Genomic DNA, 63,783 nt, shown 5'->3' with positions numbered 1-63,783 from the left:
GTGGCTTTTGGGTATGAAAGATGAGAACAAATTCACACATCAGCAGTAACTTAATTCTTAACATTGTTATATGAAATATGAACACTCACTAAATGCTGTTGAGTCATTTGGTTTCCATTACACATAGTCTGAGTTATGCTGAGAGATTCATTCTCGGACTCTGAGCATGACTGTTACAGCATGTTATTTGGGAAAAGAGGCCAAAGGAGGAACTAACTCTGACCTCATGTAGTCAGACAGACTTCGTCATGATCATGATCCTTTTTTTTGTAACTCAGATGATTTCACTAATAGAGCTGAGCTATTTTTAGATGAAAAAGAATGTAGAAATCCACCACAGTGGTCTGGGAAATCTTGCAACAAATATTACAAGAGTGTTTTCATTATAAATGAACATTAAAGCTGTAATCTAAATGAGATGTGGGTGACAAAGCTTAGTGAAATGTATACTACTGTTCAAAGATGTTTTTTAAAAAAGTATTTTGCTCACCATGGCTGCATTTACTGGATCAAAAATACAGTAAAAAATATAGGCTAATATTGTAAAATATCAAAATTACAATATAAAAAAAAACGTTCTACTGTAATATATTTTCAGATGCAATTTATACCTGTGGTGGCAAAGCTGAACTTTATTTTAAACTTTCTGCATGACAGTATTAATTTGCTATTTAAAAAATAAATGAATCTTACTGACCCCAAATTTTTATGTAACTAGTGTATCATTGGTCTAAGATTCATGCAATTTTCAGTTACACTTTTGACCACTAGATGGACATGCTCACTTAGGTCTCAGGCCTGGCTGTCATCAATTCCTTTGAGACCAGCACTTTCTCCAATGTATATCAGTGTTGTGCTGTTGCTGTTTTTCTTGAGTTTAGCACCCCTCTATTTTGTTTCTGAATGTTTGCACGGAGTTATGGGAGTCTCTCAGGACGCTGCCGTTGCCTGTCATGATTTGCTCAACAGGAGTGACATTGATGCACTATGTCCAAAATACCCTGGGGCTAGTATTTGTTTGAATGTGTTACCAGACAAAAAAAAGTCATATTTTATTTATCACCAAGGGGAAAAGCAGGAGCAAAGCAGCTCCTGTTTGTGCAGATTTGATTGATTTGCTGTGGGTGACACAAGCTCTTGAATGTTTTTTTTTTTTTTTTTTTTTTTTATCAGTGAAGTTGTAAAAGTTGTTTCCTCAGTCTAAAATGTAGACATTAAATTGATTTAATTTAAATGAATACAGCAGTATAACAATTCTTCACATTGCTAAATGAAATATGGACACTGACTAAATGCTGTTGAGTCATTTGTTTTCCATTACTCATATTCTGAGTTGTGCTGAGAGATTCATTCTCGTAATCCAAGGCCAAGGAGGAACTGGAACTACTACTAATTCTGACTTCGTGTAAAGTCAGACTGACAATGCTGGGTGTAAATATGACAGTTCATCGTGATCATGATCCTTTTTTTTTTTTTTTTTTTGAGAGTAACTCTAACTTTTGAGAGTATTCACCAAGCTGAACTATTTTTAGATGAGATAGAAAGAAGAAATCCACCACAGAAGTCTGGGAAGTTTTGCAACAAAAATATCACACGAGTTTTTGTATGTTTAATATTACACATTAAACAAACACTAACGCTGTAATCTAAATGAGTTATGTGACTGTAAGCTTAGTAAAAAAATTTTTTTTATGCTTAAAAGATGAAGTTAAAGAAAAACAAAAGAAGATAAAGACGTTTGTTTCAACAAACAGAAGAGGATAAAAAAAGCCTAAAAATGTGGAAGCCCTAAGATGTGTGTGTGTGTGTGTGTGTGTGTGTGTGTGTGTGTGTGTGAGAGAGAGAGAGAGAGAGAGAGAAAATTAAGATCAAACAAGCTTTGATTGAAAAGATCTTGAATATCGTATGTCCAATTTTGTTTCATGTTTAGATTAAAAGGAAATGGCAAACTATTTTCCCAACAGCAATTTGTGATGATGGAAAAACAAACTAGATGATCCAAATCAGAACCAGTGCAGCACTCAATGAATTTGAATTTAAGATGGAGCATCATCTGAGTTTTGTCATTTTGTTGTGAGTTTTGAGACATTATAACTTGTTTTCAGAGACTATATCTTTAATTTATTTCGTTTATTTTTCTTACCCTGTTAGTGAAATGTTTAAGTTAGTACTTTTAATCAGCAAGGATGTATTAAATTAATCAAAATGGTCATTTATAATGTCATAAAAGATGCTGTTCTTTTGTACTTTTTTATTCATCTAAGAATCTTTTTCTTTTATCAAGGTTTCAAATCAACATATTAGAATGATTTCTGAAAGATCATGTGACACTGAAGACTTGAGTAATTATGCTGAAAATTCAGCTTTGTCATAAATAAAAACAAAAATAATTTAAAATAGAAAATAGTTATTTTAAACTAATAATGTTTCACAATTTTAATCAAATAAGTGCAGCCTTGGTGAACATAAAAGACTTCTTTCAAAAACATTAAAAGTCAAACTTTAACACACGCACACACCCACACCCACACACACACACACACACACACACACACACACACACACACACACACACACAGTTTTATGGATGTTTACATATTTTTTACTGGAACAAGAGGTGAACACACTGATTAGGATAATTATTTTGTTCATTTCTGTGGACTTCCATGATAATAATGAACATCCGTTCATGACTTTGTTTGTGTTGATAGATGTAGGCCTATTATGGAAATGCATGCATGCATAATATTTAAAACAGCAGGGTCACCGTGCTCTGATAGTAATAATCAAGCATTTAAATTACTGTAGGCCCGAAATAGCAATATTAACCCAAGATTTGTGGTTCTTTTTCAAAATAGTTTAGAATTACACTGAGCTCAGTCAAGCTGATCTGAGCACAAAAAGTGCAGTTAAGAGAGACAGTGAACAGAGGACAGTCTTGTGAAGTGATAAAAGGCCATCTGACCCATGCATGGGGTCATTTACTGTTCCACAGCCCATCTCTTTTCCACAGCGGTGGCGTTTTGTGTGGACAGGAAAAGGTGATTTTGGTTTGAGATGAGCATTTGGCCTCTTGGCCCTCTGGTTTGATGGAAAACCACAGCTAAGGGGAAGCATGATGACTGGAGTCTGTGGGGAAATAAACATGACGTGTGATCTGAGGATGGAACCACAGAAATGTAGAGAGAATGGAAAAGAAGATGCGACTAATGAGTTGGCGGGTATGGGGTTGGGCGAGAGAAATGAGGGCAGTGGGTTGGTAAACAAGTGTTTTTAAAAAGGCAGATGGGGAAGGGAACGAAAATGGGTGGAGATCTCAAGAGAGGGGGGGACGGATGAGTATGTTTGGTGTCCTTATTCTCAACCTGGACCTCAGCATGAACTGACAGTTAAAGTCAGAGGGGTTATTGTTCTCTAACACAGACATCTCTGTGACCTTACAACTCCTCAACACTCTCTGCATCTGCAAATGTTCTTTCACATATTCCCCAAATAAGGACATTTCATGCTTATCAGAAAATGCTGTGGGGGTCTGTCATTAAAGATGGGATGCATCCTGGAATAGATGGTTGAAAAAAATGTGAGACTATAAATTCAAAACATTAACAGCGACAATTAGCTGTGTTAAAGATTATGGATGGTTTTAGATTGCACTCTAACTAAAAAACACAAAAAATGAGATGTTTACCATGATTTCTGATTTTTCCTCTGCAGGCTAAGAAAACTAAACATTTACACAAATTACAATGCAGTTATTGGAAGAATTAGTAAAAAATATATTATAATAAATAAAATATTAAACAATATTAAAATAATCAAATATAACAAATTATACATACTCTTAAGACAAGTGGTTAATCTATCTTAAATTTACATACATTTCTATTTATACTTAGTCAATGTTCAGCCCAGTTATGTTGAGTAGATTCCAATATATTCACGTCTGTGTTTTGAATAAATTTTAATATAAATTTTAAGACTTTCTGCAGCTATACAGCACAAATAGGAGGTACGTATCACTGGATTGACATTATCTCAACTATTGTTCATTTAATAAAGCAACATTATAGCCTTAAAGGGATAGTTCACCCTAAAGTCATATTTTTCTCACCCCCGTGTTGTTCTAATGCTGTTTGGCCCTTCTTTCATTTTTGGACCACAACAGCAAGGTGAGTAAATGATGACTTCATTTTCATTTTAGAGTATTAGGCCTGGCGTTGGATGCCTCCGCCGTGTCTGACCGAAGGATGCTCGGAGAAAACTCAATCCAGGGTTTGTGAAGTGGGGAACTCCTCTGAAGAGCAAAGAAGGTGCTCGTATCCCCCCTTAGAGGGTAATGAAGCTGCAAGCGAGACACAGAGCCAGCCTTCCCGCACATTACATGTTTGTACCCAACCCACAGGAATGAACCAGCTCCACCCGGAGATTGTAGAATCTCGCGAAGGTATTAGGTTTTGCCCAGTCTGTAGCTCTGCAGATGTCTGCTAAAGAGGCGCCGCACGCCAACATCCAGGGGCAACACTCTGAGTGGAAAGACCTCTCACTTCAAGGGGGACTGGCACACCTTGGGACTGGTACGCCAAGGCGATGGCATCCACTATCCAGTGGGCCAACCTCAGATTGAAGACAACGTTGTCTTTTCATGACCACCAAAGCAGACAAAGAGCTGCACAGACCTTCTGAAGCTCTGCGTGTGGTCCACGTAAAAACGCAGGGTATGAACGGGCTACAGCAATGCAAGGGCTGGATCTGCCTCCTATAGGGGCAGCACTTGCCAGGTCACCTCCTGGTCCCGAAAAGGAGTGGTTGGAACTTTAAGCACGTATCCGGGCCAGGGTCTCAGGATCACGTGAGAAGAGGCGAGGAGCATTGGGTCCAAACCTGGGAAGCATAGTGTCCCGAATTACAGGCAGTGAATGTGGTTGGACTCTTACCTGGCTCCATGGTTCCCGTGAGGGACTGGCTAGGAAGGCGTGAGGAAGTAGCACGTCCTCAACATGCAAACTACCAGCCTGTGGCAAAAGAAGGGGGTGGGCTAGGAGTTAGGAAGCAGAGCGTTGCTCTCTGGCAAACCGAATGGCCCAGAGACTGAGGAAACTGCTCTTTTATTGAAAAAAGGGGGAACAGAAATAAACTCTTTTAAATGAAATTAAAGATTCTCCATCCGGCCCTCCTCCGGGGGAAGGAGTGGTGTGAACACCACCTCCTGGTTCAGAGAAGCTCCCTCCATCTCTGGGCAGCCCGTATCAGGGCCGCTTATATGGCCGCTTAGAGGGTTTAGCAGCAGCCTGAGGGACTAGTTGCGTCACCTTCCTGCTGGGGCTCGACGGGGCGGTCGGGTTGGTGTCTCCCGTCACACCGGACCAGGTGTAGAAGTCGCAGGGGGGCGCCCTCGGTGGAGAGCAGACTGGAGAGCAGACTGGGGACCAGCCTGCGGCGGCCTTGTGGTGATGGTATCAGGATGTGCTCAACAGTGTGCTGAACGGTCTGCAGTCTGCTTTTGGACTGTCAAGAACTGCTGGGCAAAGTCCCCAACAGTGTCACAGAAGAAGCAACCTTGCGAGAAAGGAGACTTTGTCGGCATCCTGCATCTCTGCAGTGTTTAGCCAGAGTTGACGTTCCTAGACCAGCCAAGTGTACATTGTCTGCGCCGTGACTTTCGTTGCCTGGAGGGCAAGGTCAGTCACCATATGAATTGTACCCGCACACGTGCACTGCAAATGTACGCTCCACCTGGGGAATCTCAGCGCTACCTTTGGCGGCCCTACCATTGAGGGAAGAGAGAGTGGAGGAGGCTGTGAAGCAGCTTCAGACAGTAAAAGGTGCCTTCCACATCTTCTGTACCTCCTCATGCACTTCTGGGAAGAAAGGCACTGGGGAACCGCATGCCGCACCAAGGAACCAATCATCCAACCACAAGTGCTCAGGACAAGGTGTAGGGTTCCACTCGAGCCCAATGAGGGTTTCACTCGGGTCAGATTTGTGGCTCGGTCTAGAGCAGAGGCAGTAGGCTGGGTAACAGGAGAGAGGACTCGTGCCTTCACGATAAAGAGTCACGACCGCAATGCCGATATGGTCATGCTCGGCATTGCTCCACATGGTCATGCTCGTGAGAGGCCCAGACATGTGAGACAATGATTGTGGCCATCAGTTGAGGACAGAAAACAACCGTATCCAGAAACACATGGACAGAAAGACATCTTTAAAATATGGCCCGAGCTTGCTCTTTTAGGGATATCAGCTCTTTTGCACCAAAGAGCCCAGGGGGAAAAAATGTCCTGTTATAAAAAAAAAAAGGCAAAAAAAAAAAGCAATGGCTTAATATATGGCAGATTAAACATATTGCCAATCTAGACAATTACACTAATGTAAGGTTCGTCTATATTCTGAATTAATGTTAATGAATATGACAATATATTAAATGTTTTTTTAATCACCCCCCCCCCACCCCACCCCACCCCACCCCACCCCTGACACTTTATTTATTCTACTTCAAATACTGGTTGAGGTATGTTTTGGATTTTTGTCTTGTTATGTCTTGCTTCTTATCAGTAATTCATAAATATGTTGAGGGAGAATCCACTCATTCCTTCCTCCCGCACCACATATCTTCTGCTACAGGCTACCATGCAACTGCCAAGCATAACAAACCTTCCCCCATTCCTAATAACTGGCATTTGGTTTTCTCCATGCCTTTCCTTTTTGTAAACCCCTACATCTTCCTGCATGTCCTTTTAATTGATGTGGAGATTATTTAGTACTGTTCTTGATGAGCGTACAAGAAGAAATCTGAAAATCTGATTTTGAATGGACTTAAACAATTCCCTTTTAAAGTCGCTGTATATAATTACATTACAAGCCATGAAAACTGCAAGCAGGAAGCATATAGATGGGCTTCCTCTGCTCTGTATGAGTCTGTTTTTCTCATCCTCTGCCAGCCCCTTAGAGGAGCCCTCGGTTGTTGAGCGTTTCCACAACATCCTGAGGGACTCAGACTAACCGTGTTCATTAAGCTCTGGAATTGTCATCACCTGACTTAGATTAAGACCTACCAAGTCAATTAATTCTGAGACCTTACAAAAAAGGCTCAAGTGGATCAAGAATAGCCAACTTTTTCCCACAAGAGTTCATATTTTTATAATAATATAAAATGTATAAAGTTTGAATTTCAAGTTTTTCATTTGCAGAGGTTAACTGTTTTACTTAAAACCATGAACATAAAATATTTAAAAAAGTGATATAAAAAAAATGCATGCAGTTTTTTTACTCTGGCATGAATAAAATACTAAGTTCTGACATGAAACTCTAGATGGCACAGACTGATAGTTCTTTAACTCAATCACATTATTTTCTTTAGGGCACAGCTGATTGGTTCCTGCTGTATCAGCAGCCAATGAGCTCGCTGCTCAACCTTCAAATACGAATACGTGGTCAGCATTTGCACGCCATTTGTAGCAGTTTGCAGAGCAATTTCAGAAACCCTCCACCTTCCCCAGCTCCACATATATAGATCTGCTACAAGTAATTCATGTACGCTATATTGTACAGCAGCAGCATGTCTTACTTGCTCACAGAAGCGTGTTGTGTTTGTATTGGCAGTAGCAAGTCCCGTACTTGCTCTGCAGCGACAGCAATAACAGCAGCAACAACAGCAGTGTAGCAGATCTATTCCAATACCAAAAATATCAACATTAAAATGTCCATTACCATGCACTTTTGATTATTGATAATTTATTTACCTTTAAAATAAAACTTTATTGATCTCAGAAGCGCGTAATTCATTGATTTTAGTCAAATAACTAACCATCCTTTTGACAAAGTACAATATGACTGTCAAGTATTCTTGCTTTACATAGGCTCATATAATGTGTGTGCATCAGTGTATTAGTCTTTGAAACATTTATTACCCATACCTTGTCTTTACTCTCTCATAGTGACAGCACACTGGAACATTTTATGGAATACGACTGAACTATTCCATCCCAGCTGTACATTTATTCTCAGCTCTAGCACACTCCACCATGGCTCTATGAAGAGAGGATGGCACAAGGTTACCTTTATGACCACATTTTTTCATTTTCTTTGGTGTTTGTCTCTCATCTGTCAAAATATATATTTTTCAAAAGGACAGCCTTAAAAATAAAGAATAATTACTACTCAATATTCAGTCATTTCATTACACAGCTCTCTGAAATATTTGACTCCGATTGGTCGATCGTGGAATTTAGCGGTCGGATGTTTTCTAATCTTGACTGTTGTCCAAAGCAAAGTAACTGAACCCGGCACTATTTTTGATTTCTTTTCGCGGACTCGATCTCCCTTATTTCATTCAAATGCAAATGCAGCATTAAAGATAAAGGTTCAACAGCGATGCCATAGAAGAACTATTTTGGGTTCCCCAAAGAACCTTTCAATGAACAATTGCTAAAATTAGGAAAAAAAAAATTCCATTATAAAAAATCTTTTGTACATGGTTCTTCATGGAAACATAGATCCCATTAAAGAACCATTATTTTTAAGAATGCGGTGCCATCTTGCATCTCAAGTCGCATCTTGATTGTAGTAAAAATAACCTCAGTATTATTTTTATTATTGGTGTGTTCATCTATAGGTCTATTTTTTACACGTTGTCATGGATTTCTTTCTTAGTGAAAGTTCTATGATAATACAGGTTAAAATATAGGTAACACTTTATTAACAGTCCCTTTTGAACATTCTGTTGACTATAAGTAATGTTGCACCTATATGTCAACTAACTCTCATTAGAGTATTAGTAAACCATCTACTTAGTTTCTTCTAACGCTTTTTTGTGATTATCCTCCAACAGACATTCTACTGACTATAAGTAACTTTGCAACTAGATGTAAACTTATTCTAACCCTAACCCTACCAGTCTACTAATACTCGACATGTAGGTGCAACGTTACTTATAGTCAACAGAATGTGTTAAAGGGATCATCAAAATAAAGTGAAACCAAAATATATAATCAATATTTTATGTCTACATATTTATGATTTATTTGGTTTTATTTTGTCTGTTTTGCTACAACTGCAATTTTTCAGACATCAGAAGAAGGATGGCTGAGGTTAGAGGTCAGGTATATTTAAAGTAAGATGTCTACTTTGCATTGATATCTTTTGCCAAATGTAACATGCTGTAGTTTTGAAAACAAAGCAAATTTAGCGTGGATTCAAGCCCAAAGACAAATAAATCCCAGCTGAGATCTGTAACAGTTTAACATAAAAAGAGACTTATTAGGAACAGCGGATGAAGGATAAATGAAACGCTCACATCACAAAAACATCTTCAAAAACTAAAGGGGAACATTGATACTACTTACATCTATATCTAAGGAAATAGTACTGTATGGTCAACCTACCTGAATTCAGATGTTGCAGGCTTTAAATGATGACTATATGAACTATAATGACTATATGTGACTATATGAACATTTGCAGGAGCAAAAATATAGGTTGGTTTGATGAGATTTATTCAGTCGTCTCTATGGTGTTCTGTTTTGACATTTCATCAAGCACCCAGGTAACATTTGCAATGAGTGGGCTGCATGCCTGCCTGATGACAAATTAGAGGTATGACCTGAATAAAATATCAAAAAGTAATTTGATATTCCTCATCGACTAAATTAACATCATCAGCTTCATCAAGACATAAAGGATTTCTCAGAGTAGTGTGGTGAGTTGATCAGCATTCAGATGAGTTGTTTATAAACACAACTCACCCATCCATGTCTCTGTCATGAATATGGATGAAGAGCAATTGGCTTATTCAAAAAGAGCATTTTCAATCAAAAAAGGAAAAAAAAATTCCAGAAAAGATTGCTTTCTTTATAGATTTGTTGTGTTGCACTCCCAATGTCTCCCCCAGGATTTCAAACATTTAAACTGAATGAGGAAAGAATTTTATAGATAACAAGCCTTGGACAACAGCCCTCGTTTATCTTATCACACAATTACCAAGAGGAACATTTAAAAGGATTAAAATAAAAACACTTTTATTTAATCTTTATCGTCATTTTGTTTACATTCCCCTGTTGACTCACCAACTATGTCAAGCTGACAAAATAGTCCATCTGGGTTTGGATGATTACACATATTTTAGGATATTATTTACCATTTGAGGATACTTGAATATAATATTTTGTTCTCTGCTGACTGAAACCTTGCAGTTTGCAGTGTGTTGTGGAAATTCTTTTCTCAACTTTTATCAATAATTGTAAGACAGTAGGATATCTCAAAGGTTAACAAAGATCAGCTTTATTTCTTGCAAGAAATTGGCTGTTCACATACAGAGCGCATCTGATATGAGAAGGGCCCCGACTTCTCCTTTTTGCCCAGCTTATATACTCTTAACACATCCTGGTCTGTCTCAAAAGATCGCTTTAGTTACCTTAAAAGGCAACACGTCTTTGTTCAACATAACATAAATTCTATCTAGACAGAACAGTATCACGTCTGCAAAAGTTTCGTGTTGTTTAGCTGCTTCATTTTCACACATTTTGCCTATCTTTAATTTGATCAAAGCTGCGCACATACTTTTCACACTTGAAGTACACAATAGGTCACTTGAAGTACGCATAGTCTCTTTGTTACTTAGTCTTCTAACCCAGAACATTTTGTCCTTGCAAGCTTATCTTAACTTATACATTTCTAAAACTTGGTTACATATCTTTAATAATGTACTTTAGCTTATATGATTATATTTCTTTAAATGCTTATGAGTAAAAATAAATGTTCAACATTAACACAAGTTGCACACATCTGAAAGTACATCTAAATGTAAAATTTCCATTACAAGTGTTCGCGGTAAAGCATTACAAGTAACTTGAGTTATGTAATCAGATTACTTTTTTAAAGTAATGAGTAAAGTAACATTACTTTTAAATTTACAGCAAAATATCTGAGTTAATTTGTTTTCCCATTTATTGACCTCCATTTCCTTCAGCCTAATGCTTATTCATTTCACTCTCGGTGTAAAAGGGGCCTTTATATTTAGTCAAAAATATAACTTTTTTTGTTATTAAAATCTATCAATCTATCTTTCATTACCCTGTTTTAGTTTTGTGTTTATGGACACTTGTTTTGAAGTGTCTTCTGTTCCCATTGTTTCTTGTTTTGACGTGTGTTCTGTTCCCATTGATTCTGTGTTTACTTCCTTGTTCAGTGCCCTATGCCACCTTGTTTGTCGCCATAGTTACCCTCATTTGTTTGTCATAGTGATTCATTAGCTCCACCCTTTCCTTGTTAGTCTTACCTTGTGTATTTAAACCTGTGTTTCTCGTTCACTGTCAGTCGATGTTTTTCTGTAGATGCTCTTTTTTGTTGTTGTTGTTGCTTCCCTGGTGTGCTCCAGCTCTGTATTTCCTAGTTTACCCGTGTTTGATTTACATAATTTTGTTAATAGATCTGAATATGGCAAGGCTCATGTAGGAATATATAATCAAAATAAAAGAAAATTATTGTGGAATGGTGAAGTGCTTGTGAACTGGGTAGTGAGAGTGCTTGTGAACTGGGGAGCTGACATTTTATTTTGTGGGTAATTTAAGAAATTAAAGATTTTTATTAAGGACCAGGGCCCATATTCATAAAGAATCTTAATGCAAAGAGTAGCTCCTAGTGACAAAATTCTAAGAAAATTCTTAGAAATGTGGGCGTTTACTCTTAAATTTAAAGAAAAAACCTAGTAAAGAAAAAAGTAATTCAGAAAGCATCTTAACCCTTAAAAGAGGTCTTAAGGTCAAAATTGTTAGGAGCACGGACCAGGACTTTTAAGAGGCTTAAGAGTTTCTTTAGCAGAGGAGAAAATGGCAGAAAGACGAAGAAGGAGAAGAAATGTGTTGCAGACAATGGATGACAGTGAGTTAATAAGACGCTTTAAATTAGATCATGCAGGGATCATGTTTGTGACAGATCTTTTTAGAGACACGCTAATATCTCCAACACAGCGCAGAAATGCCATAGCGCCCGAAATGAAAGTAATCACTACATTACGATATTTGGCAACTGGGAAAATTCCATGTTTGATACATTAAAACCAACATTCAAACCACCATTTATTAGACATGCCAACAATCAGTGTAATTAGAAAGAGTGGAACAATTTTTATCATTCTAAGCCAAGCAAATACCTTATAGGAAATCAACAGCATGGTTAATAAAATAAGGATTTATATATATAATGTGTGTGTGTGAGAACGGTCAAATAGGAAAAATTACGCATATAACTTCAAAGTGAAGGCTTAGAATAATAGACCCTATACTTAAAATCACTTTTTTCCCCTTCTTGGACAACCAACCAATCACAGTCTTCAAAAGATTGTGTCATACATAGCAACGGGGTCAACCCCGCCTTCTTACTAAGATAAAAGTTTTTGTCTTTTCCTTACTCAGAGTTGCTCTCAGATCAGTCCCGAATTGCTCTTAAAGGGATAGTTCACTATTTTAGACATGAATCTCTATAGCTTCCCCATAAGCAGTGTGGTGCATTGACCATGACTTACCCCCGTCAGCGTCCTGTGAGCCGAGCTCCGGTCCAGTTTTGGTCAAGATGAAATTAGTCCGGCAAGATTGCTGGGGTCACGGCAATAAAGCTTTTTTCTTCTCAAATCAATATGTGTTCAAAAGAGTGATATATTTGCGTCACTAAAACGTTGTCTATGGAGAGGTCAGACCTCGTAATGGCTTGGCACTATTTTCTCCCCTGTCATATCATTGCGCGCTGCCGCTACCTACAGCCAGCGAGCTGCGCAGGCGCACACCACTTTTTCAGTTGTTCGGCAGTGTTTACAGCAGGCGCGCAGATGGCACTGGGGACGGGGGGGACATGACCCCCCCAGATTCATAGTGACCCGATCCGTCCCCCGCCCTCACTATCCCAAACGCGACAAAAATCGGTAAAACAGGGGATTAATCAGTGTTTTCGCTATACATTATGTGTAGGCTATACACTATACATAAACGTGTTTTTGCAAAACAAATTTAAATCCGATCTTCAATTCCCGCGCTTGGCACGCTATAGGCCTATACATATTTAATGGAGTGCGCGTCACCGAAAGTAACCAATATGAGCTGCATTTTATTGATCATCAGCTAAAAATTCTAAATTATAGACCGCAATAAGAGAGAGCAGTAACAGCCCTGGTAAGATCATTTCATTTCTTTACTTATAATGATGATGATTGTGTGTTAAGCGTCTGTGACTTACTTTCACTTTGATTTGTGATAGTTTGCACGTTTGAGTTCAGCCTCTCGTCTGCGGCGATGCTGTTCCAGTAGCATCGCCATATCTGGCTATAACATTACATATAGCCTATAACACGCTCTCACACGTTTATTTTTTATCATTTTTGGGAGGAGTAAAATTTACATATACGGTTTCAACAACCAGATGCATTTACACTTGTCCAGTTTCGTCTGGGATGCGGACCAGACCTCCTCCTGAAGTGGTTTGAGCGCTCGGATTCAAATCTGTCTCGAATGCGTTTCGGAGGGCATTTACACCTGGTCTTTTCACGATCGGATAGCTACCGATCACAGAAAACGCATGAAGTGGCCAGGTGTAAACAGCCCCTATTTCTAAACTGAGCCGGTGATTTTCTGAACTGAAAAAAAATGACTGTATAAATGTCATATAAAGGCGATGAAGAGACACAAAAAAATCACCTCGTTTTTTCAAAAACCAAACAATTAGTATTATTATTATTTGCACATAGGTTCTTTGCTTTTTTTGTTCATAATGATAGACTTTGTATGCTGAGATAAGCAAATGTTTAAAAAAAACATACTTTGCTGAAGACATGAAGTTTTTGGTGGGTGATTGGCATACTAGTCAAATAACAGTCTGATCATGCATTGCTAGTGGTGATCAGGTAGGCTTTTGTTTACCTTTGGTCATTGTTGTTTATCCATGATTTTAAATAACAATCCCCCAATGGCTTTTTAATGCAAATCATTAGCCCAGATTATGCAAAGTTACAACTTGAGCACTAGTTAAAGCCCATATTACGCAAATAACGAATTGAGTTTAAATCATTTGCTGACAGCTTGGTCCCCCCCAGTTAAAAAATTCTATCTGCGCCCCTGGTTTACAGCAGTGTTTACGTGCTCAGAACAGCTACACGAACGAGCTAACATAGCTACTCACCAAGAGCGATCAGTTTGTACAAGCTTTGTAGAAAATGGTGCGGACTTGTGACTATCCGGACTGTACAAACAAAGATGTGGCGCTTTCTCCTCACACATTTCAAAGATTTCCTGTGGCAGATGTTGCTCTGAGGCGACTATCGTTCTCTTTACGAGCTGTAAACAAAGTGACACGTGCGCGGCTCCCAGCTGGCTGTAGGTAGCGGCAGCGCGTAGTGATATGACGGGGAAGAAAATAGTGCCAAGCCATTACGAGGTCTGACCGTCTGACCTCTCCATAGACAGCGGTTTTGTGACGCAAATATATCACTCTTTTGAACACGTATTGATTTGAGAAGAAAAAAGCTTTATTGCCGTGACCCCAGCAAACTTGCCGGACTAATTTCATCTTGACCAAAACTGGACCGGAGCTCGGCTCACAGGACGCTGTCGGGGGTAAGTCATGGTCAATGCACCACACTGCTTATGGGGAAGCTATAGAGATTCATGTCTAAAATCCTGAACTTTCCTTTTAAGCTAAGACTCCTACGTAAAAGTTTTTAAGCTAAATTAAGAGTTTTCTGAGAGGATTCTTAGAATCTTTATGAATACGGGCCCTGGACTTGTTCAACAGTGTGAGGGCTAAGTCTATTTTTTTTTTTTATTTCTACTACCGAAGGGCATGACAGTCGAAACCTGCTCAAGGGGTTTGCGCTATTTTTGAATCTGAATACGAAGCAGTCACATGACTTTGTGTAGAAACGAAGCTTCCGACGTCACAGATCACGTGGTTATGGCAAAATGAATCAAGCTCCAATACACTGCTTCAATGTATGAGATGTTTCGTTTTTTTTGGGATACAAGCTTCGAAGCTTCGAAGCCTCTGTGCCGAATGTCACATCACTAGTTTTTTGGACAAGTACTTTTAATCTACTCACACAAATTTTTTTTTTGGGATGGTAATGGTACTTCTACTTGAGTATATTTTTACAGTCCTATTTCCCTAGCCCTTGGACCCCTAGCCACAATCAATATCATCAGTTTCTACTTTGAGGCAAGACCCAGTTGTTCAATCTCTGATTCTGAGTTGAGAACAGACCATTGAACAAACATGAGGATGTGACAGTGTTAGTCAAATCCCATTCGTTACGGCGAATTAAATTTTGATTTCCCAGAGGGCAGTTCTCTTTGAAGAGGTGGGCTGCTAGTACTGATGGCGACATGGAGAGATAGACAGAGAGCGAGAGAGAGAGAGAGTGATTAGCTCTGAGACATGGGATCGGAATCATGCTGCTGTAACAAACACACCAAATGACTGAAATATGAGAAAGCAAGCTAAGCCTATACAGAGTAGCTTTCCAACAAATATACAAATTAACATTCCATATTTATACAACTGATGTTTACAAAAAGCAGAACTTTTACAAAAATTATAGATAGTTGCATCACAAGAATGATGCTCTGCCTTAGTTTGAACTCCGACTCATTTTCCAGTCTTTGTCACAATCGTCTGAATCACTGTGCTATTGCTACACATTCACTCTATTGCAAAATATCAGTCAGGGGACTGACAAAGACAGAATTCTGTCAGTGTGTACAGTTTATCCATTTGAAAATGATTGCTTCATACAAAATGTATCATGCTATAAAAGTTCCTGAATAAAAAGTAAAACAAGCAAGTAGTTGATGAGCCAATTCTGGATAAAATTTACTTCATTTCTGACACATTTATGGCATTATGGGAATTTTACCAAATGTGCATATTCCCGCATGGCATAGTGCCTTTCCAGTGAAATAAGCAATGCTGGGAAGTGAGAACGGATATGTGCTGCTGAATCATGAATCATAACAGAGTTCTGCAGAAAGCTATGTATGTGTGGTGGTGTTGGGGGAAGACATAATAGAGCGTGTTTTAAATTGAGCAAACTACTTGTCATGTGTCAGTGCTTTGGACTTTCAGTTTGTGTTTTGATTTGTTTCGGTCCCCCCACTCCTTTGTTTCTATGATTACTGTTATCAGTTCAGTTATGTCACCTGTTTAGTCATCATCATCATCTGTATCACCTGTGTTCTGTTAATCAGTGTCATCTGTGTTTCAGTCTGTTCAGTCAGTCTTCGTCCGATCTCCTTTATATTAATGTGTGTTGCTACCTGTTCCCTTTGTTTTTGTAAATATTCTCGTCTCCGTCTGCCTTCCTGCAACCAACTGTGACACTACTGTGAATTTTTAGTTTACGTGTAACACATTTCTCCAAAATAAATGTACTCTATAAATAAAAATCTTCATTTTTTTTGTGTACTACGGTATGGACTTTTCAGTATTTTCTTTTTACCTAAAAAGCTCAGTGTGACACAAGAGCATTCAGCTAGACAAAACTGTTGCTTTCTGAACTAGAAACTGAATTACGCTTTCAGGTAGCCTATTACTGTAATTGGATTAAAATGGTAAAACGCATGTAGGCCTACATTTAATTAACTACCAACACATGGCAGTGTGTACTTAACCAGATACTGACTGCTACTTTTGATTTGGACCCCTGTCCCCTTTGTTCAGGGACTCATTATTCCATTTCTGTTCATCAAACTGTAGAATCTTTTTATGTTCATACAAATCTTTACACATGTTAAGACATTTGTTGGAAATAAAAGAAGTTGAAAGTGAGAGGACATTTATTTTTTTGTTAAGTATGGTATTGTCACCCCCCTTATTCAGTTTAATAAATGAAAAGTCTCTTCTCAAAAACTTCTGGACTTGATGAATACTCAGTACAGCTAATTGCAGCTATATTTTGTAGAGACTTCTTGGTTATTGTCTTATATTTTTGGTCTGACAAATTGCCATGACTGCAGTCTGAGTGCTAGAAAACAGAACAATCAATTTTGAACCAATCAATAACAATTATGCAATGACTTCTGTTCAAACTGCTCATGCTTCTTTTTACCACTGATTTATTTTGGCATCTCTACTGCAGTGAATTTATCTTGTGTGATCATTTTTTCCTCCCATTGGAAAAAGTATCTGTGGCCTGCCAAAGGTTTTGAGTTTTTGGTTTTATCATGTGCACGACCATCACACCATCAATTTTAAAGCTCAACCATGGACTTTTGTGAATCCATCAAAGTGAAGAGGATTAAGGCGATGTTTATTTTATTTGAATGCTATACGAGTTTGTAGAAGTATAAAAATAGTGGAGTGCAAAGCTGTTCCCTTGGCAAAAAACCATTGCATCCTTTTCTGAATGAACATAGGCTTCGGGATATCACCAGTTTCAAGAAATTCAACTTTGGAAATTTGCAAATACTTCTGTCACACTTTATATGAGGCATCTTTAAAGTCACCATGAATAGGCCTATTGTAATTTACTAAATGATTTATCTGTGCACATCATTATGCTTTTAAAATTCATGTGCCCTAATAACTCTCTTGCAGTGACATCTCTTCTCTGATGACGTGTTTACTGGCGTGAGGGTGGGAAAACCTCTCACACATGAGATCAAAGCTAAAGCAAACCGATAATCCAACAATCCAATCAATTCCCCATGCACAAAATCAAATCCAGCCCACTATTTTTCTACTCCGAGAAGCCATTTCACTTTGGATATACGCAAAGACTATGGAAAGACAGTTCCCTGCTATTAGGCTACTTATGAATTGGAGAAACTGCAATGTGCAATATGGCGGAATACGTCCCGCCTTCTAAATAAAAGAGCAAATTGCAAAAACGCATACTGTCTCAGTATGTAGGCTACGATGTAGAATGTAATCCGGACATAGGCCTACTACATCCTCCATGTTGTCATCATGTGACCTAAAAGCATCAGTTGTGTGCTTCACCTCCATTCATAAATCCCCTCCCGTGGCCTCATGGGATAGTAAAATGTCCATTGAATGCGCATTTCAGAATCTCATTTATAGACAAATAATACTTGGCTAATAATATTAGGCGTTGCAAATAAGGCCACCAAATGAACAGACTTTCCTTGAAAGGGACTTTGATATGTCACAATAGTGAAGAAAAGACTTTTGCACTTTCTGTTTCATGCAGTTTTTATTTTTAATCAAAATAACTTCTTTGAAGACGTTTACTGTCACAAGGGCGGGATCAACTTGTCTTTTGCAAACAACGAACAATTAACGTTACAACGAACAACGTTAATTTCATACAGAGTAGCCTAGGCTACAGGTTGTTTTGCGAAACTGTCACGAAATTCACATTTACGTACTGTAGGCTATTCAACTCACTCATTGTTATAAAAGTTATGAATGTCATATTTTCACAGAATAAAAAAGGTTACTATCCCTCCATATTTTAATGTTTTAGTCCATTAAATATTTTGCTCTTCTGTTCAGTTTTATAATTAATCTCAAGTAGATTGATTTCATAAATAGTTGATTGGTCGGACCACAGCAGCACATCAGTAAGCAGCATGCAACGTATCTCTACTGACTGAAGCCTTGATGAGAGAGAGAGAGAGAGAGAGAGAGAGAGAGAGAGAGAGAGAGAGAGAGAGAGAGAGAGAGAGAGAGAGAGAGCATTATGCTTGAACAGAGACAGAAAGGCTTTCATCAACTCAGTCGCTCCGAAAGTTCTCTATATCGCGGGCTCAAATGCAATCACAAGCGTTCAATGGAATATTAAAGCTGGACAAGTTGTCAAGGTAAGTTTTCTACGCGAATAATATGAAGGTATTTTTGACAAGATTGTTGAAGGGTTTACGTGTTACACGTTTGAATCTGGCTAATAGATTACCCAAACATTAGAACGTGAGCGAGGCGCTTTATAGCGATGCTCCCTCTGACACTGACTGAATGTTAACGTCAAAAAGATGATTTCTAAAACAAGTCCATTGAGAAACGCTTCGTAAATAGCGACTGTCATCAGGATTTTCACACGCACAATGTTTCATTGAGATCGGATGGGATGCTGCTGTGACTGAAGATTCGCTGTGTACGACCTCAGGCAAGTTCAACGGCATTATTATCCTTACAAACATTTACCATGGTAACCACAGTTTACGCTAAAATACCATAGTTATTGTTAGGCTACTCTAAAACCGTAAATGCAGGGGTCCGTTGGTAGGCTGCGATTTTCACTCTTTGTTGAATAGCATCAGACAATTTTAATTACACCAAATATTTAGCTATTAACTTTTGTTAATAACTAAAGTTTGGTTGTGCATTCAAGTTGAGAGGTTGGATAGACAGGCACACAGAAATAAGGGAGACAAACCAGAATGAGGACAATATATATTTAAAAAAAATCAAATATCACTCAACAACACAATTTTCACAGAATTTTAAAATTGACCAAATGTATATTGCCAGACGTCATAATTTATCACAGGCTTCTAAATCTTATATCAAAATGTAACTGGTTCCCATAACCAACATTCATTTTAAACATATTTCTCCAGATCATTTTTTATTCACATTTTTAGCTAAAGGGATTCATTTTTGTAAAAAAAAAAAAAAAAGAAAAAAAAAAGTTGTCCTCGCCTCCACAGATTTTAATCTTTGATCTTAATTTTAATAAAATCTTAACAAAATCAATGAATGTGAAATATTCTCTGCAAACATTTTGTGACATCAAATGGAACAGCAATTAACCCTATAATTTAACTTTTTTCTTTTTGGTGATGGTGGCTAATACTAAGTTAGCAAGTGTTTTTGTGAATGCTAGGGGCCTGCTACCATGGTAAATTTTTGGAAGGGTATTGCACTTGAGCTATTTCTAGGTACCTACAGCACAATAAACACTTCCATAATTAATCACACAGCATTTAATGTGATTAATTCATGTACATGTACAAGCAGACAACATATGTATGGAATATATAGGCCTATGTGATTTTATTTTAATAAATAAGTCAGTCATGAACAATTTCAGGCCATTTTCCAATTGATATAGGCTTTATCCAGTTCTAGAACTCCAGCGATCCCACTTGCCACCATCCAACAAGCTCCACCCCTGACTGTGATTTTAGGAACAGGGTTTAGAATGAGGGAAAGAGACTATAGGAATGTTGTCCTAGGAACAGCAGTGGTGATTGAGAGAAGAACACGTTTCACTTGGGTATCATGTTGTTGGTATTTCCCGCATTAAACAGATAAGAAAGAAAAACGAACAGATGGATCTATAGTCATTATTCAACGACAACAGGTTACATCTACAATGTTGAAACCTGTTCAAATCCATGATGTACCGTAAAGCACCTGTTAATCAGGCTGTAGTTGGACAATAAATTCAGAGCAATTTAAAGTGAAGGTATATATATATATATATTTAATGTTGTAAGAATTTAAAGCGTTGCTCTATCACCTCAGGAAATTGCCATGGAGAGCTTTCATGTTTGTCATGGCTACTGCACTCTGGAGTGTCTAAGCCTGTGATGTATTAGTAATTGTTGGCAAAAGGAGTGTGTATTGAATGGCTGGAGAGTCTCTTCCTTAGAAAGACATTCACCAGATCATAACAGCTGCAGAATATATAACTCAGTGCTGAGTCAACATGCTATCCATACCAACAACCAAACCCTTCATCGCTCTGACCTACACACACACACACACACACACACACACACACACACACACACACACACACACACACACACACACACACAGTCTGACCTTATGCCTGCAAGAGCACACATACACACATAGTCTAAATGTCTAACAAACATGCATGAACATGCACTCAGACAGACACACACACACACACACATTTCAGCTTCACATGCCAAAATAATAATAATAATTATAGTATGAAAGGTTTGGTTTGTGAAATCAATCATATTTTACCTCATAATACTTTTCTTTTTCTTACTCTTACAATAAAATTTTGCTACTTTGTTTTTTTCCTTTTTAAACAGGAACAATTCTGTTTAAATAAGTGAATAGTGTTTCTAAAATGACTCATTGGACAAACTCAATTTAATTGATGGCAGGATGTGTAGCCCCAACTTATAAAAAACTAATTCATGCAATGAAATGTAATTAAGTTGGTCCAACTCAATTTTGACTAACTTAAATGAGTTGGTCCAACTCAATTATGAGCAACTTAAATGAGTTGGTCCAACTCAATTTTGACCAACTTAAATGAGTTAGTCCAACTCAATTTTGACCAACTTAAATGAGTTGGTCCAACTCAATTTTGATCAAATAATTTAAATGAAATGGATACATTTAAAAATAAGTTTTATGCTTCTTAAACTTAAATTAGAACATTTAATAAAAAAAAAAACAATTAGGAAATCCTTATTTTGTACCCCATAGAGACAAGAGACAAATCTTGATCGAGATGTTTTTATTTAAAACTCAATAGTGCAATAGTTATTTAATGTGAAAAGTACTTAGAAAAATGCAAGTACACATTTTAAAGCCTTTTTCCAAACATGTACAAATGGCTTTGTTCTTACTGAACACAAAGGAATATATGTTAAAGAATATGGGAAACTGAACAGTTCTGGGCCACCATTGACTTCCATAGTAGGAAGAAAAAATAACAACTATGAAAGTCAATGGTGGCCCAGAACTGTTAAGTTTCCCATATTCTTTAACAAATCTTCCTTTGTGTTCAACAGAACAAATACATTTATACAGGTTTGGAACAACCCCGGGATCAGTAAATGATGACAGAATTTTCATTTTTGGGTGAACTATCCCTAAAGACAAGAACGACAGAAATACACACAAAAAGTGTGTAAGAAAAAGCATGTAAGAGTGTTAAAAAATAAAATAATAATGTGTGGTGTGTGTGCGTGCATAAGAATGTTAATGACTCAATATACAACAATGTATTCTCAAATAATTCTCATTGTGTTCTCAAAAAAAGTGCACATCTCATGCAAACAGCTTGATTTTAAGTTGCTGGATTTTTGCATTCAGCCTATGTCCATCCAAGTTCATTAGGATTTTCTGGATAAACTTGAAGGTGTACTTGAGGTTGTCAGGAAAATTAAGATCAAGAGCATAAATGAGACCGAACAGCATGATGAATGCCAGGATCACGCAGTCTAGGTCCCTCAAAACCTTAATGCCCTCGATCACAACTCCTATGTCTGCTGTACAATCTCCTCTTTGGATTTTGTAAATCCCCATTTTCTGCATCCTCAGTGGCCTGGACAAAACACAAAACACTTTGGTTAAGCCCAGGTGAATTTGACCCTTTATATTTTAAAAGTAATCAGCAAATTGCATTGCTACTTTTCACTTTTACTATTACATTGTTGGCTGCCATTTATTTCCATTCTATGGACATAGACATACACATCTGAAAACTTCTACAAATTCTATTGTGTTCAGATGAACAATGAAAGGCATACACAAAGTTATTACCCCTGCAAAATTATTACTATTAAAAATATTATTTTATTAAAATGAATAAAACAAAATATGATTATTCCACTAATACATATTTTATTGTGAAATTAAAATGAAAATTGAGCATTTAATAATAATCAATCATATATTCTTTTAAAACATAAAAGTACTAACAGAATTGTTGTTATATTCATAATAATCACTTACCACATACTCCTTGAAGAAAGAGTCTGGATCTTCAGTCAGGTAGATCATCAGGCCTTTCAGGGTGCACTCTCTCCTGATGTTTATGTTGTCAGGGGGAAAATCAAGACTGAAATTAGCCAAATGCAGAAAGCTGTACAATAACTAGACAAAACAGAAGACATTGCATGCATTTATACTAACAGAGTCTCTGATCGCCAGGGCGTTTTTGATCTTTCGCCCCTTTACTCCTCCTTTGCTCTTGAAGATCTGCATCAGTTTATCTGAAAAGTGGTTCAGCTGTAGGAACATTGATTGCAGTGGCTTCGTAGTGATCTGCATGAACTCTGCGTTCACCTTCAAAATGAAAAAAAAACAAAAACAACAAAAAACAATTTCTTACTACATAACATGTTTACTTACTTCACTCTGCTGAAAGAGAGCTGGCCATTGATTCTTGAACACCTCTATCATGGGCATTGGCTGACGACAATGGGTTTGAAGTCTATTAATGAATGTGGATTGTGTTTCCGGTATCTGTAGGTGTTAAATGTACTGTAAATATTACTTTCAAATGCACATCCTACAAACATACACTGAACTGTTTCATTATGCCTGAGATGTCCATTTATGTGTTGAAAATAATCTTTCTGTTGCTAGCTCCTTGCATGAACACACATGATACTGGAATGTTGTTAATTCTTCTGGCTTTGGAGTTTCCTGTTTAGCATGTATTTTGTATGTGTGATTAAGAAGCTTACTCCATGTACTAAACGTGCATGGGCAATCTGTGTATGGACATGGATAGCGAAAACTGCCCCTAAAGCACACATGAGTCTGCCTAAAATGCTGCAGAAACAAATACCTGCTAGCTAGTTTCGATGGACACATTCTTTGTACTAAAAAAGAAACAATCCTAAAAAGAAGAATAAAAAAGTATTATAAGATACCATATTTAACAAATGACACAAGCAGCCTAAATCAGAATATTTGAATATGACTTACTATAAATAGGAGGTTGCTGTTCACCTGGTCATGTTCATAAAACTGTGAAAGAGAAGATGTTGATTAGGAGTGGGAACCAGTACTCACATGAAAATATGCTTTTTGTTTACATGGTTCTGTTTTACCCAACTCGTTCACTTAAAGGATTAGTTCACCTCAAAATTAAAATTTCCTGATAATTTACTCATCCCAATGCCATCCAAGATGTTCATGTCTTTCTTTCTTCAGTGGAAAAGAAATTAAGTTTTTTGAGGAAAACATTTCAGGATTTTTCTCCACACAATGGACTTCAACGGTAACCAAATAGTTGAAGTCCAAATCAATGCAATTTCTAAGGGCTCTGAAGTGCTTCAAAGGGCTCTGCATGATCCCAGCTGAGGAATAGGGTCTTATCTAGCGAAACAATCAGTCGTTCGTTTTCTAAAAAAAAAGTCCTGAAATGTTTTCCACAAAAAACTTAATTTCTTTTCCACTGAAAAAAGAAAGACATGAACATCTTGGATGACATTAGGGTGAGTAAATTATCAGGAAATTTTCATTTTGAGGTGAACTAATCCCTTAATATTACAATTCTCTCAAGTAATTAAATTGATTTTAAAATAATTTTAAATGTTTACTTGGTACAATTGTCTATATCGTCTACAATTGTCAAAAACAGACGACTGTCGTCCATTCTGTCACATTTTTCAGGTGTTCTGATGTAACTTAGGCTAACCCGTCTGTCACTTGCTCTGATTTACCTTGGGCAGCTCAGCTACGATGTTGTAAATAGGTAGTTTACATGATCAAAGTAATCTTAATATTGAGATATAAGTTCTACCTTATGTACGTTACCTCTAGTTTTAATTATTTAAACAGGTCTTTGAACAAAAAAGGCCTGTCGTGTATTTTTCCCCCCACAGCGCTTAATGTCATATGGTGATTGTGAAACACGGAACACCTCACTTCATGATTTTATGGTGAAATGTCTTATTTTTCATGTTAGGCAGGTCAAATTTGATCAAGAAAAACGCAATGTGGCCAATTCAGCGTGAATGAGTGACGCAGCTAAAAATAGACTCGACGCCGAAACAATCGCGGCGATCGCAAGCCTCCAGTTCATTTTATGACGGATATATCAATCCAACTAGCAAGCCAATAAGTTAAGAACCAATTTTGCACTGTTACAGTCAAATTCGGGATCGTTAGACTGGTCTAACACAGAATTTGCACGTTGCGTGAGTAAGTTAAGCTATCGAAGGGACACTTAAAACAATTCACCTTGCATAACTTTCACTGCTGTTGCATATTTCACTCAAAATCATGATATAAGTTACACATCCTCTTACAGTGAGGTAAATTCTTTATTACAAATACTCAAACAAGATAATACTTACCAATAACGAATACGACGTTGCAGTCCTTGCAGCGGCAGACGATAAAATGGCGGCCACACCCTCTGAGCATGTTCTTCTCTGAGCTTGTCTTGCACATGCGCAAATGACGCTCTCCGAAGCCAAATTAATTTGAGTTAACCAAATTAAATGAAATCTCATAGATGACACTATTTATACATTTTACGTTAGACTTATTAAATATATATACGTATTATTCCTAATCAGATATATTTAAATAAAGTGAACACAATTTAAATGTGTCATACCTAAGAAGGCCTTGAATCATTTTTTGAGTGTATGTACCATATGTGCACTTTGCATTATTTTCTAACTGTCATATCGAAAGACTCCCAATGTAATTTTCTTATTACATGTCAACTTTTACGTGTCATGGTCATTGGCCAAATATTTTTTTTGTTACACTTGTTCTGTGATTAGACAAAAATGGATAACTTGACTTTTTACAATCATTTTTATCATCATAACATTACATAAAACTATGCAATTTCTCCAGGAATCCCATAATAGCACATTTTTGTATAAAAGGTGCTTTTCATATACTGTTTCTATTGCTTTCAGCAATGAGATGAAACTCAGAAGTGGTCTCAGGGTCTCTCAGACCTCACAGCTCACACTATAGGGCTCAAGGCCTTTATTAACATTTCTCTTCCTTTTTCTTCTGAGAGCCACAAAACTTGGCCAGACAGGCAGACAGATGCCCTTTGGCTTCTGACATGGAGCTGTGTTTGTGTGTGTGTGTGTGTGTGTGTGTATTTCTGTGAATACCTCCTTCCTCCTACCTATGTGTGTGCGTGGATTGTTTGTGCCCAGCCCCTGGCAAACCCCTTTTTAATTTTTTAAAAAAAAATGAAAGCTGTCCCCAGTAACCTTTGGGGGAAAATAAAAGGGGATGAAAGTTGGAAAAAAAAGCCAATGAGAAACAATTCAGTTATTTATGGCTCATGTCATCTGTTCACTGGCACGATTTATGCTCTATAAAGGCTCTCCATTCTCTCTTTTTGCAATTTCATACCCCAGCAAATCAAATATTACACATCTTTGAATTTTTATTTATGTGAGGCCTACACGAGAAAGAATGATCTTTTAAAAACTTTGAAAGTAGATTAAATCCAGTACTGTGAGAAGAACTCGTAGTCACAAGTGCTGGATATCTCATGAGTCAAAAGTCCAAATGGTTGATTCCAATCAGTTCAAACACTTTATCAATTAGAATACATACATATGTAACACTTTAGTTTAGGGTCCAATTCTCACCATTAAGTACTTAATTATTAGTATGCATATTACTAGAATATTGACTGTTTATTAGTGCTTAAAAATATACTATAAAGCACATATTAATGCACATTATAAACACATATTAATGACTTATTCTGCATGACCATATTCTTTATCCCTTAATCCTACCTAATACATACACTAAACAACTACTTTACTAACTATTAATAAGCAATATTTAGGAGTTTTTTGAGGCACAAGTTGTAGTTAAAAGTGTGAATTGGACCCCGAACTAAAGTGTGACCATATGAGGTAAATTAATACTCTTATTCAGCAATGACACATTAAATTGATCAAAAGTGACAGTAAATACATTTATAATGTTACAAATAAATCCTGTTCTTTTAAACTTTCTATTCATCAAAGAATTCTGAAAAAAAAATTAGCATGGTTTTTACAAAAATATTAAGAAGAACTGTTTACAACAATAACAAATGTTTCATGATCACTAAATCAGCATATTAGAATTATATATTAGAACATCTTATTAGAACATATATGATTTCTGAAAGGTCATGTGACACTGAAGACTGGAGTAATAGCTGCTGAAAATTCAGCTCTGCCATCACAGGAATTAATTTCATTTTAAAATATAAAAAACAGAAAACAGTTATTTTAAATTGTAATAATATTTCACAATATTACTTTGTTTCATGTTCATTTTCTTTATGGACATTTTCATTTGCTTGTCTTTGTTCCTATGTTCCTGCCATCATTAGCTGTCCAAAATTGCCCCCTATACCCTTAAATATGGCACTATTTGAGGGGACAGCCATTTGAAGCGGTGTCCGAAACCACAGTGGACGTTATCGAGTGCATCACAACTATGAGTGTACAACAGATGAATGCCCAATGGCTAGAGAATACCTATAATGCACTATGAGAGTCACGCGCCGAACAAAGTCCTATACGTTTGACCAGAAGATGGCGTCCGCAGCTAAATCATCCATCCATCCATTTTCCAAACTGCGCTGGTCCAATGTTGCTACAGTATAACAGCATACAGGTATAAATTCCGTTTTAGGTGATTATTCAATTTTATACATATATAAGTTTATACATAGTTTCCTACTACTGGAACTTGCCAGTTTGCTAAGTTCCAAATTATTTTAAACAGCAAGCACAAACTATGCAAAAGCGGCAGCCAAAATCGGTGTCCGAATCTGCTCACTAGTTTTCATTCACTCCCTCGAGTGAACATTATTGGTGGAGTAATGTAGGGAATAGTGAATGAGGGTATAGGGGGCGATTTCGAACACAGCCATGGTTACTAAGTATGTTACTAATTAGAGCACACCTGTTTTGTATCTGGTTCATTTGCCTGTGTATTTAAGCCCTTCAGTTATTTCTGTTCATTGTCTGGTGTCGTTTATGTTGAGTCACATATTGTTACATAGATTTTTCAGTTATTTTATTAAAGTTGCTTGACTATTTAAAGTACGACTACTCTCTATTTGAAGTACGACTACTCTCATCTTCATCTTTGTGAACTAACTCGTGACAGAACACCAGACTAGGAAAGGATTTATAATGGATCATGCAGTCAAGTTTATTGTCCTTGCCCATGATGGGCTTCCGATAGACTCTTCTGCCAGCTCTCCCAGCGCTCTCACTTTGATGACGAGAAGCTGAAATCACTCTACTGGATTGGAGCGAACTATTACAGCCAACTCAACTTACCTGATTTAGGGAAGAGGAACGTGGACAGAAGCCATCCTCAGATGTCTACAGTGCGTCTACCCCCAGTTAATGACATCTCTTATGGCCACTGCAGACACACAGCCCACCCTCACCGCGGTGACAGAACCTGAGCCCACCACAGACCCGACGCCGGAGCTGATACCCACCACAGACCAAGAGCCAGTGTCGATGCCCGCTACGGAGCCAGAGCCTGTGGGGATTTTAGTGGAGTTAGAAGAGGATGATCTCCCACCTCTAATCCCAGGCAGTCCCAAATCTGTTTCACCCCAATCTTCATATCTTCATTGCTGCTGGTTCTGATCATCACTAAGCATGTGGCATTACTCAGCACCAGGACTGTTTCGTTGCCCAGTGCAAAGACTATGCCACTGATGAAACTCCTGCCATGCCTCCCAATCCCGCCTCCTCTGCCCAAGCCAGTCAGTCCTTCTACCCAAATTTGCTGGCCCTCTCCAGTCCCTCGTCTCCTCCTCTATTGGTTCCACCCTTCAAGTTGGATTCGTCGCGGATCTTTTGGCCGCCAGCTCTGCCTTTGAAAGTGGATCCCCTGGCTTCATCTCAAGCTTTTGTTCCTGTTACTCCACCTTGGCCTTTAACCAGTTGGCTCCACCTTGGCTCCTTGCCCCCTTGGCTCCACCTGGAACTGTTGTCCTCACATCTCCACCGGGCTCCCTCGTCCCCCCGGCTGCAACTTGGTCAGACGTTGCTCTGCCTGCGCCATGGACTTTCGGGCCTTTCGCTGCACTTCGTCTCTCCTTCCCTAAGGATCCGCCAGGCTCCGCCTTCCCTCCGGCTCTGCCCTGGTCCTCGGTCGCACATGAGTCGCCCCAGTACTCTGGTACCCTGGTTCCACCTCAGGTCGCTGTGGCTCTGCCTAGGCCTCCAGATCCTGCGGTCTCGTCCAGTCCTGACATCGCCTCAGCTTCGCCCGAGTATCCAGATATCTTGGCTCAATCGCTGGCGGTCTGGCCCTGGCTCCTCCCACCATCTGATCCGCCTTGGTACACTCTCCTGCCACCTACACTTCCTTTGTGAAGACCTCTACCTCCTTCTACCTCTGCATATACTGGACTTGTTTCGGCATCAGGAGCTGCCTTCTGGAGGAGGGGAGTGCTGTCAAGTTTTAGCCTTTTTTCACTTTTTCTTTATGGATGTTTAGTTTGCTTGTTTTTGTTCCTATGTTCCTGCCACCATTAGTTGTCATGGTTACTATGCAAATATGCTAAATTCAGCATTCGTGAGCATAATGTCTTTCAAAAACATTATATACCATTACCAACCCCACATTTTTCAGTATATATATATAGCATATATATATATATATATATATATATATATATATCAAATGTACATTTATAAATAAAAATAAGTAAATATATTAAGATAAAATAATACAATCCCATAAATTGAATAAAAATGACAGCATTAATGTCAAAGTTAATTTATGTCATTTGAGATGCACTTCATCCATATGACAAATTGTGAACTTGATTTCTTAAACTGGAATCATTCTTTGTTGTGCTGGCCCTCTTTGCAGGACTCACAGCCACTGCAGTTGAAGTGAACCTCACGACAACAAGATGTTTGACTAAAATATTTAACTCCACACTTCACCAATTGTTAATTGATAACCTACTGTAGTCAGCGAAATATTTGGCCATCCATGGTAATATAAACTGATGTCGCCTCAAGCCTTGTAGTGTATTTTCAGACATGCTAACATTCCTACAAGTACAGAGGACCGTTAGTGCCATTGTGGAGTCATTTATATGCAGCATTAACTTGCATGAGTGCTTTTGCTAGTCTTAATGGTGTCGGCCTGAGTCGTATTAATTTCTTGAGTTGTGTTAGCCAGTCATAATGGTCAAAAAGCCTGTCTGAAACTGCCAAATAGGGAGATGTGTCTGCCTGCTTCAGTGAGCTATAGTGAGCTTGTGTTAATGGTCTGCTGAGTTCAGTCATAAAATATTTCTGGTAACTCTTAAGTGACCTTGTGACATTTACTGTAATGGACGTGCTACTCAACCCATGCAATACTTGTTTCCTGTTTATTGCCTAATTGCTTAATTTGGGGCTTAAACTAATTAAATCAAAGACAGTGCTTTGCAAGGACTGCTTCAAGACTTTGATAGTATGGATTATCACCAGAGAGATGAAAAGAAGCATGAGGGAAAGTAATTTTCAGGATGATGGCCCATTCCACCAGAATGATTCATCATGCAGGGCGCCTCGAGGGTTACGTTGCTTTACTTTTTGAAAATATGAATACATACATTAATTCTTACGCACTATCTATTCCTATTTTTTTTTTCATATTATAAGCTTACATAAGTGCATAAATGTAAAAAAAAAAAAAAAACTTTAGTGAGTTATGATGTTATGTAGGCTACAGTCCTGGCTGCATTACTTCTGTATAAGAGTAAATCTGAGGAAAGTATTTTATTTATGCATATCCCTACCCAGTATTTGGCTCAGTGGCTTAAATGCTCATCCTTCCATTCAAAAATTAAATAAAATAAAATAAAAAATAGATCTCGTTTTGCAGTTTTTCTGTGCATTTCTATGCTCTTGTCATCCCTAACATAGTCTCAGCCACAGACGGCACACCCACGGACCACCCACAGTCCACTCACTGACCGTCTGATGCATATTGGACACAAACCTGGAAAGTACTTTCACAATCTGGCAAGCTATTATCTGATTGGCTGGCCTTGTGCAGTTCAGGGCACGCATTTTTTTTTTTTTTTTTTTTTTTACTCAGTCCGTCTGCAAACAGTCATGTTTACAAGTTACCAGATTCATAAAGTGCTTTTTAAGGATTTACCAAAGTTTATCAGGTTATCAAATCTTAAAAATGAATCTTAATATTCCATTTTGTTAAAAAACAAAACAAATAAAAACAAAAATGAAACTTTTTAAATGCTACAAGTTTAGGCATGTAAATTTAAATGTATCAGAACATTGTAACATAAGGTTACAGTTTATTTTAAAGTGTCCTTGTGTAATTGTACATTAAGTACCGAGTAATATTAGTTAAGTAGATGTACTTAGTATAGGGTTAGGATTAGGGTTTGGGGTTAGTTGCATGTAATTATGCTTAATTTGCTGTTATTACTATAGTATTTATATATATATTCCCTCTTTTTTTGTTATAGTAAAGCAAGCAAAGTCGGTCAGACATTCTCAGACTGTTCTTCACTATAATAAGCTGTAATAAGGACCAGAACTCTTTTTAATCAGAGATCTGGCTACACAAAACTATGCAAACCACAAACAGCGAGACATTGGCCTTCCCAGTGCCCCCTTCCCCCAATAGTGTGTATTTATAGCACCTGCACTAGTGAATCGGTATTATCAACAGGCACAGAATTAGATCAGATTAAGTCCTAATATGATTTTACTTGAGGCGTCAGGCCCCCTGAGGCTCAGTCCTCAGTTCTGCTTTCATGTCTATTTGGAGCAGAAACATAAATATTGTGCACCAGTATCAATGGAATGGAGGGAGGACGGCCTCTGAATGCTGGGCTGAATGAGTTCACATCTCCCCCTCTCTCTTCTGGTCATCTGTGCCAGGAGCACTGGTCTGCTGCCCTCTTTAATGATGCATGGAACATTAGCCAGCCACTATCCAAAGATAGGACGAGGCCGATGGCATTCTCTGGTCAAAAGAGGCTGCATTGTTTGGGTTCAGAATAGCATGGTCTACTGAGAAAGGGGAGAACAAAGTGTGCTGTCTGTCGAGTTTGTTTTCTAAAATTGTTGCCACAATCGTAATTTGTGATTGCCAAAAATTACATTTTTAGGTCTTTTATATTCAAGCACAATTCTGCCATGCATGCATGGAGTGATGGGAAAGCAGATGGCATTAGAAGTAATATATACAGTACATACAGGTTTATGTGACTTAGTTTGACATTTTAAATCATACACTTTATTTACAGTATTATGTTCATTTAAAGATGGGGTTTTCAAATTGGGGTCAGGAGAGCACAGGTGGCTGCTGAAAAACTCTTTTTCATTAAAAATTTCAGTGAAGATACATCCGATAGATAGATAGATATAGAAAAAAGTTTGAAAAAGTAAAAAAGAAATTTATAAATGAGAAATCATGATTAAATTGCAAATAGTTTGTGAAAAAATGATTATACAGCATTACTCAGTAGGTACAAATATAACTATTTAAAAAAATAAATTTAGGATTTTATAAGATATGTTATATTTAAATAACAACATGTTGTCTTTATAATATTAATGGGCCTTTATACTGCACATGAAAATACTTTATACTGCCTTTATATTTTAGCAAAGAACAAGGCTTTTACTGTACTTTTACTAAACTATAAAAACACAAAAAGATCAATGGAAACACATAAAGGAAGGAAGAAAACAAGAATATATTGTGATAGGGAAAACCTTGAATGAAAATGAAAGCTGCCTTCCATAACCTGCATTCGGGGGTGGAGAAACATAAAAGAATAGGATGAGAGAGAGAGAGAGAGAGAGAGAGAGAGAGAGAGAGAGAGAGAGAGAGAGAGAGAGAGAGAGAGAGAGAGAGAGAGAGAGAGAGAGAGAGAGAGAGAGAGAGAGAGAGAGAGAGAGAGAGAGAGAGAGAGAGAGAGAGAGAGAGAGAGAGAGAGAGAGAGAGAGAGAGAGAGAGAGAGAGAGAGAGAGAGAAGCAAATGAAAAAAGGATTCTTGAAGTTATTTGTAGCTCATGTCTGTTCATTCGTACAACGGATGCTCTATACTGCATCTCCCATCCTTTTTTATTCAATTTGTATTTCAACTCTTTATATCGCAAGTCCCAGCCAGCAGATCTAATTAAAAATCCAGTCTAATACATCATTTATTTATGAGATAAATTCAAGTGGCTGTTATCTGACAGAATATGCGTGACTTCGCATTTTTATGCACAACTGCACTGCTGACATTTGCTACATATTATCCTTGTGAATTTTCCTTGTGGATGGTAACAAAGAACAGGCTATTGATTAAATGGCAAGAGGAACTTGGATCTATTGTTGTACTGTCTGGGTATCTGGGACATAAAAGGTCTGGAAAGAGCTGTCCTGAGTTGCCCGTCAAGCACACAATAGCATTGTCAGAAAACACGTAGCAGTTGAACAGATGACCATGGAAGTAGTAGATGTTAAATAAATGTCCATTCTATTAGTAAAGTAAGTAAATTAGTAACACCACAAGTATCTGCATATTAATTATATTAATTGTATATTAATTGATTCTGATAATTCTGAAGTTTTCTTTTGTCTTTTTACTAAAACATTAGTTATTTAATTCATATAAATATATATATATATTTTTCATTAAATATATATTTTTAAATTATTATATTTGTATGGAAGCTTGTTTCTGCCACTGAATAAAAAATAAAAAGGGTAATTGTGACTTTTTATCTAACAATGCAGATTTTTTTGCGCCATCTCTAACTTTTTCCCAGAATTGTGGTTATAAACTCACAACTGTCACAACTGTGAGTTATAAAGTCTGAATTTTGAGATATAAACTTGCAATTCTGAAAAATAAAATCTTAATTTAATTAATTCTAAAATCTGTGAAAGATACAGATGTATAAGGGTGCAATCATCTTGATAAAGATGGTTCAATCCTTTTCTTTCTTTCTTTCTTTCTTTCTTTCTGGTTTCTGTTTTTCATAATCTAAGAAGTGTGTATTCACATAGGCTGCAGAGTGAAGCACCTGAGGGAACTTCTCTTTCTCTCATCTCTGTTGTTTAATTACACTTCTTTTCTTCTGCGCTACTGCTCTTTTCAGCGTGGATTACATAAACAGTTCTCCCCAGCTTCCTTGCTTTGGTGCTACACACGCTGCACCGAGTAAGACATTAAAGCCTTCCATCAATGCAATGACAGACTGAAATCAACAGCAAACCACATGCCCCATGTTTCAAGCACTGAGAAGCAAACATCTTCTTCAAACCGCAGAACAAATCTGCTCAACTGAACATGAGCCTGTCATCACATATACGCATGTATCACAGAGGGAATAAAGGGGCACTGAGAAAGGCACTGAGTTCATATAACATCACCCATAAGCACATCTGTCTGCCAGATGGGTCCCGATTTATACAAGATGTTGCTAATAATAACTTGTGTATTATTTATGCCCTTGAATTTATCAGTTTAGGAAAAGACAAGTAGCATTTTAATGAAAAATGTTCAGGCTTTACTGACCTACTGCAATGATAAATACCAAGTGCACAGTGCTATAATTTAGTGTTACATGTTTTATAGTGACACAAATAATAATTTAGGCCCTGATTTAGTAAAGGTTTGCTTAAATAAAAAAACATGCAAACTTAACAGCACACAAAAATCATTGATACAAAATAGAATGTCTTGTCAGTTAGTGTAGATTTTCCTTGATTCAATATGCAATTTGCGTGTCTCTATAAAAGTGCACAATCAAGGGCAGAGTCAATGCAAACAATTACATTGCACCTGCAAAGTAATTTGTGAAGTCTGAAATTAATTATGGAAGCTGTGTCTGCAAATTAACATGACTGAATGACAAGTATTAATCTGATTCAGGTTATGCACCACCAGCTGCCGTCACTATGATAAAACGGAGACATTGAGAACAGAAAACACATAGATGTACCCAGTGCTGCTCGAATGGATTAATGTGATATAAATGTTTTTCTATGCAATTGTTTTATTCAAAATTACATTTAGCACACAAAATCATCACTGAATGTAATGCATTAGCCTATATACAGCACACTTTATCAAATGCAGTAAAAGATGGCACGCTGCGCACAGAACCATTTTGACATTTTTGAAAATAATTTATTTTCTTTCTTTTTTTTGTTTAGTAAATTAGCAAGTCATACTGGTTTGGAACAACATCATTTTGGGTGAACTGTCCCTTTACGGCAAGACACACCAGGCAAAAACATTCAGTCGCACAAATGTCGCACAGACATTACTAAGTTGTCAGGCATGCGCTGAGAATCGATTGAGAATTGATGTCACGGGCCAAATTTAAACATAAACTAAAATATATATAAAAAAGGTTATGTAAAAAGGGCACTTATCAAGTCAGGGGCCAAAGGGGCATGCGCTTGAGCACCACTTGGGGTCTGAAAACATTGTTTTTTCATGCAGTGGTCAATTTTGAGATTTTTGGCTATTTTGCTTCCATAACATGTATTCTTTCAGACCAAAATATACATTTAACCCTCTGAGCCTCATCATTTTTGGGTCATACTTGGAATCTTAACAGCCTTGAAATGAAACTTTTTTAAGGAAAATCAGTGTATTATATTTTCAGTAATATTTTTTGATTATTATTTAGTGAGGGGATTGTATGATACTATGCAATATTTAGAACATTTTTATGAAAATTTTTGTTCTCCATTTATTTTTTTTGGTTTTTAAAAAATAGGTTTCAATAAATGCAATCTTTCAGATTAAAACAGTGAAGGCCTTTAAAATCTATTTATTTTAAGTGCCATATGGAGGTGTTAAAAAATTAAAACTTGTGTAATGTCATGGTGTAACCAACTGTATATCCCTATATAAATATATAGAAAGGCTTTTGGATTCCCTATAGTTGTTTTTTTAGACAATTTATTTTATTAGGTTTTGCATTTAGCTATATATTGAAACATTCTAAAAGGCTACGTTTTGTCTAGGTTTGGATTTTTTTTTAGATAAGTATCAGGTTTTGCATTATGAGTACTTACAATCAAACATTAACATTTTGTTATAGGGAAAACACATGGAAAGCATTTTTGTTATGTTGTAATATGAGTTCATTATATTAACCTATTTTTAACCTATTTACACATATCCTACTTTTTTATCACCATAACAAACCGCCTGCATTCACATTTAGAATTAATATATATATTTATTTTATATATCTTCAAATAGAGACATTTTCAAATGCTGCCTAGTGTTGACAAGGGAACTAGAACATCTGAGGTTTTTCCACAGTGTGACTATTAATTGAACTGTCACTCTCTTAGCTTTTTCTGGGCTGTGTTTGTCAGATGTCACATCCTTGTACCCAAAGCCTTCATTTATAATGTCTTGTGTCTTTCTTTTCAATTTCATTTGCAGACCATTTAATCAACGCTGTCATTGTCAGTTGGGAAACAAATTTCATGCATGAGACCACATTGAAAAGCTTGGATTTTTTTTTTTTTTTTTTTTTTTTACTTTAACCCAGGGTTTCTCAAACTCGGTCCTGGAAATCCACTGTCCTGCACAGTTTAGCTCCAACCCTGATCAAACACACCTGAGCAAGCTAATCAATGTCTTCAGGATCACGTGTGTTTGATCAGGGTTGGAGCTAAACTGTGCAGGACAGTTGCCTGCAAGGCAAAAAAGGCATAAAAAGGTTGGAAAAAAAGAAAAAGAGTGATTGTATTAACAGAGAAATTTGACACTGTCACAATGCTTTGAATAGGTGACTTCAATGAATATGTAACTAAGTGCATCCATAGAATATTATTCAGTTTGATGTAATCAGTATACTAATATAAGTGACTGACTGATGCCATTTCAGACTCGGCTCCACTGAGCTTCATTATCCGCATTCATTCATTTCCTCTCACTTGTACTGTGGAATAGATGTTATCCCTGCCTGCATGTTTTCCCTCTATTGACACTGCACAAATGGAATGTGTACTTGTTAGTCTGTATGCGTGTTTGTGTTTGAGTGTGTGTGTATTAGAGGAGAATATAGATTAACTCAGGAAGAGATGATAGCGAGCGTTTTGCTTTCTGTGTCTTCTTTGAGCTGGAGAAGTGGACACTCACATTTAAAATCAAGAATGCATATAGATAGATAGATAGATAGATAGATAGATAGATAGATAGATAGATAGATAGATAGATAGATAGATAGATAGATAACACTTTAAAATGTTGAATGTCATTGCATTAGAAAAAAAAAATTCAAACCATTTGCCATCTGCAAAAAAAAAAAAAGACAGGCTTGTTCATCACACTATGTACATGTTCCACTGAAGTGTACAAACACTTTTTTTAATTTCTACTTACTCATTGAAAGGGGTGGTTGATTAATTTCACTTTTCTAACGTTAGTGTGTAATTAGCATAAACAACATCTGCAAAGTTACAACGCTCAAAGTTCAAAGCAAAGGAAGATAAAGAAATTTCTTTTAAAGAAATTGCTTTTTAAGGACTACAACAAATGGCTGGTAAGAGGTGTGTTCGACATCGCTTGCAGCTGGATCTGCAAACGGAGACGTGAAGTCGGAAACTTTCTGGTTCCCGTGGTGACCGCTCACGTGGTGTTTGCATACTTTACCACAGCTGAAGTGAAATAAATGCAATATTTGCCAAATAGTACACAGATGTTTCAGAGACATTTTCATTCAATACTTTATGTACTGCTTCATACAGCGTCTGTTTGAACAAGAATAAAGTTCAACATAAGCTACTATCAATGAAGTGGAGTCTACGTTTTTTAAGCAGTTTTAATTTGATAAACATGACACAATATAACATGACAACGACATGAAAAGAGTGTTTACTGTTATAAAAAACTGATTTGAGAGCTTTAGAGGAACTAAAGGTGTTCGAATAAACACGAAACACACGTGATCGTTGTCATGCGGTGAATCCAGCCAATCGTGGAACAGCTGTGTTGTCATCAGCCCTTGTGCAGCCCAGTGCAGCCGCTCTTGAGAAGCTGCGCTGGCTGAGTTCTCCGGCTACTCTCGAATTGCTCTCGCGGTACTTTGATGGCATACGTCACAGTCACGTGGCGTTGGCGCTGTATCAAGTCGGACAAAATTTCTAACCGGCATGCACTGCTTTAAGTCAGCCGCCGATCGGTCTGCGCAGAGCTGCATGAAGTCGAACAAGCCTAAGGACTACACAACATTCCTCCCGGGTTAGTGACATCACCAACCCTAACATTTACATAAACCCTGCCCATGTTGAGAAGAGGAAGAGTTTTTGTAGTCGAGCACATTTGTGAGTCTGCTAAAGCTGTCACATCCGTCTTTTCACATGCAATACAGTACGTAACACAAATGCAATATCATGTCACTCTGTAGGCATCTTACAACAGATCCCTCTGTGCCGGGAGAAGCAGCTCATTTGCATTTAAAGGGACGCACACAAAACTATGCGTTTTTACTGACCTTTAAAAAGGGATAAATTTAACATGCTGTAAAAAATTGTCTGTGGGGTATTTTGAGCTAAAACTTCACATACACACTCTGGGGACAACAGAGCCTTATTTTACACATTATAAAAAGGGGCATTATACCACCGCTTTAAAGTTTACTTTGCAATACTCTGTTCCAAGTTAATTTAACTCACTCTTTGTTCATAAATTTACTCATTACTCATTTACTCATTGAATTTCAGTAAATAACACATTCGATTTCTTGTTTTACTTTGTAAGACTATATCTACAAAATATAGGTAATGAGGTACCCAACCGACCACAGAGACCTCAAAGCTTGGTACACAACACACAATAAAGGTACCAGTGATAGAGTAGAGCACAGCAAAACAGCAAGTTGCTAATCCTAACAACCAAAGTAACGATGAAACTGTGTAAATACAACTAGAAAACAGTGAAAATGCAACCTTATTAATTATTCATGTCCCAGTGCATGATGGGAACACCAGTATCAGAAAGTTGAGTAGGTTTTACTTAATTTTATAACTTTGATATTCACTCAAATAATCAACAAGTAAAACAAGTAGAATATTATTTTAAGTTCAAGCTTGAATTGAGTACTAATATTTAATTCTTGACTGAACTAACTTATTCAATCTAAAAATACATTTGTTTTCTCTATAGTATTTACTTCACCACATAATCTTTTTTATCAGTGTGTTATCTGTTGATTTGTCATTCAAAACCTTTTGTAAAATGTTTTACAAACTGTGTTTGTGCAATGAAAATGTCACTTGGTTTGATATTTTTGTTATCTATTGCAATGACATTTATTCTTTTTTAGTGTTGCATGATTGTCCAAATATTTATTTGATGGCCACTGATATGCAAAAGCATCCACAGATCACACTAACTTGTGACACATATTCTGCCCCTTCTACTGCTGTGCTTCTCCTCACAATATTCCAAGTATTGCATCCCCCCCAGTCCCTCCCTCATGGTGTATTGTAGGCTACAACTTAAGCTACGACCCCCCCCCCCCCACCCCCCACCCCCACACCCACACCCCAGATCCTTGGCATCCCCTTCCATCCACCCGGATCCATTCCTGCATACTATGATCAATTAGTCATGGCACTGGCTGGCACGGACAGAGTAGCCTCTGTGCTCGGAGGCAGTGGTCTTGACAGCTCTACTGCCCTCTTTTTATGACTCTGGAAATGGGTGAGGGAGGGGGCTCAGAGAGATGTATGTGAAAAATGTCCTGCTGCACTGATAAAGGAACATCACAGCATCCTGACACCAAATGCTCATTCAAGAGTATTACCAACCCAACATAGCAACAAAGGCTGTGTCCGAAATCGCATACTCTCTTGAGTAGGTACTTATTTTGAATAAGTAATTACTCCACGACCGCTAAAAAAGTACGTTCTATATAGTATGAATGTGTGTAGTATGAATTTATTTGTCCGCCATGTTGTCATTATCATGTGACCTATATCAGCGTACGCTATGTCGCTTCAAGGCCATTCATGAATCTTCTCCTGTGGCCTTATGGGATAGTAAAGTATCCATCATATGGACACTTCAGAATCTCGCCGGAAGTAGGTCATCAGGGTACTTTTTGCCTAATGTTTTATGAGTACTGTGAATTCAGACATACTTCTTTTCAGGTCGTTCTGGAAACCTGTTTGAAATAGTGATAATATTTTTAATGGGGTATTTTTATTTTTCAATTTTTAACTGCATTTTTATTAAAGGGATATTTCACCATATTTAAATTCGGTTATTTATGTAGTAGAAATGTGAAATTATTTTAGAAGTTGGTGCCTTCTAGACTGGGAAAAGCTAGAAAATGTATTTTTGGCTCATGTGGATGAAAGACAACAACTCCCAGAATGCACTTGCTTCGCTGCCCTATGAGGCCACTCCCAAGCCACGCCTACCGGTTACAGAGGGCAGTATAGGAAGAAATTATACAACTAGGCTACTAGTTGACTCGAAACTGAAAAGACGCCGTTTTATCATGAGATCCCACCCCCTATGGGCGGGTTGAAAACATGCGGAACTAGCTCCTACTACTGGCTGTAGTCTCTATAGTCTCTGGCCAAAAAAGCCTCCGATGACGCAAAATGACGATTTTTGCGTCACCTCAGGTTTTTTTTCCAGACATATATACAGAAATCTCTTGTCTCAGTGGGACATGAGGAAGGGGAAGCCGGTCATTCGAAAATACTACCGGGTTTCTACTGATACAAAGCTTAATGCTAATCGGTGAAGTATCCCTTTAAACACTTTACAATGTTCACTGAGGTCTACTTATGATGTTAGCAAGATTTTTACATTAAAATAAAAACATTCTAATTAATAAGTAATAGGCTTGAAGTAATAACTCTTGGTTGTGACAAATAAATAAAGTACTTGGAGTTAAAACACATATAATTGACAGCATAACGGTGTTTCGTGTAAACGTGTGTTTCACAAATTCATTATGAATGAATGACCATCGTTTTTCGTAATGTCGTTTTTAGATCCATTGTTCATCATCTTTATCATTCACCTGTGAACCATGCCTTTAAAATTTCTAAACGGTAAATCATTACTTTTTTTTATTTTTAAATGACACTTAGTTGCACAAATTACACACTAAACTCATAACTTTGTAAATGATAACAGAATTTTAATTTTTGGGTGAACTATCCCTTTAACCTGTAAGGACCCTTGAATTGTGTCGGCTTTGCATAAACAACATCGAAAGCATCAATAGGCACGCACTTTGTAGAGTTCTTCACTTGTCGTTTTGATTGGCAGCTATAATGATGGAGCTTCTCAGTAATGAATCACTGAGCTGTGGACTGCTGTGGACTGCTGTGGCGTTCCCGCAGCGCGTGTTTTCACTTCAACATTAACGCATCCTCTCTCTGTCCCGGGCTCCTCCTCTACTTCAGTCAGATCCATAATGAAAACATTGCTCGCAGATGCCACCTCCCCACACTTAGAGCTGGGTTTGTTATTCTGAAATATATTTAAAGTGGCAGCACACGTCAGCCCAACCCCATGCTAAAGTCATCAGAAATGTATCGCTTGTGCTTAAAATAAACACCCACGCTGACAGCGATGGAGGTCCTCGTTGCTACGTTTCACCTCAAACTCAAAAATAGCGAGACCTCACTTATTTTCAATCAACGTGACTCAGATGCACAATCTGTCACTAGGATGTAATTTAAGGTCAGCGTACACATACAAACACTCCCAGTGTCTATTTTTCCATAGCAACACTGATCAATGACACCTGCCTTCATCTCCATGGGAACACACATGTCCTCCTTTGACTACCTTCCCTCTTTTTCTTTCATTACTCTCTCTCCATTTCTGTCATCCTCTCTCTCTCTCTCTCTCTCTGAGCGTTATACAAACCATTTTGTGCACAAATAGGAAATTATCTATCATTTATGAGACCCACATCTATTTATTAGTTCAGCATGGATTACTGTGGTCTGTGTGGGCTTCAGTAGAGTCACATTTCTGTTAATGATCTCCCCAAGGTAAATTTAACCACAATTAGGCGGTAAATAACAGCCCTGAACTGTCTGATGAAATGATGAAGGCAAACCCTCCACCAGAGGATCCTGGCGGCCCTTTAATTTGTCAAAATAAAAGGAAGAAACCAAAACAAGCAAAAATTGATTTTTTTTTTAGGTTTTTAAAAGCCCTGCTCTGGAATTTCCAACCCCGCATATTCAGCAATAAACAAGCCATTAGGTCTACAAGGAGGAGAAATGCTTTGCTGTTCAGTTTTGTGTTTTCCCCCCACCAGCCTGACAATCTCTTCCAACATTTGTAGGAAGAGATTGCAATGAAGTGTCCTTGAGTTTAATACAAACACACAATAACAAGGAAGATACATAATTAGAGCATGCTGGTCCTAAACATTCACTTTTTTCATTCAAACATTTATCAAGAATGAAGCCATTAGTTTTAGCAAAAAAAAAAAAAAAAACAAAAAAAAACTGTCCAATGGATAAAAAAACAAAAACAAACTATTATTATAATAATGATATAAACATAAAATAACATTAACATTGCATGATATAGATTTTTATTATTTTTTATATAAATTATTGTGAAATATTGGTGATATGTAGACCTACATTATAATGAAGTGATACATAAAACATTGAAAAAATAGAATAATTGCTATATCCAATAATTAATTTCATGGTTATGAAGCGTCTTGCTGTTTAGTTGTTGTTTTGTTTTTGTTTTCATGAACTTTTAGTTTGTTTCTCATTATTTCCTGTTTCCTTGGTTGTCTTGGATACTAAATATGTTTTCATTGGTCGTCGTGGTTATTCATTGATTTCCCACACCTGTTCCTGATTTAGATTATTAGTTTATTCAGTATATATAGTCCTCAGTTTCAGTTGTTCACTGCGGTATTTTGTTTTGTGTAATAAAGTTACTGCATTTAGAGCTGTTACGGCCACTACTCCTCAGCCTAATCACTACAGTTACTTCCTCAGGTGAATGCGATTTCTGTCTTTTTATCATAACTAACATTTTGTGGTTACTGATACTGGTTACTGTGGTTTGATAAACCCTCTTGAGATATATATATATACACACTGTTGATTCTGGGATCAGAAAGATTTTTTTGAAAGAAAGAAATGCATACTTTATTCAGCAAGGGTGGATCAAAAGTGGCAGTAAAGAAAATGTTTCAAATAAATCCGCTTCTTCTGAACTCTTTTCATCAAAGAATGATTTGGAAAAAAAAAATATTAAGCAGAACGCCAAATCAGCATATTAGATTATATTTAATTTAACTGTTTTTATAGAAAACAGTTATTTTAAACTTTACTATCATTAACAATATTACTGTCTTTACACCATTTTTGATCAAATAAATGCAGTAAGTGAGCATAAGAGACTTTAAAAAAAATACAAAAAAATCTTACCGACCCCAAACTTTTAAACAGTTGTGTAAACAGTGTACTGTATACTTGTATGCATACATACTTCTATCTATATAACTTCTGCATATATAGATACTTCAAAGACACCAAACCTTTTGTTTTCGACTTCCTTTGGAGTGTTCATACCTTAAAGAGAGCAGGTCAGACCCCCTCAAACCTCCCTGCACTTCCATCTCTTTTCTCTGAATTTCTGCTTCAATTTCACAACACATTTCTTGTATTATTTGTATCATGGCCAGGAATGGAAGAAACCGTAAGTAAGAGAGACACAGAGAGCAGGAAAGAGAAGGAGTGGAGGTTGTCAAATAAATGTATCTATTAGCTTGCAGCTGGTCTACTGTGTTCTTAATTAGGCCTGTCCTGAGGCTATAATGTCTAAATGGATTACGCCCTAAACTCTCCAAAACACACATAACACTGTGCAGCCGTACATGCATACCCACACACACACACCATATGTCACACAGTCTGTGGCCTGTATGATGTTCCTGCCATCCTTTCTCTGATGCTTATCCAAACCCCATCACAGAGTTACTGGCATGTGTGAGAGACAGAAACGGAGTATTACCAACATCCACTGCTTCCTAGACTCAAATCAATGAACCATCTTTGTGTATTTAGTTTATTGCTCTTTTTTGTCTTGCAGGAATTGACCTTTCTGTTATCTGAGCTTCTGTTGGGGCGTTTGTGACCTTGACAACCAAATCTGCACTGTGTTTGTGCTGGTGCGCTGTCAACCCCGCTGCCGCTGTGTCATTTGTGGCAACTAAAGTGCTCCAATCGTCTTGCCCCTCGCCACGCGTGCGGGAAGCCCTGCTCATTCCACTGTCTGTCTTCCTGCCCACAAACATCCCATTATAAACAATGACCTGAAGCCATATTGCATCTGCTTCATGAAAGATGTTGATTTCATTGGCAAAACACCGCTCTTTTGGGTTATGGTGCAATGAGCGGTATGATGGAGCAGACCTCATACTATAACTCACATCGATGGGATTCACTTTATATGCAAAGTGAACACAACTAACGTAATACAAAAATGGACCACAAGCATGGCCTTCTAAACGCCTTAGATGAAAAACTGGAGTACTACAAAAACAAGCCCAGCAACAGGTCGGTGAGTGTATGGACTTTCATAGAGAACAACAGAGCACAACATCAAGCATGGGGCCCATGGACACTCTGGTCTGTACGGAAAATCAAAATCTTAAGCTTCCTTTTTGGACTTACAGTCACCGTTCTAATCATGACGTCTTACATCTTGACGAGGGACCAGAAAGGGCTCTTTTTAACGCCGTCACCGTATCACCTTACCGTAGTGTCTCATCTGGCACAGCAACCCCTTAATCTGTCTTTCACTACTGACAACACAGTTGTGAGAGAAGTTGTGAAGAGGATTGTAGCCAAAGTGGATTTCAGTCTTCGTAGAAGAGTGGCTGACCTGGGAGAAGTGAGAGAGAAGGAGGCAAACGTATGTGCATTTGAGTTACATTGCTATATATATAATTGCAAAATATACTTGATTTTTAACAAAAAAAAAAAAAAAAACAATGACAAAAACCATTGTTGCTTCATTGGACATTATTGGACATGATGCTATGTATCTGAACAAGATGTCCAGGACCTCTGGCAGAAAATTAGGCCCATAGCATTAAAAATACAGCAGAGTATTTCATTTTACACATGGGGTACTTTTTTTTTTATCCCTCTATGGTCAGATGAAACAAAAAATATAGCTTTTTTGGCAGCAAACACTTAATATGGGTTTGGTGCACACAGGGATAACAAAGTACCCATGTTTAAAATTAAATACTCTGCAGTATCTTTAATGCTGATGGCCTAATTTTCTGCCAGAGGTTTGTTCAGATACATGGAATCATGGATTTGATCAAATACCAACAGATAAAAAATCCAAACCTGACACCCTCTGCTAGAAATCTTATAACGGGCCATGTTCGGATCTTCTGACAGGACAGTGATCCAAAAACAAACATCAAAATCAAAACAAAAATGGGTCACTGAGCACAAAACCAAGCATCTGCAATGGCCATCACAGTCCCCAGACCTGACACAAATGTTCATTAACAATGCAGATTTATTTTTTTACAGCCATCTTTGATCATATTTACCAAGGGGGGTAATAATTCAATACTGTAAATAATATCATGCCAAACCAAAAACAATTTCATAGCTCATGATAATGCTGTATCATTTTTATAAAAATGGGTGGCAAACTTAAATTACATAGAGTTTTAAAAGTCAAAGAATATGTCAGTAATTCATGAGTTGAACTGGAAAGTTCAAACAGCATTTATTTGAAATAGAAATATTTTATAACCTGATAAATGTTTTTACTGTCACTTACGATCAATTTAATGCCTCCGTACAGAATAAATGTATTCATTTCTTAATTAAATCTCAATAAAGATCAATAAAATCTTACTGACCCCAAACTTTTGAACTGTATTGTATAAAGCAAATACACACCTTCATAGATAAACATGTGCAAGCTACACTCTGTCAAATCTTAGTTTACTATCATAAGCCTTCTGGTCTTTCTCATCCACAGATATTCACTGCTATTCCTCGAATATTTCTTCCCAATCTCAAGAACCCCTGCTGGTATGAAGAATTCTTTGGGAATATAACAGCCGATCCATATGGGAAAAACTTGTATGCCCTTTACTCAAAGCGCTTCCAAGCAATATACGACCACCTGCGCAGAGCGTTTCCAGCTCACCTGCATCAGCATGCAGGTAGACATTACCGCCTGCGCTGCCTGCCCTTCTTTTACATCATCGGCCAGCCCAAGTGTGGCACCACAGATCTCTACGACCGCTTACGGCTACATCCAGAGGTCCATTTCACCACGATGAAGGAACCACACTGGTGGACACGAAAGAGGTTTGGTGAGTTTCACAAAAAAAGATAATTCGACCATCGGTTTAAAATGTGAATTCATGATTCAGGTTGGTATTTGTGTCAGGAAAATGACCATCCCTCCCATCTTCTTACAATGCAAAGCATCTGCTTAATGTTAGACAGATCATTGGGTTCCATCACATTTATTTTATGACACAAATTTTACAGCTACAGAACAGATGCCATGTAATTCTGTTTGCAAACTTTGAAATAACTGTACTTTGTTTTCCCCTGGTTTAAGGTATCATCAGGTCAGGCAATGCTTTTCAGGACCCCTATCCACTGAACGACTACCTGGATCTTTTTGACCAAGCAGCCAATCAGATTCAAGATCACTTGATGAGCAACTCCTCCAAAAGCCACAAAAAAGTCAACATCATAATCGGTAATAATTATTGCGTTTCAATTGTGTTTTAGGTTTAGTTACTTGTGTAGGCCCTTTCTTTAAGGCAGGGTTTCGCAAACTATTTGTAAGCTGAACTTCTCTGACCTAAAATATTTACTTGAAGTACTCCCTGAAAATTTAAGTTAATATTTCAAATATTTAACAACACAATGGCATGTTCATGGTTCTCTGATGTTGGTTAATAGTCCCATGACATGCAGGTACAGTAAACAAATAAATATTACATTTTTGTTTTTATTTTAAGATGATTTATTTTAATTTTACATTTTTATAATTTAATGAATTACTAGCTTTCCATCAACTCATGAACTCCAGTTTTAGGTATTGTATAGTTTTTGAGGCTGCTGAAAGTTCTCCAATTAAATTCACATCGTCTATAAACCCAGACTGTCTCATTAGAGGTGCCAGATGTTATAGTCAAGGTCTTTCCTCTTGTTATGACTCATACCAGTGGTATTAAAATAAAATTAGAGGCCTGAGAAATTAAATCAGCAAAAAACAGCCCAGACAAAAACAAACACTAATATCATTCATCAGATTGTCCGTCTTCAGATGAAATATCAAGTTGGTTGGGATCAAGTAGGATTGTAAACTTTTACTAATAATCTCATACACATTTTTTTGATTGACAGGTGAAGCGAGCGCATCCACAATGTGGGACAATAATGCTTGGGTTTATTTTTACGACAATGGAACGGGTGTGGAGCCTCCTTTTCTGGTGCAAGACTTCATTCACGCTGTCCAACCAGATGCCAGATTCATTGTGATGCTCAGAGACCCAGTAGAGAGGTACTAATCCAATTTTCAAATATTTATATTTACAGTATATTCATCAGTATCACTATGTTCGGATATCATAACCAGTATTAGACTACTGTGTGAGAGATGCTCTTTAGATTGCCCTCTTACCTTTTATTGTGTTTGTCTGTGCACTGTGTGTATTTGTGTGTGAGAGCAGGCTTTACTCAGACTATCTATACTTTGGCATGGCTAATAAATCTTTGGAGGATTTTCATGAGCGAGTATCAGAATCGCTGCACCTGTTTGAGGGCTGCTTGGCTGAGAGGTCCATCCGTTCCTGCATTTACAACACCACTCTCAACAACCTGATGCCTGTGAGTGCAATATAAATCATGATCATTACCTCACATGTAAATATTTAATATGATATTGCTATCTTAAAGGGATAGTACACCTAAAAATGAAAATTCCATCATTTACTCAACCTCATGTCGTTCCAAACCTGTTATTTTAAAGAGATGTAGTAATGATGCATTGAAAGTGAATTGCGAACAGGGGCTATCAATTTCCTAAAATGATTCCTTCAGCTCATTAAAATGTTATCTTCTCAACGATAGATGGATGTGTCTCACCAAAGCATCACAGTTGGTAATTCTCATTAGGGATGGGGCTCAAATGTGGCTGGTGTGAGTCAGAGTCAGATTTTGTTCAATGTGATATGATGTAATTGGTTCAGCCACCAGGTGCAGCCGTGTAGATAAGATATTGTATGAGCTGTTCTGGCTCTTCCCCAAAGTTGTGCAGCCAGTAGATGATCTTCACCTCTGGAGAAAGCTGTTGGAAGGTGAAATGAAAGCAGTTACAGAGAAATCTAAATGTGTTTTGAAAAGCACATTGTTTTTCTGCACTGATCTGGGGATTTAAGTCATGAATGTTTGATTTATGGCTGTGATGCTGGTTGATGAACCAGAAAAACTCTGGATTGCTGCATCATTGCTGCTTAGTAGTAAATTGGATGCAATATAATACAAATAGAGGGTTGTGCACCATTCAGAATTTAATTAAGAATGTCTATTATATTCCGAACTGAATCTGACCTGAGGTATGATTTGAATGATTATTTCATTATAACTAAATTGTCATTTTGTGCAGCATAGTAAACCATTTATAGAATTTCCCAGAATTCCCTGATCTCCACACTCTTCAAAATGGAGGCAAACAACAATATATGCCAATATTTATTGGTATAAATGTTTTCTGAAAACAGTTGCGTGGTGTTTTTTTTTTTTTTTTTTTTTTTTTTTTAATGGCTGATTTTTTTTTTTAAATCAACACATCAAGGAATTAAATAATAAAATTAGTTGTAATTTGTCTCAACTTGGAATTCCTACTCATAAATCAAGAGATCTGAATGTTGTCTACTCCTTATATTATAATAGAATATATTAAATGCATATCAGAAGTGAAAAGATATAGTAACTATATCACCATATGATAGCAATACATAAAATTCTGTTCTAAAACTGAAAAAATTAAGGATTGTCTCATGTTTTGTTATACTGAACCTTTGGGTCCCTCTGTTGGTGAACACAAACTAATGCATTCACTTCAACAAACTCTCCTAATGATATATATTGTTATGTTGAAGAACATAACAAAACAGTCAAAACGGAACAAAAACAAATGTCTAAATTTCCAGTAATAAAAAGGTTGAAAACAAGCAGTGTTGTTATATTTACAGCAGAAATAGGGGACAATAGGTTGAGAACCAGTGCCTTAATACATCTGACAAAAGATTTTTCTACTGTAAATGTGTCTATTTTGTGTATGCATTACTACCACTATACTGATACTATGCATTGTTAGGTCTTTGTTGGGAACTGTGCCTTTTACTGTCCATTTCTGAATCTCTTTGAGCTACTTGTCAAGCACAGTCGGTCTGTTTAATCGTGTCTGTCATGAATTCCAAAGAGTGTGGCACTGTATTTCTCCTCTGTATTTGTAGGTGAGGCTTCAGGTGGGACTGTATGTCATTTACCTGCTGGACTGGCTGAGTGTTTTCAGTAGAGAGCAAATTCTCATCCTACGACTGGAGGATCATGCTGCCAACCGGAAAATCACTATGCGTAGAGTCTTTGAATTTCTTCAGTTGGGTGAGTTTTCATGCTTCTACATACATAAAGTATGATAATGTGGGTCTGTTTGTTTAACCTCTGAAGTCTTCATAAATGTGTCATCATGTGCAAATAAGTGCACGTATCTATTATTTCACTGACTGTGTGTTTATGCTTCATCTACCCTTCAGGTCCTCTTACTCTGCAGAAGGAAGCAGACATCACAAAGAGTCCCGCCTCAAACACCAGACGACCAGCCAATAGAAATCTAGGCCCAATGCTGCCCATAACCAAGGAGATCCTGCAGAACTTCTACAGGCCTTTTAACCAGCGCCTGGCGCAGGTGCTGAAGGACCCTGCCTTTCTCTGGACGTAGCCCTGATGAAGAGGGAATGAACAGACATGGATTATTGTAATAGATAAAAGTGAAACAAATTAAACTCTAGGCTGGTACTGGGTGGCTGGTATCACATTTGGCCAGAATTTAAATTAAAGCAAACTTCTTCTAGTGATACCACTGACTTTATTTTTATTTATTTTTTTGCTTTGGTTATTGGTGCTGGACACTTTCATGATTGCACTTTGATACTCAGAGTATTTGGTCACAATGACCACTGAGAAATTAACAATTTATTTAGTCAGAATGACCACTGAGAAATTAATAGACGATTTATTTAATGTATCCGTTATATGGATCTGGAAGGTTTTTCAACAAAATTAAAGCATACATAAACCGAAAAGGCAGCATTAAGTATTAACATACACTAAAAACAACAACAAATAATAAAACATTGCTGTCAATTTTTTGGCTGTTATAGCTTTAATCTTTAAGAGTTTAGCTCTAAGGAAAATGTGAGAGGGCCAATTGTTGCCTGAAAAGTCAGAACGTCACCTCTGTTCAATATAAAACAAGACAATATAAAGGATTGTGGAAACAGAGCACAAAAGCCATCCTGGACATTGTACTGGGTGAATGACATCTGGTGTCACTGTAATGTAATTTTATTGTTGTAATCTGTTATTGTGACTGTACAGAGATCAGGGCAAGAATAGATTAATTCCTACTTGATTCAACTTTGATATCTTCTGATTGAATTGCAATAAATAGTGTTTTTTAATAGTTTTTCTCTAAAACGCAATAATTTGTCAGAATAAATAACAATAATTATTATTATATATTATTGTTATTAAAATTAATCATAAATCATTAAAGTCACTGATAATATACATGGAAACTAATATTATTACAACACTTTCCAAAGCTGTCAATAGATTACAATAATTTATCACTCATATGCTGTATTTCAGAAATGTTGATGTAAGATTATTAGTAAAGTACCCTAACAAAGACTGTGAATATTAAGATATTTTAAAATGGTTACTGGTGAAAATCTACTAAAAATAATGAAATATTTGTAATTTAGCTTTAGGCTATATGCTGCTTGCAATTTATTTTAGTATAATTGGCAATACCCCAGTTTAACAGACAAGGTTTATGCCTAGTCCCAGACTAAAATGCAATTTTGAGCTGTTTTAACTCGAAGCAACTTGAAACTTCAATGCCATTGTTTTGTCTCAAGATGCAAACCACTAATGTTTTTTTCTGTTTTTTTTTTTTTGTTGCACATTTTTAACAGCTACTTAGATGCCCTAATTGAACTAGGCCCTAAAAAATCTTGGCTTTATCTAAACTCTGTCTGTGAAACCAGGCCTATATGTTTACTTTCGAATGGCAACCCATGGAGAAAAGTAATTTCTCACCTCTTCAGTGCATTTAATGAAATGCTATGTCCTTCATGACATCAGAAGATGATGATTTTCAGATAGGGATGGAGGAGCAAGGGAACATAACATGTTTTGGTTCACATGATGCCCTTTTTCTCCAATCCACTTTCTTCTTCTTGGTTTTTTGGCGCATCATATCCTGTGTGCATATCGCCACCTACTGTGCTGTTATGTAGTCAGGTATTATTTAAGAACCTTTTTTTTTTTCTCTTTTTCTTTTTTCAAAGACACATTTTTCAAAGAGATCTTCAGATGTCCACTTGAGTGGACAGCATGCAGTTATGGTTTAAACTTAAGAAATACCATATTAAATATAAGACAATAATCAAACAGATAAAGTATGTGAATTTAACAAACTAATCAATACAATTATATCAAATCATGTGAAAACTATAAAATATACACAAAAAATATAAATGCAAAATATAGCAAAGGCTTCATACAACTTCATACAAGTTGCACTTCGCGTATCTTTGATATCAGAACATGAGGACGTGATTCCATCAGAATTTTCTACAGTCTGTCAAGGTACTACTGTGGAAACCACTCAGATGCTCCCTCCAGTGCACCAGAGTATGGAGATTTACCCTTATTAGCTGATAATTCTGATTATGTTCAAGATGGACATGCACATTTCTATCATAGCCCTCCTCTGAGAAAACCTAGCGATACGTTTTTTCAATCTCATCTGAAATGATCAGTGTTGGGGGTAATGCATTACAAGTAACATGCATAATGCATTCAGATCACTTTTTTAATGCTACAAGTAAAGTAATGTGTTACAAGTAACATGCATTACCTAATCAGATTGCTTTTTGATCTAACAAGTAATAAACTGCAAGTAATGTGCATTACCTAATCAGATTACTTTTTGATCTAACAAGTAATAAACTACAAGTAATACGCATTACCTAATCAGATTACTTTTTGATCTAACAAGTAATAAACTACAAGTAATGTGCATTACCTAATCAGATTACTTTTTGATCTAACAAGTAATAAACTACAAGTAATGTGCATTACCTAATCAGATTACTTTTTGATGTAACAAGTAAATAAATGCATTACAAGTAACATGCATTACGTAATCAGATTACTTTTTGATGTTATGAGTAAAGAAACGCATTACAATAACGCACATTACATAATCAGATTACTTTTTGATGTTATGATGAGTAAGGAAACGCATTTTCAAGTAACTTGCATTACGTAATCAGATTACTTTTTGATGTTATGAGTAAAAAAATGCATTACAACAACATGCTAACGAAATCAGATTACTTTTTGATCTAACAAGTAATGCATTACAAGTGTCATACATTATGTAATCACATGACTTTTTTCAATGTCAATGAAAATTACATTCTAATAATACAAATACATTTATTTACAGTAAAAAAAGTCACTGCAGATTAAGTTTTTAAGTTTTAAGTTTCAAAAACAATATTCACATTATAATTATGAATTGTAGCTGAAATATAGCAGTTGATGCATGACGTCCACTACAGTGGACATGCGATTAATCAGAGTTTTCTCTCAATCTAAAATCAAAACTTGGAAAATTTTACTGTGATATGACTCATTAGATATTGCTTGATGCTGCAATATTTTTTTTTACCTACAAGAGTCTCATAGGATAGAAGGAATGGGTGGATATTCTGGAGCAACTTGGCATGTCTGACTGACCCTTGGCCATCTTGGTTTGGAGGGGGAAAAAATCGAAACACAAAGGCTTGCCACTTGGTTGCAATTTATAGGATGATTCACCAGGGTCCAATGAAGAGGCTGATGTGCAACTTTGCCATAAAAACCCGTGCAAATTCAAGAAAATGCTTTTTTAATAGCTGTCCACTGTAGTGACCACTATGCGTGCAAGGGTTAAGTTCACCTGTAGTCAATTTTCATATTGTCATTTTGCACTCTTGATGTTTTAGAGTGTCACCCCTTCATTGCTGTGCACTTTTTTTCTGCACAGTGGCTGATTTGTAGTTTGTACCACCAAAAGTTTCTCTGAGTTTTCCTATTTTTTCGGATTTCCCATTCATTTCCTATGGTCGGTCATTTTTGCACGAAGGAAGCTAAGTGTGACTTTTTTTTTTACGACCCTTTAACATATCTGAATCATTTCCTTGATTTTTGTGTGTGTTCACATAGGTAATATAACAAAAGTCACCAAGTTTCATCCCCCTCCGATGAAGCAAATTTTTTTTTAAAAAAATTCAAAACGTAAACGTTTTCGTGCATTTTTGCACGAAGAAGCCCAGAGGGTTAAAAACTTGATTATAAACTTGAAACTTTTAATTAAATTATTTTGTCTAGCCCTGTGCTATATTCTATCTCTATTAAATTCATAACCCAATAAATAGCCAACATCAGTATTATTATGACCGCCGCTAGCGTAGCTAGCGAAAGCGGTCATAGCCTATAGGGATTGTCAAAGTTTTTTTTTTTTTTTTTTTCGTCACCTACTGAATTTTCCGTCAACGATACCAGGGACACCGAAGCACCGGGGAACATGAAATTTGGTGGGCATGTAGCCCCACTAGACTTTTACGGAAAAATTTCGTTTGGTCCCCGGGGGCCACTCCCCCCCAAACCCCAAAAATGCAGTTTTTCCTACATAACTACCTGAACCGTTGCACCGAGGATGACCAATTTTTTATGGTATGTTGGTCTTAAGGGCCCACATCAACCTAGCCCATAATCGATTGTCAAAGTTTTTTTTTTTTTCTTTTTTCGTCATCTACTGAATTTTTCGTCAACGATACCAGGGACACCGAAGCACCGGGGAACATGAAATTTTGTGGGCATGTAGCCCCACTAGACTTTTACGGAAAAATTTCGTTTGGTCCCCGGGGGCCACTCCCCCCCCGAGCTGGGGCCCCCCAAACCCCAAAAATGCAGTTTATCCTACATAACTACCTGAACCGTGGCACCGAGGATGAAGAAATTTTTATGGTATGTTGGTCTTAAGGGCCCACATCAACCTAGCCCATAATCACTCATTTGTGATTTACGCCCCTCCCATAAAAAATGAAAATGCAATATTATTCTACTTTAATCGCACCTATCTTCAGTTGAGATGTTCAGAACTGCACCATATTTCATGTGTATGATTAACTTGACATCCTCTGGGGGTATGCTAAGTTTCGTAGAATTTCATCCATGGGGGGGTATAAAATAAATTCATTTATGTGCACATTTAGTGACTGTACACTCATCGGCCTGTAGATGGTGGTGTTGAGTGAAGGGTTGCTGGTTTAGGATGATACTGTCACACACACTGACATCCACACGCACAGACACACACCCATACACACACATACAAATCCACATGCACAGACACACACACACAAACACACACGCGCACACACATGTACGCACGCACACATACACGCACAGACACACACACAGACACACACACAGACACACACATACTACTACTTTTTTTAGGTATATACATACACGCAATACAGCCAAATTGCTCCACGTCATTTATTTTTGTGGAAAGCCAGTGCAGGCCTGAGCGGCGGTCATATTTTGTACCGCCCTGCGGTACATCTAGTTCTTACCCTTTTTTGGGGATATGCTCTTTCTGTCCTCCATTCCTATTTTAGATATTGTTTCTTTCACATTACAGTACTCACATAAACCATTATAATGCACTCCAATTAAAAACAACGATGAGTTCAGTTACAAATCCACTTTGGTGACGCAAATGCAGCATTGATGGTGGATCTCACTGCGTTATCGTCAAAGGGGAAGTCGTGGTCACAGGGGCGGCGCTCGTGAGCGCTCTGCGGCCTCATGGACTTCATCGGCACGCGGCGGCCATCTTGACATAACCACGGTATTCGTGAGTACTGCGTATTCGGACTTTATACTCATTTGATGTTTAGTTACTATACACGGCATAAATATAGCCTACAGAATTCACGCTGAGACGAATAATATAAAAATATGCATAGCCGTGTAACATCTGAGAGCGATAACAGATTTTGAACCACAACTTACATTTCTGTTGGTTGCTCAAAGGTATGCTTCAGAAGCTGTGGAATATATTTCAAAAATCATGGATTACAACTACTAGCTAGGACTAAAGTGAACTTTATAATTTCAGACGTTGCCATTCCAGCGAAGATACTCTGAACTGACAGGTGAGTAACCTAAATGATGACATGTTGATTTTGGGGTGAACATCGAAATGATCATAAATACGAGTTTCCTAGTTAAAAATTGGACACGAACGCCCTCTCAAGTCGTTTTTCCACTGGGAAGCTCGGGGCTTATTTTGATACCCAAGTTCCCGATTTATTTATGGCAGTAGGAGAACGATTGCTGCACGTGTCATCAAAGTAATTAATCCATATTTAAATATGAATAGTCATTCGAAGGGTATTGTATGAATTATACACAGCAAAAATAGCCTGCATTTGATCGAAATTCCAGAATCGTCATCAAGCTGGCTATCTAGATGGCACGGTGAATGATTATATGGTTGACAATGAATGTAACTCTAAAAAAAATTCTACTTAAATCTACTTATTTTCATGTTGTTATAGGTAATCTTTACACTGAATTCTAATAAACCTAATTGTAGATTGTATAGGCCAGGTTGTGGCAGTGTATATTCTTATTTATATTAATTTATTTTGCCTCTACATTTAAAGTATGTTTAGCATTTTTGTCATTTTCGGTGACCTAGACTCCTAGTTAAGGGATAGGCTAGTTCCAAAAAAGAAAATTCTGTCATCATTTACTCACCCTCAAGTTGTTCCAAACCTGTAATATCTTTCTTCTGCTGAACACTAAAAGATATTTAGAAGAATATGGGTAACCAAACAGTTGATGGGGCCCTATTGACTTCCAGAGTATGGAAAAATTACTCTGGAAGTCAATGGGATCCATCAACTGTTCGATTACAGAGACATTTTTCAAAATATCTTCTTTTGTGTTTAGCAGAAGAAAGAAATTCATACTTTGAAACAGCTTGAGAACTCTCCCTTAAAATATGGATCATGGTGCCTTATGCCAGAACCTGAATTTTCAGACAGGAATGTTGTTCCAGGATCAACAAAATATGTTGACTTCGGAACATGTCTTTCTTGGCAAAATCCGGATGTGCTTCTTTATGGTAGGATTTAGCCTACAGTTTTAATTCCAACCATTATCACCACTAGGGGGCAGAAAAGACCAATTTAAAATATCACGAAACCTTGTGGCGCCTTAGCAACTGTAGCTGAAACCAAACCAGTTAGTAATGCCGAGAAACATTGATAGCAGATATTCTCAATCAAACAGGTCCAGAGACTGTATGTGTGGGTCAGAGTTTGTTTAATATTGAAGGGACCAAATGTCGTCACAAGAATAGTAAAACCTGAATTCTCATGGATTATGGTGTATAAAACAATAGAAGTCAATGGAAAGTCCCCTCCATAATAGATAAACACGTCAGTGTACAATAATTATTTGGACAATAACAGATTGCAACATTAATCAAGGAACTAGCTTGACAAACTGTTAAATCTTCCATGTAACATATTTTACAATAATTCTAAATGTGAAAGTTAATTTATATTTGGAAAGAGATTTTCTTTTTACTGTGTAGGCTGAAGTTTATTTGTATGTTGTTGTGGATGTGCTAAAAATTTGAAAAACTATGCAGTCTTTGATCACTCTGATAAGTTTTAATAAGCTTTCACTGTATCATTGTGAGTGTCTGTATTAAGAGCTGTGAGGGAAGGCAGGGTCATGCTTTAAAGCATCCATACTTTTTTCTCTCTTCCTCTTTTGATCTTGTATGACCCTTGACCCAGGTCAGATTGTCCACTCCAATTAGTGATATTATTTTGAGCAGCAGTGTTCTCCACAATCTGACCATTATTGATCATTGATAACCCACAAATTTACATAAAAGCCGAAAGAGACTGGCTGGATACATTCATTTGTCTATTTTTTTTTATTTTTTTTTTTACAGCTCTTGACAAAACAAAAAATGGACTCTAAATGGACAAAAAACTACTTTAATCAGCATTGCAATGTCCTTTTTTATATGGAAAAATTATCAATCTGGAAAGGTTTACAAAGCAATTCATTGTGTTTTTCATGCATGAAATGTCCATTTCCTTTAAATAGAGAAGAGACTATTATAGAGAACATCTTAGGGGGCAAATACTTTTTCACATCTCTGTTGATGTGTGAACCACCAACGAGGAAATGTCACTGTGTCAGACTGGAACTGCTTTACAAATGGTTATAGGTTGAATTACTGAGATGGAGAAATGTCAATTTTGATATTTGGGTGTAGTAAGGTGATTATTGTTGAAGTGATAAGCAAATATTTACACATCATGGCAATATTTGAGGTTCAAATAAGACTGGGATAAGGCAATATTAATTATATTTTTGACAATATGTATTAAGCAATTCAATTGACACAGATACTATGCTATAGTTTGCATGTCTGGTCCCCGAGTGCTGAAAAGAAAAAATCTTAAAATCTTTACCGGGTCAAAAACATTGTAAGCTTATATTTTCTTCTGCAATAATGCTGCCCAGCACCTTGAAAATTCACTATTGCTACGCAGAGCCTTTTAATGTTCAGTTAGTTGAGCTAAAAATGTCAGGCAATTCTTACGTTGAGCCCTTTTCTTCTTTTGATTTTTGTATGCTGAGGAAATTAGGACTTCCGATGATACACATCAGCGATGTTTACACATCAGAACTGCACAGAGATGTTTTTGACAGCCTCTTGTTTTTGTAGGAGAGATTTTCTAATCAAAATAGCACAAAACAATCCTCAATTTGTTGCTGAGAGATGACAATCTCTATGCACATCTGAACCAGAACACAAGGCTGTTTTGGTGAAGCATAATATTAAACATTTCTTTGTATGACATATTATTAATATACCTCTCTGAGATTTGACTCACGATGAGCTGGCCACACTCTGATGGAGTATGACATTGCAGACACACACCCCTCCACACACATTATTCATGGCTCTCTGCTCCATTTTCTCAAACACATTTCTCACCATGTCTGCCTCCTTTTCACCTGCTCTTCCTAGAATCCTCGGAGAAATACAGAGGTGCCGTATTTCTGTGGGTGGATGGAGAGACAAGTGTGCGCATGACTCATTCTTTGTTTGTCTTTAGCTGTAATCTCTCAGAGGGAAAAACATATTGTTTCAGGGAGATGGTTTTCAGGTCTGTAGATAAAAGTGAAGTTTTGATTGGCGGCCTGGTGCTGTTTTGGGGTATTGTATTGCAGATAAGAACAAATGCTCAGTGCATCTTTGGTGGTTTGGTAGTGCATCCTGTCTTTGACGTTCTTGCGGCATTCAGTGCTTTTGATGTTTGTGGAATTCAGCTTTGCAGCTAAATGTGCAAATGGGTTAAGGCCCCAATATATTCACGGCAAAGTTCTTTTTCGCTTAGTGGTGAAAAGAAGTTCGAAATAGCTTTGCAGAGGTTTAGGCCTATTGTTAGCAAACATCCTGACGCCAGCTTTGCTGCTGAGAGCAATTTTTAGATTATATGTAAATATGTGCTTCATGCTTTCTTCTCAACAAGAAAAATAAAAAATATTTTTTTGTCAACAAATATTTTTGCTGTTGAATAGTCTATTAATGTCATAAAACCTATTTTAAGGGCCTGGAATAACATGGTTTGACCATTGTCAAATATGCCAGATATTTCCCCAGGATCATTGTCCTCGTCTCTGTGCATAGACAAGCTGTCACTCAGCGCGCAGTTACATTGTTACGCCACTAGGTAAGGGACAAGGGGCTGTCTTTAAATGAATCAATAAACTGCTCATTCAACGAACACGTTCAAAAACGCTGATTCATTAAAAGATATATGTAATGAAACAAGGTGTTAGGCCTAATTATTTTAATGTTGAGCTCCACTTTTCAAGGCTTTTCATGAGTAACGCTGAAGCTGATGCTTCACTTAATAGAGACCAATGGCATTGATTCAATGCATTGACCAGCGCTGATGCCATTAATCGTAAATACCCTTAAACATTTAAAGGATGATAGAACAAAGATTTCGCGTATGTTAACTTATTTAACATTCAATACACATGCACGAAGTTCAAAATAAGAAGGGTATAGCCTTATGAAAAAAGAAAACACGTGAATATCGCGGTTACTTGCATTCCTCTGCGGTTGGGTTGTCAGTATCGCGGTACTACAATACTATTGCAGTTATCGCGACAACCCTAGCTATTTCTAAAAAATGGGGCAATTCCAACTTTGCAAGTGCAATCTGGCAGTTCTGAATCAGAGCCTGTATGTTTTATTATTTGTTATACTATTTGCCATTGACTGTTCAAATGCAGAGTTTTGTGTATAGACGCATATTTTTTGTTGTTCTGACGATCAAATGTGCAGGGATGTAATTTGTTTATTTTTTTAAATAAAAAATAATATAACAAAAAGAACTGATAAGATTACTGGATCGATAAGCAGTATCGGAAAGAGTAGTAATAACGTTAAAACCTAACAAATACCCATCCCAGTAACAATAACCGCTATATGGCAGTTTCCCCCATGGTATCGGATATCGTTATTTTTCAAGGTATCGTATCATATCGACGTTGGAAATTCCAGTCTCGTGACAACACTAATGCCCAGTCCTAATAAAAACACAGTAGGGGAGAGCGGGGCACAAAGTAACGCTTTTTGACTTTCTCAGTTTGTGTAAATCTACTTATGGTTCAGAGTATTTATTTTTTTCCCACATTAATTTCCCACATGTCTAGTACAATTATATGTTTTTGTTTTATTAATACAGTATATACTTTTTTCTTGATATACCCCAAAAAGAATGGAAGTGAAATGTGACAACATGCCCCATTGGTGGGGTACATTGTAACATGTGAAGGGCACATTGTAACATGACCATATGAGATTAAAATGCTATCTGACTGAATAAAAAAAATATACAAAACAAACTAAAATATTTTCTAAATAAAATACAATTAAAAAACTTTTACAAATAAAATAATGGCAATTTTTAATAATTAAATATAAACTCATTTTTGAGTTTTGACTACGAACACATGAAAACACAGATATACAACATAGTTCAAAACGAATAAATAATTAGTAATTTCTGAACATTGACTCTCAGTCTTTATTCACCTTTTTCTCACATTTTCTCAATAAAATTAATAAAAGTATAGAATATAATAGCATATTTCTAATAGGGGCACATTGTAACGCAGTGTTACAACATGCCCCCGCCTGCACAACTGGGATTTAAACCCTGCTAGTGTCTTCTGCTAGTTAGCGAAGCATTAAATAACTATCTCAACTGTTAAATAACATATTGGAGATTAAAATAATATCAGATTTGTCTTATTTTAAATAAACACAAAAAATAGAGATGAAAAATTAACTTAAGTAAGAAATTTACTTTTGCTATGGTTTAATAAATGTCTATGGATATCTTCCAAAAAAAAATTATTTTGGCGGAATTTTTTTCTCTCTATATAGTGTTGATATGGCAACTAGTAAATACACAAAGTTTCGTCATCCAAGCATGTGCGGAAGTATTTAAAACAAGTGTGTTACAACTAACCCCGTGTTAGGTTGTGCCCCGCGCTCCCACCAGTCATTGTAGCAGTTGGCCTATTGATGACTTCTGAGAACAGAGAACCTGAAGGAGATTGGTCTATTCAGTTTTCTCGAAGTTAATTAAAAACACATTTTCAAAAGCTGAAATGATTTCCTTGTTTTATTTATTAGTTAGAATAGGTAATAGGTATAACTCAATGTTTGAACTAATTGCAAAACTTGAATAATTGATCAAAGCCTACTGATTAATCGGGCAACTAATCATTCTAATAATCTTTAGATTAATTGATTATCAAAATAATAATTTGTTGCAGCCCTAGTTCGAAATGACACCACACCAGTTCAGTCTTCGATTTCGCTTTAAATATATCAGGGCATTCATGGATGCACAGTTGTTTTAAAATGTATCGATATTGTTTTATATTGGATATATATCAGACAATGTTGGCTATTTAATTTAATTAAATTTTACATGCTAATTTCCCTAATTTGTACATGTAGATTAGATTACTTTTTAGTTAAGTTAACCGAATATTTTCAGTTTATTTATATTTTCTTGATTCGTTTGATTGCGCACAGGCGAGGACCCAGTTTAAGTCGATGAGGACAAGGAGGAAGATTTGAGTTCATCTGGATACAGAAAGTTCATTGAGTTTAGTTTAGTTCAGTTCATTGTTTTGTAATATTTTAATTGTAATTGTATTTTGTAATGTTGCATCGTTCATATTTGCCTGTTCAGGGACAAAGATGGTGTTTTAGTGGCCTCCGCTGTCACTGCAAAAAACAACAACAACAACATTCATCTTCTTTGTGTGGTGTTGAACATGAAAAGTGACGCAGTCTCTGTTTATCTGTTCTCTTCATAAATAAAGAAATGCATAGCTTAACCTGTAAGTTCATGATTAAAAATGAAAATGACAATGAAAACAAAAGCTACTAAATGCTTATTATAATTAAAATAGGAAAATTAAATGACGTGTAGGCTAATAATAGATTATTATGACCGATTTTTTACAACCTTGTCCATCAAAATGATGGACAATGAAAAATCCAACCACAGCATTTAACATTATCTTTAAAACTCTAATAATTTGATAACACTTTAATTTTTCATCTCTAAATGCAAATTTCAAAATTAATATTAATTTTTTACATTGTACATTATAATGATGTGATATACTTACATTTAGTTAGATTATTTTATTTAGACTTTATTTGTGGAGTTTTCAGCACCTCTAGCCTGATTTCCCTGTGCTAGATTGCATTGAAATCACACACACACACACACACACACACACACACACACACACACACACACACACACACACACACACACACACACACACACACACACACACACACACACACACACACACACACACACACACACACACACACACACACACACACACACACCACTTTCACCCTGCCCACAGTGGTAATTTAGGCTTGATAGAGAGCGCTTTGGGCTGCGGGGCATCCTCAGATGGATGATTTTGTGATCCATTCAGACAATAATGAGTATGAATTTGATGCATTGGCCGCTGTGGGGGAGAGAAGACAGCCACAGATGAGTTTGATTGGTTCAAAAGCAGTTTTTGACTTCATGAGACTTTATGATGTTCTTCAATCCTGTTCAATTTACTAAAGGACACCTACTATTGAGAATGTTATCAACTTAAAGGCTGGCATTCTATCCTAAAATAATCATTAATATAAAGATGTGAAAATGTAGGTGTAAGAAGCATGCAAATAAATGAATAGATAAAATGCTGAGCCTGTTGACTTGAGGTGTTGGAAAGACAGGCATTTGATATTTATTCATTTCAGACAGGCGCATTCCCTGTGTATTTTCACTGGCCAAGACCTAGGCCTATTATTCATACTGTGGAATATTTTATTTTATTTTATTAGTTTTGTTGCTAAAGACTGCCCGAGGCTCTATATTGTGAAAGTGTGGTATATTGGCTTGTAGCATGAAAAAAAAAATGGACAGTATAAAAAACATTTTTATTTACTTATTTATTTTATTTATAATTTAGCAGTTTGCATTTATTTAAAAAGCCCACATGTATTAAGATCTCAATTTTAGCTCTGAATACCACCACACAGATATATCTGCTACATGTCAGCTTGAATACTCTTATTCGATCACCTGCGTTGACCGTAGACTGAATCTCCGCCAGTGTAGATTAGCATTTGTTTCTTTTAAGGCCAGCCCTGGTGATGTCATGACAATTTAATCAAAGATTTTATTTTAATCGGAATTTCTTTGCAGAGATGAATTATATTATAATGAATTATTCAAATGTGCTCCAAGTAACTGGAGAAGTTAAAGTTGATGATTGAAATCTCTGCATAAATTGTGAAAAATTCTGTTTAGAAATTGCATAATATAATATAATTCATTATTCATGCAGTTGTGCAGCCGAAGAGGAAAAAAATCAGTGGACAATGAAAATGTAGCTCACATAAAAGATATCTTCGGTACACTGGGAAAAATAGAACTGTTCTGGGGCTTTATTATAGAAACATTCTTACTCTGTATCAGTGGCGTGCATAGACCTCCTCAGGGGCAGGGGCAGAAGGACCAAAAAGGGCACAATTAAAAAAAAAAAGATTTATTAAATAAATCACCTGTATTTAAAGCAGTACCCGTCTGTCTGTTGTGTTTTTAAATATTTTAATGACTTCCTCACAATTAATTGGAATATATCGCTCAATGGAGAGCAGCAGTAGGTCAGAGAGCCTCTCTTCATTACAAATGAAAGGACCTTGATACAATTAGAATGCATAACTAACCCCCCCTTTTGCACGCCACTGCTCAGAATCCTATCTTTTTGGTAACCATAGGGGTTTTTGCACCGGGTAGTTCTAGAAACTTAGTTCTACGAACTAGCCACCTGGGTGGTTCCCCGAGAACTAATGGTTCCCTTAGGAACATTTTCCTGGTTGCATTCGCACTGCCAGTAGGAACACTGAAGTGACGTAGGCCGCACTTGTTGTGACTTATTTTGACGCGCGACGGACCTTTATTTTGATCACAGTGCTCGCATTCTCTGTGTTCATTAGTTTACGATCTGTCT

At 37.0% G+C, this 63,783-nt stretch overlaps 1 protein-coding gene across 4 annotated transcripts; it reads left to right on the top strand.

Annotated features, from left to right (window-relative positions):
• Positions 1 to 18,669: 18,669 nt before the first annotated feature.
• chst15 (carbohydrate (N-acetylgalactosamine 4-sulfate 6-O) sulfotransferase 15) lies at positions 18,670 to 50,501 on the top strand. 4 transcript variants are annotated; one of them, XM_081394177.1, is made up of 8 exons: positions 18,670 to 18,797; positions 43,790 to 44,614; positions 45,713 to 46,052; positions 46,307 to 46,450; positions 47,104 to 47,260; positions 47,430 to 47,586; positions 49,218 to 49,365; positions 49,518 to 50,498. In XM_081394177.1, the coding sequence occupies exons 2-8, from the start codon at positions 44,183 to 44,185 to the stop codon at positions 49,700 to 49,702; spliced, it is 1,563 nt and encodes a 520-aa protein (XP_081250303.1). In that variant the 5' UTR covers positions 18,670 to 18,797; positions 43,790 to 44,182; the 3' UTR covers positions 49,703 to 50,498. The 4 variants fall into 4 exon arrangements, with proteins under 4 accessions (XP_081250303.1, XP_081250305.1, XP_081250304.1 ...); XM_081394179.1 differs by having other exon boundaries at positions 45,755 to 46,052; positions 49,518 to 50,447; XM_081394178.1 differs by lacking the exon at positions 18,670 to 18,797 and adding an exon at positions 42,601 to 42,690 and having other exon boundaries at positions 49,518 to 50,501.
• The last annotated feature ends 13,282 nt before the right edge of the window (positions 50,502 to 63,783 follow it).

Source organism: Scardinius erythrophthalmus, assembly GCF_964197995.2.
Source record: "Scardinius erythrophthalmus genome assembly, chromosome: 19".
Taxonomy (NCBI): Eukaryota; Metazoa; Chordata; class Actinopteri; order Cypriniformes; family Leuciscidae; genus Scardinius; species Scardinius erythrophthalmus.
Note: the sequence above shows the minus strand (reverse complement) of the source record. Positions and strands in the feature narration are given on the sequence as shown.

What these genes read in the sequence shown, in the direction of transcription:
- chst15 (XM_081394178.1), top strand. Translation starts at nt 44,183, where the DNA reads ATGGACCACAAGCATGGCCTTCTAAACGCCTTAGATGAAAAACTGGAG. An exon ending in GTGGACACGAAAGAGGTTTG is followed by an intron (nt 46,053 to 46,306) that starts GTGAGTTTCACA and finishes CCCTGGTTTAAG; the next exon opens with GTATCATCAGGTCAGGCAAT. An exon ending in CTCAGAGACCCAGTAGAGAG is followed by an intron (nt 47,261 to 47,429) that starts GTACTAATCCAA and finishes GTGTGAGAGCAG; the next exon opens with GCTTTACTCAGACTATCTAT.